Below are 72,089 nucleotides of genomic sequence, written 5' to 3'. Positions count from 1 at the left end.
AAGGGCATGTGTTTGGGCTGGGGGGTGGGGGTTCATAACAGGGACAGCAGTGTCAAGCAGGAGCAACACAATACTTGGCAGAAGCAACTGTCCTCGTGGAGTAAAATGCAAACAGTCAAGAAAAATAGGAGGAACCTCTGCAGCTGACCAGGCTTACTCTTGACCATTTGTGAGTTACCACAAAGAGATTTCCACAAACATTTTTCAATGGACCATACATGTTACACAACTATCAGTTACATCAAGTTTCTGTCTTTTTTGAGTATGCGCTCTTAGAACAATTCTGTCTAGGAAGTGGGTGGAAGGGTGTCACATATGTGTTTGTAATAGAGTTTTTAAATAACAGATTTATTGAGGTATAATTGGCAAATACTTAAAGTGAATACTCTGATAATTTTTGACATATGTATGCACTTGAAGCCATCACAATGATCAAAATAATGAGCACATCCATCATCCCTGAAAGTTTTCTTCTGACTCTCTGGAATATCTCACTCATAATACTACAGACTTCAGAGAAAGCTTGGCCTGCCTGTACCTTGATTTTGGACTTCTAGCCTCCTAAACTGTGAGGTAATATATTTGGGTTGTTTAGGGCAACCCATCTGTAGTAATTGTGTAGCAGCCCTGGCAAACTAAGCCATCTGTCTACCCCCACTCCACCAGCACAGGCAGCCACTGATCTTTTTCTTATCACTGTAGATTACTTTGCATTTTCTAGAATTTTATATAAATGCAATCATACAATACATTCTCTTTTTCCCTCCTGCTTCTTCCATTCAGCATAATTATTTTGTGATTCTTCCATATTGTTGCATATATGAATAGTTCACTCATTTTTGTTCTTGGAGAGTATTCCATTGTGTGGATACACAACCTTATTTGTTTATTTATTTCACTTATTCACAGAGGGGATTTGGATTATTTTCAGTTGGGGCTATTACAAATAAAGCTGTTAAGAATATTCTTGTACAAGTCTTTGTATGGACATGCACTTTCACATCTTTTGGGTAAATATCTAGGAGTAGAAAGCTGGTCATATACCTGGTATATAAATCTGCCAAAGTGGTTTTATCAATTTACATTCCAATTAAAAGTTTTACTTTTACATATATAGTAACTAGAATTCAACATACATATGTATATATCTGTGCTCATATATATATGTGTTCATACACACACCACATACACATATATATATACATACACACATACACATCCATACATGCTCATACACACACATGCTACATAGACATTTATGTCTTTGTAATAAATATTTACTTAAAATTTTGTAAATATTTAACCAATATTAGTATGCAGTTTATTATTTATTTTTGGCTGTCAATAAGGAAAAAATATTATAAACTCTTTTCAGACTTTGTTTCATTGTATGTTCTCGAGGAATATTGTAAGATAAAGAATTTATGTTGTGTTGTATAGTTGATTCATCCTTTATGATTCAGATATTTAATACACATTTTTGAGTGACTATAAACTGTGACTTTATATATCATGATACATGATACATAGAGATCATGATATCACTACGTTCACCTTATTAACACATCCGCTCAAGTACCCACAATGGGAAATGGATTTAGATATGGAAAACACCAGCTTTACTGGGAGCAGAATGAGACGATGGATGTAAATAGGAGGATGACTAGGTTAAGAAAGGTTTGTTGGTGCTATTTGCTTTAAAATACAAGGCCTGGTGGCATATTTCTACATCCTGAAACTAGAATCTTTTCCTTTAAAAAAATTATCATATTTATTGGTACCTCCTTCTTTTTGTAAACATTGTAAACGTTTTTACTAGTTTCATTAGAAAAAGATTAAAGCAATATATCACATTTACTTTTATCATTTTTCCAAATCTCTGAAGTTTTTCACATAATTTAATACTATTAGAATGTCATTATGTTTCAACTTTAGCTCTTTCAGCTGCTCATGAAATGTTTTATTTTTTAAAAAGTATAAAAAAGAAAAAAGTAGAGAAAGATGGAAGGAAGGAAAAAAAGGTAAGAAAATAAAAGTAAACTCATAAATGTTTTTCCATTTATCTAAAACAGCCACAGTGTCCAATAGTGTTAGTAAAAAATTGTTTAATAAAATCCATCACATAAGTGTCAGTGCTTCAAAAATACAGCTACATCTGTTAGTAGAATTGACCCAAATAATACAGAAAGTGTTCTGGCTTTCTCCATGGTCTCATCCAGGATTTGCTCACTAAATCCAAATTGATAGCGTAACAGTACATTTACTTTATTAATTAGTTGCAGAGTTGTGCTAAAATAACACACAATTCACTTTCTTGGAGTCACAGTATTGTGGCCTCCTTATTAGACCCCAGGATAATGTGACTGAAAGCACAGCACACTAGAGCTGTTTTTTACCTTGGAATATATAGCACACAGTGACTCCTCTTTCTTCAACTTAGTTATAGCAATACCTTTTACAAGTTCAGGTCTCTCACTTTTAAAATGATAATAATGTCTGTGTTTGTCTACTTCACAAAGAAAATCTGAGTATCAAATCAAATGAGATCATTGAAATAAAAGTGCTTGGTTAACTTCAAATAGCTATAAAATATGTCATGATTTAGGGACATTATCAGGATTTATGTATGGTTTTCTGCTTCATCAAGGCTAGGTCAGACTCCTATTCAATTTTTAGAATTGAATTATGTGCACAGATAGAGATATAGAATGGCATTCTCAGTACATCTCTTATATTAGCTCTTTAATATAGTTGGCCAGTTTTATCTTGAAGTCCAGTATAAACGTAATTTTTTAAAGTAGTACAATATCAAGAAATGTACTTACCAACAATTAAGCTCACCTACTTCATCTAACATTGTACTTCCTATAACTCTGATTTGGTGCTTTGGGTAGTCCCATCTAATCAAAAAAACTCCATATATAAGGAGCATTATCTTCCTTGTTAAGGTAGTTTTACAGGAATAATATTGCATTTTATGACAAATGCACAAGCAAAAGAAAAGTAAAAGTTGAGTTCCCAGGATAGTGTTCTTTTGATTTCCTGCTTAGAATGTCTCAGACATTAACAAAAATCAATGCTACCTTTTGCTTTCCCCTCAAGTTATAAAATTGAATAGGCTTTTGTGTACATCTGAATAATCATGAATGTTTCAAGTACATAATTCTAGCAGGTTTGACAAAGCACTTGTAAACTTTGATGAATTCTTTTCGTTCTTCTGGAAGACCAAGTATCCAAAATTCCTCTTTAATTCCTATTTCTAGCAAGATGGTGAACTAGATATAATGAAAATCATTTAACATTAAAAGTATCTATGTGTTGATTATATATATGCATATATATTAAGAAAAAATATCTAAAATGCATAGCTGATCTCAGAATAAAGTAACAAGTACCCACAGGTTAAAAGAGGGAAGAGAGAGAGAGAGAAAAAAAATTATGAAAAGGTTGGGGGAAAGAGAGAGAAAGAGGAGGAAGGAAAGAAAGAATAATAACCTGGCACTGGTCCTTGCACATCTGTGAAATAAGTACACTTGCGTTAAGAGCCAAATAGCAATAGGAGAAAAGGCGTTGGGTTCATGTGATCTAGAGAGAATAATCTAGGAAGCCTCTTAAACGCAATGCTAAAAAAGAGGTATAGCTTTATTGAAATAGTAGACTGTGAGGAATGAGGGCAGTTATCCCACAAAGAAAATAGGAACAAATCTTTACAGAGTTGGCCAGTGAGTCAGGAGAAAAATAAATAGCTGTTGTGAAAATGAATAGCAAGAAGCCTATCCTTAAGTGGGCCTGGAGTTAGTATTAATATTACCTTAATAGTCTAGAAGGTAATATTAAAATAAAAAATTTCTTTCTCAAATCAAGAAACCAATAAGCAACAAATGCAATGCCTTTCAGGAAAGTTACATCTTAAACTGAGCCGACAAACAATTCCTATAGAAAAAGTCCCATGCTTGCAATAAAAAAATTATAATAAATATTGGGAAGTATTCCACCAACTATAATAATTAATAACAACAAAAAAAATCTCAGCTTGAATAGCCAACCAAGAACTGCAAATGAGAGAATTATCAGACTCATTATTATGAACTAAATATTTATAAATAATTAAAATTATAAAACAAAGATTTGAACATAAAAGGGAAAGAAAAAAAATCACTGTGTATTTAATTGAGGGTGAAAACCTTCAGGGAAGATTTGAAAATGTCACCATAATTGAAAAGGCAAAGTTAGAAATCAAAGTTTTAACTTTAGAAAACTATTTAAACAAAAAAATGCAAACATAAGAAATAATGAGAACACCATAAAAATACAAGAACAAGGTTATTGAAGACACATCCAGAAATATTCAAAAGCATATATTATCTGTCTTTCTTTTTCTCTTTCTCCCTCTCTTTCCCATTCTCTCTCTCTGATCTCCCCTACATAAAACCAAAAATTCAATAGATTTTAGGCATCAAATTAGACAAAGTTGGAAAATGTTTAGGAGGTTAGAATATAAGTTTTAAAAATTAACTTAGATTCAGCAGAGAGAAAAAAGCTGAAAATACAAAAGTGATTTTGAAACACAAAAAATAGAAACAGGAGGATAATACCGATTATTAGTCTAACAGAAGGTCTGATAAAGAAATTTAAAAAACAGGAAACAGGAAATATTAAAAGAGATAATGCTTAAGAATTCTCTAGACTCTATGAAACATGAATCATCAGATTCAGTGAGCCTAATAAATGTACACTTATATAAATGAAAACAAATGGACACCTGGGTATATCACACTAATAGTGCAGAACCTCAAAGACAAATAGAAGGTCTTAAAAGCAGGCAGAAAAAATAGATATTGCTCATAAAAATCCAATTATACTGACAGCAGTTTTCTCCAAGTCACAAATAGGACTAAGATATTGGGACTGTATCTTCTATGTTGTGATGAAAAATTATTATTATAAACCTGTTAACTGAGACTATTATCACTAGATAAATGTTCATTATCATGATACTTCATACCAAAATAACAAACTGAAAGATTGTTTTTTACCATCAATAGATTTACATCCAAGGTAATTTTAAAGAATGTATTTCACAATAAGGTAATTGAACCCAGATTTCCATCTATGTTGCAGAAAGGAATGGGAAACAAATGAATATAATTTAATGGGGAGACAAATAAATTTGTATCAACTATATAAACAATAATAATATTAATGTTTAATTTACCAGAAAAATGTGGGGCTAAAATATTGGACATCAGTAACATGTAATATTCAAATGGGCAATTGAAGTTTAAGGTTGCAAAGGTCCTTGAAATATTTACAGTGTAGAGATAATGATAAGTTTATTATCTTAACTAAAAACTTCCTTTTATATTTTAAGGTAATCAATAAAATGATAAAAATTGAGTACATAACTTCCAAGAGAAATGCTGATAAAGCAACGTAAAAAGTCATTGAAAGAAAATTTGCAAAGAGAAAGTCGAATAAAGAGAAAACACATAATAAACTGGAAAATAAAAGCGTTAAATATTTCAATAATCTCTCTAATTGGAAAAAAACTTTAAGACCAAGCTTGAAGGACTAAGTTAAAAAGAAAATTTGGCTGTATGTTGTTTACATGAGATTGCCCAGATCATAAAAAATATTTTTATGCAAATCCTAATCAGAGGGAATCTTATGGAGCCATGAGTATTATGAAAAATAAAATTGTGCTACATAGATCTGTATTATGTTTAAAAGTGAATACCATGAAAATGCATTTTTAATATACCAGGAAACCATAATAATAACTTAGAAGTGTTTATTCATTACTATTATAACTTGTGTTAAGCAAAATTAGAATAACAAGTAAAATTTGACAACTTAATCATTATGATAACTTTTTCCAAACCTATTTTGGTAGAACTCTAATATTAGAATGATATAGAAAAAATTTCCTATATCAGGGTATTGGAAGGATTTCTTAAACACTTAGAAAACATGAACAATTAACAAAACACCAAAATTTTGATAAAATTAAGAATTTTTTTACAAAAAAGTTATATACAAGTTGAAGGACAAATCACATTTAACAAAGGATTAATACTAAGAATAATTTAATTCAAGCATGTAAATAAAACTCAACGTTGTATACAACCTGGACAAAGGATATGAACATACAATTTACAGATGAGGAAATCCAAAAGGTCAAAATCATGAAATAGTTCTCAATTTCACAATCAAATCAGGAAATAGATAAGGGTGCCCAGTATTACCAAATCTATCTCATTCCATAATCAACGTCCTATCTAGCACTGTAAGAAAAGCCATAGGAATAAAAGAAATTTAAGAAAAAATAAACTATTATTCTCAGATTGTAAAATTGTTTATTTAGAACCAAAGATAAGCTAGAGAAAATTCTAGAATAAAATAGTATATCAATGTTGGTAAATATTAGATCAGAACAAATTCAATTCCTATAAATCAGTAACAAAACAGCATTGATAATTGCAACAAAGCAGAGGGCATCTAAGAATAAATCTAATAAAAGATGTGCATTAATTTCATGGAAAATAAATTTTTACTGAATTATTATATCAGAACCAAATAAAGGGTGAGATACAGATTATGGATAAAAAACATACAATAGGATAAAGTAATCTGTAAGTACAAAGTTTTTGTTTTTTTTTGCATTTAAAATCTCAACTAAGTCATCTGTGTTTGTGTGTTCATATACCTGTAGGTATATTTATATGAGTAAGAAACTAGACAAGCTGACTATAAATACATGAAAGAACAAAGGGCTAACAACTGTGTTCAGTCAGGTTCTACAGAAACAGGCTGTGAAATAAGAATTTGTTTGCAAGTGGATTTTTTTAAGAAAGTGTGCCCAGGAAAAACTGGTTAGAGAGTGAGGCAAGTGTAACGGCAGCAAGAAGGGAGATAAGCAAGTTTTTTCTCAGGCAAAGTTACCATCAGTTGGTTGCACAGGGAGACTAACTGTCTCAGAGTTGTCCCTTTCCAATAAAATGGATCACCTTTTTTACTTTTGCACCTCTAAGTCATTGATTAGAAGCTGGTTCTGGCTCTCTGGGATGACCAACGGTGGGCCCCAGTAGCCCAAAGACACTTGAAAGCAAAAGCACACCCAATGACAGTGTGATTGTGAAAGCCTTGTGGGTCACACTCCCTTTATCCAGTGCATGGATGGATGAGTAGAAAAATGGGGACAAAAACTAAATAAAAAATAGGGTGGGAGGGGGAATGATTTGAGTGTTCTTTTTTACTTTTATTTTTTATTCTTATTTTTACTTTTTCCACTATAAAGAAAATGTTCAAAAAATAGATTGGGGTGATGAATGCACAACTATAGGATGGTACTGTGAACAGTTGATTGTGCATAATGGATGACTGTATGATTTGTGAATTTATCTCAACAAAATTGAATGTTTTTTTTAAAAAAAGCACACCCAAGCTGAAGGGATGCACAAAATAGTTAAAAAAGAAAGCTCAATATTGTCAATACTACTTGCCAAAGCAATTTTTAAAAAGCAAGGTGGAAGGCATTCATTGTCAGTTATCAAGAATTATAGAAGTAGAATAGTTAATACCATGCAATATTTGTTAAAGAAAGAAAAAAATAGACCAAAGTAGCTGTAGAAAACCAATGAATATTTGAAAACTTGATATTTGGTTTTGCAAAATCAAGAGGAATGTAATGGACTTTTGATAAATTGTGTCGAGGCAAATGTTTTCCTTGTAGGTAGAAATAAAATTAGATCTCATAATTTATGTAAAAGTCAATTCCAGGTGAATTAAACCTTGAAATGGGAATATAATACATATGATATTTAAAAGAAAAATATAGGATAATATGTTTTGATGGCCTTGGGTTAGGAAAATATTTCTTAAACAAGACCCCAAAAGCAAAATCATACAAAAATTTTGATTAAGTAAACAACATTTTTTTTTTAAATCTTCTTATCCTTAAATATATTATTAAATAATGAAAAGACAAGACAAAGAAGTGGAGAAGAGGTTTGGAATATGACCAAGAGAGGACTAATTTCCAGAATATATAAAGAAATTTCAAAAATAAGAAAAATCAAGTCAATATAAAAATGGGAAAAATATGCTTAGATAATTCATAGAAGAGAAAACCACAAAGTTAATAATCATGAAAAATAATACTTAACCTCATTAATCAGAGGAAGAGAACACCACTTTCCAGTTCCCCCCAAAAAGACAAACAATGTTTAACCCAATATTTGACTGAAAACACCAAGATTTGTAAAGAAAATAAAGCAGATTTTCTTACATATGCTTAAGAAAGTTTTAATTGCTAGAACACTTTCAAGCAACTAGAAACAGTAAAGTTGAAGATGAATATACCTATGATCCACTGGTACCACTTCTGGGACTATATCCTAGAAGTACACTGTCCAATAACACAGCTATTAGCCAGTTATTCATGGCTATTTAAATTTAACATTATATTTATTGAAATACAATGAAAGTAAAGATTCTTTTTCTCAGTCAGGCTATTTTTGAAGTGTTCAGTGGCCACTTGTCGCTAGTAGCTACTGTTTTGGACAACACAGATATAGAACATGTCATCATCACAGAAAGTTCTGTTGGTAGGCCTTACCCTAGAGAAGCCCTCATACATATGCACAGGGAGATTAAAAAAAAAAAAAAAGAAAAAAAAAGAATATTCATTGTAGCATGATGGCAGCAAAAAATTTGGAAGGAAAATCCATCAACAAGAGAATAAACACTGATTATAGTTTTTCTCTAAAAAGGAATATATAACAGTGTAAGTATATTATCTAGATCTACATGTATCAACATGGATAAATCACATGAAGTTAATAACTGAAAACAGTAAGTGGCATAATGTAAAGGAAACTAAAATATTTGTGTAAAACTTAAAGTATGTGTCAATGCAATATCATGCTTAACAATATAAACATATGAAGTAAATAAAGACAAGCATGGATATGAAACACATAAAATTTAGTATATTGGTAGAATCTGGTAGAGGTGGGGCATTAGGGTGGAGAGTGAGATTGGTTAAGAGGCTTGCAAAGATGTGTAAGGCTTTATATATTTCTATATTTAAGCAAAGTGGGGGACATATGAGTAGTTGTTACACTGTTCCTTTCCTTATTATATATTTGAAATATCTTATAAGAAGTTAAAACTTAAAAACCTCCCACGATTTTTAACTTAAATGTTATACTTAAGGCCAAATATCAAAATTAAGGTCATATGCTCCAGTACCTGTTTTCTAATTTATGTTTTAAACATCCTGGAATAAACTTTCTTTGTTTCTGCTTTTGGTTGTTAATGCTTTGCAAATATATCTAATTTCTTTGTTTTGTTCTGACCTAAATGCAGGGGTTATAGTTAAAGATATTACAAACATCTTTCATTATTTAACAGAATTTGGGATGGTTTTAAACCTATAAAGATAGCTTTGCATTCAAATACTATTATCACCTTCTCAAGGAGAAATTCCTTGTACAGTTGATAAGACTATTTCAATGATTAACAAAATTCTTGGAAAACATAGGGCCAAATATGAAACCTTCTTTCACATTACCATTAATCCATAATTCAGTGTTACACAGTTATAGTCATTATGAAACCAGGTGGAAAAATATGACCCCAAATTACTCCCCTATTAGGTAGGTCATATTACCTTCATTTTACCACTGAGAACATGGATAAATAATGAACTAACATTTATTTAGTGCACTGATCTAACTTCTTAAACATAATCTTTACAACAATTGTAAGGAATGGACATAAACTCCATTTTATAGATGAAGGCACGAGGCAGAGATATGTTAAGAAACTTGCCCAAGTTCATGCAGCTAGTGGATGTTAGAGCTAGGATTCAATCCCAAGCATCTTGTCTTGAAAGCTTGTTTTCCTAAACACAGTGCTAAAACTGCTTCTAGATAAGAGAACCAGGAAGTAATCTCTGGACTGTCAACTGCTAAACCCCATTCTCTAAATGCTACACTATACTGACAATGATCTGCTTACTGTAATGACAATTAGGTTGTTTTTAACCAATACTTCAAGTAGAAAATCTGAGCAAGATGTTTTTTAAAAACTAGTCAAGTGTTTGGAAAGTCACTGAGGCAATGAGAAATTACAGGGCATCATCCAGGAAAAAAGGGAAGCCAAGAGAAAAGAGCCAGGAATTTGGACCTGTTAGCTCTGGAAGTGTGTGCTGATTTAAAAAGATCATGGCTGAGAGAGGCTTGGCAAAACTTTGGGCAGACTCACAGGATTGAAAGAAAAATTGGAAGCCAGTACTTTCAATTTGTACACAAAAGGCAAAGCCCTAAGAATAAAAGTGAACCACAAATAGACTAGCTTTTAGTTATCTAAATACCCTGTTGGAACCAGGTGGTCTGCTACCTGCCTGATAGAAGCAGAATTAAATCATGTCTAAAGTGAAATAATCATGAAAGAATATGGGATGTGGTAAAAGGTTCTAACATAGATGTAATTCAAATTCTAGCTGTATAGGAAATAAATAATGAGATAGAATAAATAGTTAAAATGTTAGTGGCTCAGAACTTTCCAAAACTAATTAAAGACCTCAAGATAATGATAAATTCAAATAAAACCATACTAGGATCATTGTGGGAAAACTGGTCAAAGCCAAAAGCATGCAGAAAATCTTAAAATCAGCTGAGGATTGTAAAATATCCACATTACCTTTAATGGGACAAAAATGAGAATGGGAGTTGACTTCTCCACAGCAACAATGACGCCAGAGTATAGTGTCTATCTCCAAATGCTAAATTTTAATAATCACTAACCTAGGAGTCTATATCCAATTGAAAAATCCTTTAGCAAAGAAGCCTATATATTTAATTTTCAGAGAAAAGCAAGAGAATTTATTTCAAGAAGACCTGTGTAAAAGAATGTTTTTCAGGCAAAAAGAGTAGTCTTCTATGCAAATGTTCCTTATTTGGAAAGTGAGGGACCTTAAGGAATGAGAACATCTGGGTGCATGCATTGGAAAATCATGTATTCCCAATGTCCAGAGAACACTTAGCCTGCAGAAGTCACCCTCTCCTCCTTGCAGACAACCCTTCACCTCCTGCCCTTCCTGTCCACTAGGCCACAAATTAAGGTTAAGTCACTAAGTAACACATTTAGTGAATTTCTGGTTTCCACACAAGAAAGGAAAGATACTCTAGTCTGAAAGGACAGAACATAATGAAAGTGCACCATCACAAACAGGAAGAGCTGGCATACCATCAGTGCCTGGTTGGCATGGACATATATGGTTGTAGACTGAACCCTCACACTGATTTCTTGTCCTGTGGGTAAGAACTATCATAGCAGGGAAGGCCAAGGGAAGTACTCAGGAACTTCCTCACCATGACTACTGCCAATAGTACATTAAAAATAATGCAACGTGCTAAAGGAATGGCAGATTCATGTCAACATATAATGCCCAAAATTGCTAGGGTGGTGGGTTGCATCACATGCACATTTAATTCACCACTTTGTTTCTACAAAATATACTTGGAGCTTGGTTGAAGACAATGGTCTTCTTTAATCTGAACAAAGCAGTAGCCCCAAATATTGTTGCTGTGTCAGATATGGTATGTTTGTTAGAACAATTAACTAGAACCCAGAAATCTGGTATGCAGTCTTTGATATGTCAAATATGTTCTTTTCCCTGAGTAAGGAAGAGCAGAAACATTTACGTGGGACTGACAACAAATCCATTCATAGTCTTGTCTGGGACTATGATAAATCTCTTGCCCTCATTGATTATCTAGACATTCTAGAGAAAAATGATCCATTTTATCAATGATATCATGTTAATTGGGTGGGTTGAGGAAGAATGCCTTCTGCATACACCTGGGGAGGCTTTTGTATGACACTTGCATTCTCAAATGTGAGGTAAACTTACAAGTGATTTAGGAGACTGCCATATTTGGGAAGTTTTTAGTGGGCCAGTGGCTGACAGCATGCAGGGATATATCCTCCAAAATAAAAAGCACATCATTGCATCAGTACTTCCAACCACAAAAAGGAAACTCGATGTCTGGTATATCTTTTCAGGCTCTGACTGCAGTATACCCACACTTGGGAGCAATGATATAACACATTTCCTAAAGTGATTCTGAAGGTTCACAGATTTTACTGAGGCCCATAGCAGGAAAGGAATCTGCTACAAGTCTGGATTGGAGTGCAAGCTTCTATGCTGCTCAGGCCATAAGATCCTATAATATTTAGAATAACTGTGGTGGTAAAAGACTTCGTGTCAAGGTTATGGCAAGCCCCAATTAAAGAATCATAACATAGAGCCAGGGTTCTGAAACAAGGCCATGCCATGTTCAGCAAAGAACTATGCACAATTTCCAAAATAGCTGCTTGTGCGCATCTGGTTCGTGGTAGATTTAGAATGTATGACAATGAGACACCATGTGATCATGTGTTAAGAACTGCCTATACTATTGGGTTCTGTCCAACTCACCAAATCACATGTTTGGGCTTGCCCAACAGCAACTCATTTTAAAATGGAAGTGGTACATCCAGGATTGAGCATTAGCAGGGTTATAAAGCATGAGTAATCTGCAGAAGTGAGTGGCCCAGCCACCTACATAATCCATCACTGTTGTACCCATGCCTCCTTCTCCGCTTACATCTGTGGCTTCAAGTAGAATCTTTATGACCAGTTGATGGAGAAGGAAAAAAGCCAGAGCATGCATGTGTATGCTCAGCATGAAGGTAGTAACTAAAAACAGACCCTTCCTGACCTTCAGTCTCACCCAGGTGTGGCTCTAAAACACAGAAGAGAGGGAAAAGGAGGAAAACTCCCAGTGGATAGATATTTGGGTAGTAAAGCAGGCATTTACTTTTTATTGGTAAGAAAAGTAGTTCTGAGTAACAATATATACAAGGTAAAGGACTTGGATAGTTGGTTAGGTGGCTGAAAGATAAATATTGGAAAAGGTGGTCCAGAGAAAAGGAATGAGGAGGAAACTTGAGAAGTGTGCATAAGTGTGAATGTCATTTAATATCATATTAACAAACAATATTGAGCATTCACCATTCACAACCACATAGATAGAATGACTCAAGCAGGTGATGTTAGCAAAGCTCTGTTAGAGTGGCACAAGAAGTGTGTGAGACAACCACACCAAGTCTCACCCAGCTTGCAAATAAAACAGTGAGCTCTGAATACTGCACCAAATTTTGAGAAGCTCAATCAGCCAATTTGTAGCAAGTCGGTTAATGTCTTCACATAACCCAAGCATGGGCTTGCCTTTCTTTCAGAACTTCACCTAGAAATACTATATGAGTTTACAAGGCTTGATTCACAAAAACAGGATACCAGTATTAGCATGGCAGACTCACTTTGCAGTAAAGGAGGTGATGCAGTAAGCACATAATCATGGGATTCATTGATTCATCTCTAACACTATCTAGAATATACTGCCCTGAAAGTGATAGAACAACATGTGAAGGTGCAGCTAAAGTAATAACTAAGAGAGAATATCTTGCATGGCATCCTAAGTCAATGGGGCACCATCCTCCAAGATGCAAGAGGACCCCTACAGAAATGATCATTTGATTTTATTTCCCAAAATGTAGCATACGTGGGTCCAGAAGCTAACATGTAGAGTGCTCCTATTTACATCATTTGCAGTGATCCACTTTGGAAAATTGGGTTTCTTTTCCCCAGGAATGTATGTTCTGTGGGTCTAGAGGCTCTGTACACATAGGGGCATTATTTCTACTAAGGGTGAGGAATAAGAGATCAACAAGCAAGAAACAGAGTAATCATTAAATGGAGGAGATAGGGAAGCTGTTACCCTATGAGAACAGGAAAGGAAATTTTGGCATCAAATGTCACACCAAGAAGTTTCTTTGTACTCTCATGCCTGATTTTGACTATAAATTCCCATGTGCAGCAGCATTGGCCTGAGAAGCTCATGATGACCAGACTGTGATCCCTTAGATCATCCTTCCAGGTAAGACACCAAGAGAAGTAGAGATAATAGATGATGGTGATGGGATCCTATTTAGTATGGATATCAGAGGAGGAATATTACGATTATTAATTTCTGCCTAGCTGTTGTGGCAAAAGCTATAAGATACCCCAAACACTTTTCTTGTGTAGATATCTCTAGGAAAATATATCAAGTAATCCTGAAGGAGCCATTTATAGATGAAGAACTTATATAAAGCAAGTCTATCTGAATGGACTGCAGATGGATGTTGTGCTGTGAGGTGCTTTCCCTTCAACACTGAAGTATTCATTCCCTAAATTGCCAGAATCATTGGTTAGTTGGTTTATAGATGAGTCCTCTACTGAGAATTTCCTTCAACTCAAAGGAGCTATCTCACCTAGCATCATATTCCTCCCCAAGTTGCTGTGGGAAGAGGGCATTTAAGGTTTGTTGCCTTAGCCTCAATTTGAACATCTCTGAAATGCCATCACAGGTTGCTATTGCAAAGGCCTCTTCATTCAAATTTCTCCTTTTGCCCAATTCTGTTTCTCTCACAGGTGGCAACTCCCCAAAAACCTCCTGCTTGCAATCTCAGAGTCTCAGAGTCTGTTTCCCAGAAAACTTGACCTACGACATATTCCAAACAATGTAGACATGTAGTTAATCTGTAGTGGAAGGTTGGAACCCAGGAAGCAATTAGCACCAAATAAACAAATAAGTACTCCAGAAAAACATGAGTATACTTGAGGCAGAACAAATCCAGAAATTGCTTCAGAGGACTGTTACTATAAAAAGAGAAGAGAGGAGGTCAGGCCCAGAAGAAAGTAGACATTTTGAGATGAGCAAAGGAATGGGGATTTGCTAGAGGGACACAGTAAGAATAACCAGGAGTGTGCAATAAATACTGGGAGAGTTGTGCATAAGGACAAAGAGATACAACTTTTAAGACAGAGAAAACGTTCCTAGAAAAATGCTAAATGCTAAAATAAAATATGAGTTGAGGATATTGCACAGAGTTTAGCAGTATTTTATTTTTTTAGTGTTTTTTTTTTTTTCCTAGGGAAGCTTTGCTAATGAATTGGAGATGGTAGCCCAGTTACAGAGGGTTGATAGTGAACTGGTAGTCAGGAGATGCAGTGAGTGAATTTAGAAAACTACTGTTTTATGATACAACAATGGAACTGGGAGGGAAGATTGAAATGGTGTACATAATACTTTGTAAAAATTTAAATTCAGGAGTTTGGTGCAAGTTTTAGTGTTGGTGGGTGAAAAAAAAGAGAGGGGGACGTTTGGGAGACTTAGGAAAGAAGGGCTAATCCAGAAAATGAGTCAGGAAATATGGATTTAAGAACAGATGATTAGTCTTGGAAATTAAAAGAGATATTGCCTCAACAGTGTCTCTTTTTCTATGTGAAAAGGAAACTGTGGATGAATTTGTAGGTGGGGTAGTTTTATTAAATATTATTTTATTGTGTATCTTAGTTTACACAGATAAATAATTTAAGTTGTGTATATTATAAAGAATTCCTAATACTCTGTAGTGTTCCATTATGGAAAGGAATTTGAGTTTCCAAAATATCTTCGAAGAGTTTATAAAATATCACTGAATTCCAGTATTGAGACTCCATTTGAAAACATATTGATTTTCACTATAGAATTTCACTGGGTTTTGTTACCACTAGAAGAATTAACAAGACACAAAAGTCCTCTAAAAGAGAAAACATTCTATAAGAATTTTGTAAGAAACTACATATTATATGCCTTGTATAGTGTTAGAGGTATAAAAGAGGAATAAAATACAGGCTTTATAATTAGAGACTATACTAGAGGTTCTACTCAACATGAATCATGTAAAATTTAAGGAAAATCAAAGAGATTTTGTGATTGCTACACTATTATGAAAAGAAATTCAAAATACCTTCTAAAAGAGATTTTATAAATGAATATGAGTACTAAGATATCAATACTTTGGAATAGGAAAGCCTAGTATTTAAGTCCCTGAGTGGCTAGTTTCCTTTCAGCCTGATTTCAATTGACTAAAAATATTTTAAGAATTCTTTTTTGCTTTACTAAATAACTTACTAAATCAATTTTTTAAAAGTAAATTCAGAGAGTGATAGAAATGGCGATTTTTAAATCTCATTGCTAGCAATTTATACTAAAAACAGAATTAAAAATATTTGTTTAATTAATTTATTTTGTTACAAGGAAATTTCTATGCTATAAGATTGAGAGCTTTTTGAGCAATCAATTTTGATTTACTTTCAGTGTTTTTCTTTCAAAATAAGTAATATTATTTTTAAGGATTCCTCCATTTAATTTATTCTATTAATTTGTGCATAATAAAGCAAAATCTGTACCCTAATGGAACTGGCATGCTTGTAGAAGAAATAGAGCAGACACAGTTTGGAAAGTATAAAACATACAAGCAAATAAATATGACAAAAAAATGCAATTTCAGGTAAAGGAATGTAAGGAAGAGAGAGTGATAGAATTGAAGGACGGTCAGGAAAATTTGTCTGAGGCAGTGGTATCTGAGCAGAGGCCTGAGTGGTGAGAAAGCGTGCACCTTGTGAAGCTGTAGGGGAAGGGCTTTCAGGAAGGGCTTTCAGGAATGGAACAGTGAGCAGGGATCAGCTTCGCACAGTCTAGGACCAGCAAAACAGTCAGTAAGGCTTAAGCCAAGGAGACAGAGGGAAGAAGTGAATGAGGCCTGGGAAATACACAAGGGCCAGAGGATAATATGTGGAACTGAACAGAGAAGAAGAGGAAAATAATGTGTTCTTATTTTTCCTGTTTGATGAAAAGTCATCTTTCTTTCGTTTTCTCCTTTTTCAATTAAAAAAAGATTTTCGTCAAATTTTCTGTTTTGCCTAATAGCTAGGGTACTAAATGAAAATGATTTATCAAAATAATTTCACTGTGAATACTTATCCCGTATTTTCTCATACACTTTTAAAATATGTTTTAATGAACTCAGTATATCCTAATAAAAAGTTAACTAAGTAATATTAAAAATAATTAAAATAAAAGGAAAATCATTGTGGAAAACATTTTTCTTCCCAAAGATTCTTGCATCTTGTTCCTGATAACCAAGGATCCAGCTATTTTATTTTCTTGGGAATACTGAAGAAATTTTGGTAATCTTAGACTTTCAATGTAATTCTTGATTGTTTGAAAGTCTTTACATGTATCTTTATACAAATGAGAATTTGAAAACACCCAGGTTTTGTTTTTTCTAGTCCAGATTTGAAACTTCTTTCCCTAAGTTGATTTTGGGATTAAAATGAGAAATAAAATTAGTCAGAGGGATGTTTTTTAACACAGCCCTGAAAACTAGAGTTAGTCTTTTTCTTCAAAATTGCTGTAACTATTACTGATACAATTGTCCTATTGATACCTATGTTCTTTGATATCCCAGGTATAGCACAAACTTTCCCTTGCTTCTTAATTATCCCTGTTATTTTCTCTTCCACTTCATTGTGTAACTTTGATAGAATTTTTATATGGCTATATATCTTACCTTGCCAAACATATAAGAACTTAGAATGAATCATTTAAGTAAAAGAACAATTAATAAAATTAAGATATCGATTCTCTTCCTTTTGTCTCTCTCTCTCCCCCCACCCCCTCCTCTTTCTCTCTTGGGCCTGAGGAAAGCAGATAAAGGACTTCAAGTTCATTACATTTGCAGCTTTCTAATAATTCATGCACTTACAAGAAAGTAGTACATTGTCATAGCCAAAATACAAAAAATGTGTAATTTTTTTAAACACTGATTTCACTGACATCTTTATTGCTATTTCCTTTGAGGCTATAAAATACTTAATTTGTCAAATAAAGTTGCCTCCACTTTTTTATAGTTTAAAATAAATAAAATTTCTGTTATCACCAGTATTTCAGAACTATTTCCTTCCCCCAAATATTTTTGCTCACATTTCTTCTTCCAAAGATGGTGTGTGGCTACAGAACAAAGCATACATATATGTGTGTGTGTGTGTGTGTGTGTGCCTATTATACACATACACACTTTCTTAATGTGAGAAAACCACCAACTGACCATCTGATCTACAATCTATACTTCATCATTCACTTATGAATCTCACCTATGAAATGGTGATATTATTTCTCCCTTTTCTCACTTCCCTATATATCTGGGTATTTTCATTTTGGTCATAAATTTTTAATCACATACAATATCAGATTATAAAGTTTATAACATTTTGGATTAGAGTCAGGAGAACACACTTTTTTAGAGAAACCATGCATCCTCTATTTTCTGTCCTCAAGGTTCCCTAACACATGGTGACATATTGAATGCCCCAAGAAATCCCTAATGCAACACAATATTATTTTTTTTAAATCCTAAATCTATAGCAATCTTGTTGTCTTTAACATCAACTTAACTTCAATAGCATGCATAAACAATATTCCTACATCCATTTGTCCCCCAACTTTATGTAGTTCTTGTCACAAATTCCATGTTTATATATTATGAGCCCCCACTGATTTTCATTACATTTTATGCATTTGCCTCTTAGATGTTGTAGGAAGTAAAATGTGGAGTTACACACCAAAAATACAACATGGCTGGCATTTATATTTATCCATGTCTTCACCCTCACTGGAAATCTTTATTTCATCATGCAGCTTTGACCTATTGTCTACAGTCTTTTCCTTTCAACCTGCAGAATGCTTTAGCATCACTTGTAGCAATCTAGTGGTGAAAAAGTCTGTTCCAAGTTTATTTGGTTACAAATTTATAGTCTGAAAGACATGAAAATGTCCAAATTAAGGCACCAATACGAGTTATACCTTCACTGAAGGAAGGCCAATAGCATCCAGAAAACCTCTGTTAGCTGGAAAGGCATGTGGCTGGCATCTGCTGATCCCAGGTTGTGTTCCAGCTCCTCTCTCAGATCCTATGACTTCTTCAAAATGTTGCTTTTAGGGCATTCTGTCCTCTCTTAGCTTCTCTGGAGCAAACACTGGGTTAGCATTTCCAAAGTTTCACCAAAAGTCTGCTTTCAGTGGCCATCTCCAAAATGTCTCTCTCAGCTGCTCTCCAAAATATCCCTCTCAGCTGCTCTGAGATCCTTCTGTTTATGAGCTCTCTTTTATGGACTCCAGTAATTAAATCAAGACTCTGAATGGATGGGATCCATATCTCCATGAAAATAATCCAATCAAATATCTCATTCAAAGTGGATTAAGTTACATCTCCATGGAAACATTCAATCAAAGGATTCCAACCTAATCAACACTAATACATCTGCCCCCACAAAATTGCATTAAAGAACATGGCTTTTAGTGGGACATAATATATCCAAACTAGCACAAAGTCCTTCAGCTTTGATTTATCTGGGAATGCCTTAATCCTGACCTCATTTTTTAAAAATTTGAGACATTTGAACATTGTTCTAGTTTGCCAACGCTGCCAGAAAGCAAAACACCAGAAATGGATTGGCTTATACTGAAAAGGGGTTTATTTGGTTATACAGTTACTGTCTTAAGGCCATAAAGTGTCCAAGGTTACATATCAGCAATTGGGTGCCTTCACTGGAGGATGGCCAATGGTGTCCAGAAAACCTCTGTTAGCTGGGAAGGCATCTGCTCCAAAGTTCTGGTTTCAGAATGGCTTTCTCCCAGGACGTTCCTCTCTAGGTTGCAGTTCCTCAAAAATGTCACTCTTAGCTGCACTTGGGATATTTGTCCTCTCTTAGCTTCTCCAGAGCAAGAGTCTGCTTTCAATGGCCATCTTCAAACTGTCTCTCATCTGGAGCTCCTGTGCTTTCTTCCAAGTGTCCCTCTTGGCTGTAGCAAGCTTGCTCCTTCTGTCTGATCTTATATAGTGCTCCAGTAATTTAATTCACACCCACCCTGAATGGGGCCAACACCTCCATGGAAATTATCCAATCAGAGTCATCACCCACAGTTGGGTGGGGTGCATCTCCATGGAAACACTCAAAGAATTACAATTTAATTAACATTGATAGGTCTGCTCACACAAGAGTACATCAAAGATAATGGCATTTGGGGGGACATAATACATTCAAACTGGCACAAATATATATTGAGATATATTCACAATCATTCACAGTGTACAATCAATTATTCACAGTACCATTACATAGTTGTACATTCATCACCACAACCAATTTTTGAACATTTTCATTACCACACAGAAAAGAATAAGAATAAAAATTAAAGTAAAAAAAGAACACCCAAAACATTTCATACCCCATTCCTCCGTATTATTCATTCACTTTTGTCCTCACTTGTCTAGTCATCTGTCCATACACTGAATAAAGGGAGTAGGAGCCACAAGGTTTTCACAATCACATGGTCACACAGTATAAGCTATATAGAATCAAGGCTACTGGATTGCATTTCAACAGTTTCAGGTATTTCCTTCTAGCTATTCCAATACACTAAAAACTAAAAAGGATATCTATATAATACATAAGAATAACATCCATAATGACCTCTCAACATAATTTGAAATCTTTCAATCACTGAAACTTCATTTTGTTTCATTTCTCTTCTCCCTTTTGTTCAAGAAGCCTTTCTCAATACCATGATGCCAGGGCCAAGTTCATCACCATGAGTCATGTCTCACATTGCCAGAGAGATTTACACCCCTGGGAGTCATGTCCCACATAGTTGGGGAGCATGGTGAGTTTACTAGCTGAGTGGGGTTAGAGAGAGACAGGCCACATCTAAGCAACAAAAGAAGTTCTCTGGGTGTGATTCTTGGGTACATTTATAAGTAGGCTTAGCCTCTCCTTTGCAGTAACAAGCTTCATAAGGGCAAACCCCAAGATCAAAAGCTTGGCCTTCTAAATTAGTAGTCCCCAATGCTTGTGAGAATATCAGTAATTCCCCAGGTGAAGAAGTTTAGTATTTCCACATTTTCCCCCAGTCCCTCAAGGGAGCTTTGGAAATACATTTTTATTCTCTGCCCAAATTACTCTGGGATGTATTGAGACTTCACATTAACCTGTACAAACCAACCAGGTTTCACTCTCTATTCAAAGTTCCATGTAATGGTGGTTTTTGAATAAACTGACCACACAAGTTAAATTATACAGTGTGCTACCAAATATATAGATTTTGCACCTAATAAACATCTCTTCCTTTGGTCTAACACAAGTTGAAGTTCTAAAATACCATCAGTATCATCCTTTACCCTTTAGTCTGATTTACCTTGGTCCTAACCAAGTTCATTTTGTTCATATCACTAATTGAAGGTTGATCCCTTTTTCACACTCTAACATTTGCCATATGGGGTAATGCTGGCATTCATAGCTGCTAGACTGTGGCTCTGAGTCACAGGTGTCACGCAGATACCCAGAATTCCAGGGACTGACCAGGTTATACACAAAGTGCTCAGCATGTTAGAATTTAGAAATAGCCATTACAACTCAGGAATACATGTAACTGCTATAAGAGCTTACAATCTAGGAACCTTTAAATAACCCTTCCCCTGATAACCTATGCTCTCAGATTCAATATTCGGAGTTTGCACATTACAGTTAATCCATATTAGTGAGGAATTATAATGTTTGTCTTTTCATTTCTGGTTTATTTCACTCAACATACTGTCGTCAATGTCCATTCATATATTTGCATATCTCACAACTTCATTCCTCCTTGTAGCTTCTCAATATTCTATTGTATGTATATACCACACTTTGCCATTCCAGTCATCAGTTGATGTACCCTTAGGCCATCTCCATCCACTGTGAATTGTGAATACTGCCACCATAAACCCCACTGTGCAAATGTTCATTTGTGTTCTGGTTTGCTAATGCTGTTGTTTTGCAAAACACCAGAAATGGATTGGCTTTTATAAAAGGGATTTATTTGGTTACACAGTTACAGTCCTAAGGCCATAAATTGTCCAGGGTAAGACATCAACAGGGTGCCTTCACTGAGGGATGGCCAATGGCATCTTTAAAACCTGTTAGCTGGGAAGACACGTGACTGGCATCTGCTTGCTCCCAGGTTGTATTTCAAAATGGCGTTCTCCAATGGCTGTCTTCAAAATATTGTCTCAATTTTAGCTCCTCTTCAGAATGTCACTCTCAGTTGCTCTGCATCTGGGCCTGTGTGGCTCTTTTTAAAGTACTCCAGTGATCCAATAAAGACCCACCCTGAATGAGTGGGGCAACACCTCCATAAAAATAATACAATGAAATGTCTTGCCCACAGTTGATTGAGTCACATCTCTGTGGAAACACTGAACTAATAGGTTCCAACCTAATCAACACTAATACATCTATCCCCACAAGATTGCGTCAAAGAATATGACTTTTTCTGGGGGACATAATATATACAAACTGGCAAAATTCATGTCCTTTTCTTCAGTTCTTCCAAGTATATACCCAATAACAGGGTTGCAGGACCACATGGCAAACCCAAGCTTAGCTTCCTGTGGAAGCACCACACTGCCCTCCAGATGGGCTGCACCATTCTACTTCCCCACCAATGGTGATTAGTTACCTTCCTCTTCTCCACCACTCATATCCCACTGTTTATTTTTAGACAGTTTATTCATATACCATGCATTGCCTCCTAAGTAAACAATCAATGTTTCCCTGTATAATCACATACTTATGAATCATCACCACTATCTATATGAAGACATTTATCTCCTTCCACAAAGAAAAAGAGGTGAAAAAGAAAAAAAGAAAAAAATATGACAACTAAATAAAACAAAAGAAAAAATAAAAAATTTAAAAAATACAATATAAAGGTCAGACAACAATACCAATGCCAGGAACCACACACCCCTCCCTTATAGCCCCCTCTTATAGACATTTAGCTTTGGTATATTGCCTTTGTTACAATGAATGGAAGCATATTTCAATGTTACTGTTAACTACAGACTATAGCTTGCATTGATTGTATTTTTTCTCCAGTACCATATCATTTTCAACACCTTGCAAAGCTGACATTCATTTGTTCTCCCTCATGTAAAAACATTCCTATATTTGTACATTTAATCACAATCATTGACCACTCTAGGTTTCCCAAAGTTATACCATCCAAATCTTTATTTCCTATCTTTCCTTCTAGTGACCTACATGTCCCTAACCTTCTCCTTTCAACTGTACTCACAGTCATCTTTGTTCAGTGTACTTAAAATATTGTGCTATCATCAACTAGTATTGTGTTATCCATTTCTGGATTTATAAAATCAATCATGTTGAAGATTCTGTACTCCTTCAGCATCAAATGCCTGATCTTTACCCTCTTTCTATCTCCTGGTATCCTCATTTCTACACTCTTCTCCAAATCTCTCTCTTCTACCTATTCCAATCTCTCTGTAGCACTCCCCTTAGTGTTTCTTGTAGAGGAGGTATCCTGTTCATGAACACTCTGTGTCTGTTTATCTGTAAATATTTTAAATGCTCCCTCATTTTTGAAGAATAGTTTTGCCAGATATAGGATTCTTGGTTGGCAGCTTTTCTCTTTCAGTATCTTGAATATATCATACCACTGCCTTCTCACCTCCATGGTTTCTACTGAGAAATTTGCACTTAGTCTTATTGAGCTTCCCTTACAAGTGATGAATTGCTTTTATCTTACTGCTTTCAGAATTTTCTCTTTGTATTTGACATTTGACAATCTGATTAGTAAGGGTCTTGTAGTAAGGGTCTTGATCCATTTGGATCAATTCTGTTTGGGGTACACTGTGCTTCTTCTACACTGATCTGCAATTTTATGTCTTTCATAAGAGTTTGGAAATTTTCATTGATTATTTTCTGTCTTATTCTTTCTCCCCATTTTCCCTTCTCTTCTCCTTTTGGGACACCTACAACATGTATATTCATGCCTTCATGTTGTCATTTAGTTCCCTAAGCCCTGGTCATATTTTGCCATTCCTTCCCCTATCTGTTCTTTTGTGTGTAGGATTTCAGATGTCCTGTTCTCTAGCTTGCTGATCCTTTCTTCTGCCTCTCAAAGTCTGCTGTTGTATGTCTCCACTGTGTTTTTCATCTCTTCTATTGTGCCATTCATTCCCATAAGTTCTGCCATTTGTTTTTTCAAGCTTACGAATTCTTCCTTATGGTCACCCAGTGTCTTCTTTATATACTTCATCTTTTTTTGTCACATTTTCTTTCAACTTGTTGATTTGATTTAGAGAATTTGTTTGAACATTTTTAATTAGTCGTTTCATCTCTTGAATCTCAGTTGAGGTGTTAGCTTGTTCCTTTGACTGGGCCATATCTTCATGTTTCCTGGTGTGGCTCATGATTTTTTGCTGCCTAGGAATCTAATTTTCTTGATTAGTTTATTCTGGGGGCTGTTTTTTTTATCTTGGGTTTTCTTGAGGATTTTCTTTGATCTCTAGATTTCTTTGTTTCTCTTGCTAGCCAGTTGTTAGATTGGCTCTGCCTCACAGATTTACCCCCAAATCTGGCACCCACCATGCTCTGCCACAAGGATGGAATGTGGCACCCCAGCAAATTCACTGTGTGTGGTAATATAGATCTGCTGGCTTTCAGAGGTGCTCTGTTTTCTGCCAGCTAGCAATACTTGGGTTTGTTTTAGAGCCCTTCTTTAACGTGTGGGTTGTCTGCATTTCTCAGTCAAAACAGGGCTGGGTTTCTGTGTAGGGCATGTAGACCAGCTCCTGTTGTCCTAATAAAGGGTGTGGGATATATTTTTAAATGTGTTTGTATTCTCTTGCACTTTCCAGACTGTTCAGCAGATGGCACTGTTTGATAATTATCCTCAGAGGCTGCTTTGCCTCCAAGTATGGACTGCTTCTACCCAGGTGAGCTGAAACTGCAGGATTCCTATTCCCTAACTTTGCTGACCAAAACCTGGCTCAATGTGGGGCTACACCTGTGACAGAGTACTCCCTCAGCTGATCCAGTACTACAGCTGTCCCTGAGGCAAGGAAATGGCTGCTAGCTGCTGCTTTCCTCAAGGGTAGGGGAAGGGCTTTCAGACCCAGGGCTGGAAACAGAGTCTCTGTCCACGTTTTCTCAGTCTCTTTGTCCTTCACTGACCTGGACCTTGAAATGTCCTCCCCTGTCCTCTGGGTCTTCAAATACTGAGGTATGTCTCATTGCTGTGAGAGATTTTAAAATCTGTGTCCCAGGCATGAGGTGCCCCATCTGAAGATTCTGTGCATTTCCCACACTGAGATGGAGTTAGGGGTAAGGGAGATGACTCTCCAGTCTATATCCTCCTCCAGAGTTTCAGACAATTCACAATTGTCCCTCTTTTTGTTGAATCTCTGGACAGAAATTTTCAATAGCTGTTTACAGCATCATGTTGATGACATCAGCCCCCCAAATCTTTGTTTTGATATTTACATATTTCATACTGAAGCACAATTGCCTATATACTAATAATATCTGCTAGCACTTTGATAGTTGAAATTTACTGGAGGTTTTTAGTTTTTATCATTTTATTGAAAAAACTGATTTCATGTTGTGTTTTTTGTGCTTTTAAAATAATTGAATACCTTCATGATAAGTTTTTTTCTTTCATAATGAGAATGCATTCCATCATTCTTCTTCAAGCCTGAAAATAATTCAAATTATTGTCATAGTCATAACCTTCAATGTCATTTCTATATATTAAGAAGAATAAAATGGGTATTTAACATTGCGCTCAGTTTTGTAAGTCAATTAATAGAGGAAAAAGGAAATTGATAACATAAGAAAATTTTAACAATACACTTGTTATGACATTATTCCAAATATATGTATATATTTTATTATATATACTATATATAGATATTCAAATTAGGACATTAAAGTTTGATTAATACTCAATTTATATTTTAATAATTCTTTGTTACATTAAAAATATGATGTGACAGATGTGATTATTATTTTTAGTTTTATTTTTGTTCTTTGTCATAGGATAATTGTAAATGTGTGGCTTGAAACTTAGAGGAGATACACGTTCACCATTGTAAGCTAGGTGCCTTCTAATAGCGTCAAGTTAAGATGATTTTACCAGGCAGTAGAAAATCAATTAAAAGTGCATGCCCGGTATTACCCTGAAGGGAAAACTGGTAATCCTTTTATCCTACTCCAGGTTCTGATAATTATCCTGACAGTCTAATCCTGTGTGATCATAAATAATCTCCAAAGATTATTCATGAACACCAAAAAAGCTGTTCTCATTAAGTTTGGTCTATTTATTTTCATAGGTACAGCAAGAGTGTTAATTGCCATACTGACCTTTTTGAACATATATTATAGAGCAAACTAAGATCAGGGAATTAACTTCTGTTTGGAAATTTTCATACGGAATCTTGGATTAGACTTTTAAAAGCTTCTACTATTACCGCTTCTATCCTGACACTAGGCAATCAAGCCAAAGACACGCTTTCCATCAGATTTCACCTGCAGTTCCTATAAATGTGGATGAATTCCTTATTTACTGAGGATTCAAAAATCTATTAAGGTCTCTGCTGTTCATATGGCTTTACCAGTGAGGCTGAGTCACTGCAACACAGATTCCAAGTCAGTTTTCTTGAGAGGGCTTTGTAGGCATTGTTTCCACATTTCAGGCCAAATCGTGTTCCTTAAGAGTGTCCTTGTCAGAATTAATTAAGTGAGACTCATTCTCAAATATGACATTCCAGGTAGAAATAGGGCAAAAAAATCAATTAGGATTTCCTTTGGTAGCCAAGGAAAGATGTGACTGGAATAAAGCAGTCCATGTTGTACACTTCTCCAGAAACATAGTTTATTGACTCCTTCTGGCAAGTTCACATTGGTGATTTGGGGAAGACTTCCAAAAGCATTTAAATATGATTTTCAAAAATGTAAACTTTTGATTCTAATGCAAATATAAAATCAATACATGTCAAAGATTGTATTAATTTCCTTAAAATCCTTTTTCCTTCCTGCAATCTCTTCTTTGAAGATTCTCAATTTGATTTTTCTTCTCCTCCATCAGGGATTTCAACCACTCTCCAAAGAAGGGAGGAAAAAATATGCCTTGACCTTCTTTGTCTTGCAAAGGTGACTATTTCAGACACTGGCCAGGTGCTAATGAAGACCCTCCAATCTCTGGTTTTACACACTCTGAAAAGTAAGATATGGGCTCTGGTCCATTGTTTTTATTGTAATAGTGTTTTGGTTTCCTAGGCCACTAAAAGCAAATATCATGAAATGGGTTGGCTTTAAGCAATGCAATTTGTTAGCTTACTGTTTTGAGACTGTGAATATGTCCAAATCAAAGCACCGTAAAGATAATATGCTTTCTTCCAGCAGACTGGCTCCTGACAATCCTTGGCTCCTCTGCCACAGGACAAGGCACATGGCAGTGTCTGCTGGTCTCTCCTTTCTCTTACCAGTTCTGTTTCTTTCAGCTTCTTGCTTTCATCGCTTTCTCTCTCTCTCTCTGTATTCATTCCATTTATGAAGGACCCCAGGATAGGATTAAGGCTCATCCTGAATGAGGTGGATCACACCTTAACTGACATAGTCTCATCAAAAGGTACTGTTTACAATTAGATTTAAGAACATGTTTTTCTGGAGTATGCGTAGCTTGAAACCACCACAAACACCAATTTAATCTCCCTCCCAATAAAAGCTTTATCTATTTCCACATTAGTTATTTAAGAAGCAAGTACACATTGCAAATGGGAAGATTTATTTTATTTTATTGTTTTTCTAAAGATAAATCATTCTAGTTTCATGGAAAAATAAAAAAGCATATTCCTCCAGTAATTAAGACACTTGATGCTTAATACCCTCTAATTACTAACCTCTGCTTGGTAGCATTCTTATGCTAAGACACATTTGATTCCTTCCACAACCTGGCTTCCATTAAAGTTATCATTTTACAGTGGAAAATTCTGGCTAAGCTATACCATGGGTGATACCAGCTCTAGTTAATTTTTTTCTTATACCTCAAACTGGTCCCTGGGTAATCACTGTTAAGCTAATTTGGAGGAAAATAATGTGTCTACAGTAATAGTGGAGTTACAAAATGTCTCAATTTTTCTTAAGTTTATATAGTTAGTTAGCACATTGAACATTCTGCATGAAAAGGAGAGAAATCTCACAGGGCTTTATAGATAGAAATAACAAGAAATGTGAAAATTCTTTGCCAAATAGTCCATGTCCTCTATCATTTTTCAATGAATTATCCTTTGAGGTTTCATTTCAGCTTGCATCCTTCCCATTAGTTTCATTCTTTATCCTCAGAGAAAAAAAAATGGAGAGACAGAGTGAGTGTTCTTTGAGAATTGATATACCCTGAGCATATCTCCTGAACATAGGAGCAGGAAAAAAAAAGTCAAGGATTTCATTTCAATGAGAATGATTTATCTACTGAGTGCTGAAGGACATGAATACATTATGGATATCTTTTGCATTTAACTTTTCTTTCTTTCTTAGCAAGTAGATGGTTTCAGAGAATGCTTACAAACAATTCTAAAATGGTACAATGAAGTAGTTATTTCTTTCAGCGGCATACACTTTCATATGAATTATACTGAGTTATACATAGCACTTCAGACTACTCCAGACTAAGTAGTTAAAAATGTATCCTGCTAATATAATTACTTTTACATTCCAAAGTTTATCGTATTGACTCTGTAAACTTTCACGTTAATATATTTCAATATATATCATTGATGATTTTTCATGTTAAATGGATATCAACTATAGTTGTAAAGTAAACATGAGCAGAAATTCAGGAATTTATTTTTGAAGATGAACTTTCCTTAGTTAACAAAACCACATATAATTAAGTAGAGAAGTTAAATCTGAGGTTTTATTTTATATATAGATGTTATACTCATAAAATTTTATACTGCTTTCTTTTTTAACATGTAGAAATTGCTTTGTGTGTATTTCATACAATTTTCTATATTTTAAATGACAAAATGAGAAGATAACAAAAAAATTACTTGTCTTAGTTTTATTGTTGTTGTTGTTGTTGTTGTTGTTGGGAAATGCAACATTTAACACTTTAAAACCATGTGTCTTAAGTTTGTTAGATATTCCTGAGACTGGGACTTCTGCAGCTTAATATCTTCCCGTTCATGTTGACAAAACCCATTCTAAATTCTTCAGGATAAATTAATGTAATAATTAGAAAACAGTAAAGTGAAAGGACTCCTCTTTCCTTTAATCTGAAATTCCTGGTTGAAGGAAGTAAGACCAGCAACATTTCCACCCATTTTTATTTCCCTTATAATTAACACAGTATTTGCAATTATAGAAACCAGAAACATGCTCATTGTATGTTTTAAAGAAGTTTTAAAGTCTTAAAGAAGAAGGATTATAAATTTATGTATCAGTGATGTCACTTATAATTCAGTAAAATGTATAAAATGTAGTTGGGGTTTTTAGACAGATGAGCATATAGGCAATCAGTTCAGTGACTGAACCAGTTAACTGAATAGGTGCCTAAAACAATGATTAAAATTTTCACGCTTATTGTTTTTAAAGAAGTAGTCCATGTGATTCCCCAAGGAGCACTGCAAGTTTTCCCACACATTTATCCTATGTTCGGCATGCTTCATGAAAGCAAAGGCTCCATATAATTTGGTTTATCACTATGAATTTTTCATAATGCTCTTCCTCTTCATTTTTCCTCTGACATTTCTTTCCTTTTGTAATAGAGCACCTATCACACTGTAGTTTATAAAATAAATGTCTTACTTGTTTCTCACTTCAGATTGATGGAATACAATTATTTAAAGCACACATAATTTTTATTATTACCTGTGTTTTTTATAATGCTTAGTCTGGTCTTAGGTCATTTAGTATATATTCAAATATATTTCTGATTAATGGTTAATTTGCTGTGTTTACAACTACAACACTCACTCTGCTTGACCAGCAGCAGTGGTCTTGGGTTTGGATTAAAAATCAAACATATGAGATGCAATAGGCTTCAAGCAAGGCCAAATTCACTTATCTTGAAGAATGGATAACATTAGGCAAAATCATGGCATAAATAGAATTAGCATAATAGAAATCTCATGACTCCAGGCACAGATTCCAATATCATAGTTACTCTGCTCTGAGAATGTGGGTGGTCACAAGGGATGATATTGAGTGGGTGCAGGCCACCTCAGACCAGGGAAGCCCTCAGTGTTCCTTCTAGTTTGATACCTTGATTATTTTCATAAGACTCTCCCGAGGGTCCATGCCCAGTGCCCATTATACACTGTTCTAGTTTGCTAATGCTGCCTGTTTTGCAAAATACCAGAAATGGATTGGCTTTTATAAATGGGGTTTATTGGTTACAAAATTACAGTCTGAAGGCCATAAAATGTCCAATGTAAGGCAACAATAAAGGGTACCTTCACTGGAAGATATCCAATGGCGTCTGAAAACCTGTTAGCTGGGAAGGCACATGGTTGGCATCTGCTCTGGAGTTCTGGTTTCAAAATGGCTTTCTCCCAGGATGTTCCTCTCTAGGCTGCAGCTCCTCAAAAATGCTCTCGGAGTGTTTGTCCTCTCAGCTTCTCCAGAGAAAAGGTCTGCTTTCAAAGGCCATGTCCAAAATGTCTCTGTAAGCTGCAGCTCCTCTCTCAGTTCCTGCACATTCTTCAAAGTGTCCCTCTTGGCTGTAGCAAGCTTGCTCCTTCTGTCTGAGCTTATATAGTGCTCTAATAGACTAATCAAGGCCCAAGCTGAATGGACGGGGCCACACGTCCATGGAAATTATCTAATGAACACTAATTCATCTGCCCACACAAGTTACATCAAAGATAATGGCATTTTGGGGGACATAATACATTCAAACTGGCACATACATGTGGCTACATCTGATTGATACTGATTATTAATCATTCAAGAAATGATCGCAACAAAAAGTAGAGTTATTTGTTCTGACATAGAAAATATGTCCAAATTATCATTTATCTTGAATCTAGGAATACAAACCTATACATTCCTTCTTTTAGTGTTACAAGGAGGATTCTGCCTAAGTCCACATCTTCAAATTAGCCTAAGCCTAGAGAAAAGGCAACAGAATTCAATGATAACCTTTATCTTCCAAACACTAAATTTGTTGGAAAACTATTGACCATTAGTTTTTGAACGCAATCATTTAAATGAACACCTCTGAATGGAAGTCTGTTTTTAAATTTACTTTTTCAATATAGTCTTCTTATGTTAGTTCTTACAAAGTATTTTTTAAAACTCTGATATTGTAATACTCCCACAAGAAGTATATATTTTAAATAGATATGTATATTTGTTTTTTGTTGTTTTTTTTTTTTAAGTTCACATTCTTCTCTATATTTTCAAGGAAAAACATTATCAGTTGAGATCATTTTTAAGGATCTTCTTCAAGAAGTCCACGGTTTTCCAAAAATTTCAAAGTTTATAAACAGATAAAAACTATTAAGTTCCACTGAAGTTCATGTATAAAAATTGTTACGTACACCATAATTATAGATATCTTAACTGTGATTATAATTACTGTTGAATAAGTTCTTGTTTGTACAAGCTGGAATCAGTGTTCCTGTTTCAATAATGCTAAAAATTATTGTAGATGAATGTTTTAAGTGTAAGCATAGCACACAGCTAAATTATCTTTGTCTCATTTATTTCTGATTAAGCAATAATTCAATCCAATTTCAATAGCAGAGATGATCACTTAAGCCTTTTGTAAAAAAACAAATACAATTATAGTAAAAAGTACTAGGGACTGATTGAAGGAAAAGAAAAACTGTTTGTGTACATACCTATGTTTCCATATATTTTATATATGATAAAGGGTTTTTAAAGTTATACATGTCTACAATAGTTTTCATGATTCTGATTACCACCTACATAGTACAAATATTTCAAAAGTACAAACATTGATTATTGAAAGCCTATGATCAAAAGGCACTAACTGGGATACAAATTACCTAGTTCTTTAAGTATTTAGTAGTATATAACAAATAATTAAGGATAAGATAAATGGATCTGACTCAACTCAGTCATCATAGTCAAATTTAGGTAATTAACAATTTCTTCCATTGAATAGCTTCTGCATTTTTTTTAATATACAAGGACAGTCTTATACAAACACAGTTAAAATATCTTATTATTAAGCATTATTATTATGATAATAAAAAACAGCTTTCACAGTCATATAGAAAACTTCTAGCATTAGTATTTGTGCCAGTAATTTAGCTGGTATCCCACACTTTACTATTTAAAATTTAACAGTGAAGTTGGGGGTCTACAACCTACTTTTCCAGAAAAGTAGTTTTTAAGGTTGGTTTTCTGTTAGATTTCCCTAGTGGGAGAATCATAGGTCAGACCTGAGGATCCTGGAGCAAAGCCAGGTTTTTCAGCAGAAAACTATTCTCCTTTAGAACAAAAGAAATACTGTGGCCTGTTACAGAGCCCTGGGACTACACTGGTGATGAAACCCTGTCACTGTGTGACCTGAGCTGCCAATCATAAAGTAGAAGATACGCAAGTCGTAAAGTTCAACTTGTGCAGCACTGCATCATCATCTGGAAATGATACATGCAAAAGTTGGCTCCCAGATCCCAAATTCTTAAGTTAAATTAGTATGCTGCTTGGACTCCAAAGGCACCTATTTCAACTATTCTGCTCTGTCTGCCTCCATCCACATGTATTGTCTCATTATAAATTCTCAAGAATTAGTTCGTTAAATATGAAAAAAAGATGGGTGGGGTAAATGATCTTTAACCGTATGTTCTCACTAGCCAGAAGGACACTGCTGAAGAATTACAGTCCCATGTAGGATTTTCCCCAAAGACAGTTGGAAGGAAAATCCTTCCATTAGACAAAAAGTCAAGGAGTATATCTGGTTGCCCACTGTGCCTCAGTGGAGATGTAAACAGATGAATAGGCTGATACCAATTCATGATCAGTGCCAAATGGTTTGGTAGGAAAATTAGAAAGAGCACGATTGTTTAAAAGGAAATCAGAAAGAGAAATATAGATGGACTTTAAGTAATGGTATAGAATGTAGGGACATTTGTATCTAATATGAAGGCTCACCACAAGCATTCATTACAGAGGATAATCTAGATAATTTATTAGGTCTCCAATACTAGCTGCTATTTAAGCTGTGATCTCTTTATTGGAAAAGTAACAGAGGAAGATGTCAAATATTCAACTACTGATGTGGCGATCTGGAAACTGTTTTTTTTTTCTTTTTTTTTTCTATTTATTAATTTGCAAGGACCACCAGATGTAAGTTGCTTTTAAATTGCCAGAATAGCAGGCCAAATTCGCTGTCTGAAATCAAAGTTCAGTCAACGTTCTGACTTTCATAAGATATTATTCTGGACCTTTTTTTTCCAGCATCCCATAAAACAAATCCTGGTTCACTACACTGCATGGTTGGATGTAGCAAGTAGCCTAGATGCCTTCATAAGACACTTGCTTAGCCAGAGAAACACATTTATCCTAACACAAAGAAAAACAGAGTCTATTCTCCCCATTTCAGACTGAAGTCAGTATGGGAAATTGGCTACAGAGATTCTGTAAGAACTAGTTCAGCAAAAGTGAAAGAGGCTGGAGGAGTAAAAAGGAAGGAAGAAAAGATAATCTTCCTGGCCCTGGCTCCTACAGCCATTGTTGCTTTCTGTAGTGGAGGAATGGGGCAGTTTATTGTGGTGCCCAGGGGCCCAGCATAAGGAGTATAATTTCAGTGGCTCCAGTCTTGTGGCACTATTTAGTCACATTAAGAATTAAATGTGACATCGTCTTAGATTGCAGAACAGAGGTTAACTCATGTGCTCCAGGCTTGGGAGAGTAGCTTCTTTTCATCTTTAGGTAGTCCCTTTTTCCTGTCCATCTACCAGCCCTGCCTCCCCCTCCAAACGGATTTTTCTAAAGATTTTACCACACATTGCTATTTCCATTCCCTCTAATTAAACCACCTAGACTGCATTCTGCTTTTCTATGCTCAGAATCTGTCTGAAACACTAATAATTGAATTACTGAACCACTAGATACCTGTAACTTCAGTGGGAACTTGTTAACTACTGACCACACACTCTGTTCTTTTACTGCTTGGCGAATACTCTAATATGACATGAGAAGCAACTTTAAGCTGAACTACGTTTCCCTGACCTTGCTGAGCTCAGTAGGCTATCCATGACTCAACATCAATTTTTATGATTTCCTGCAGTAACTATATGAAAAATCTATGTCATACCTAGTTGGAAATATAAATATGTTGTATCTGATTAGAAATTAGTAACACCCCCAAGAAAAGGCTTTGTTTTAAAAGGTAACATGAGTTTGCAATGTGAATTCTGCTATTAATTTCCTAGCTTCACAAACATTGCTTTTAACTGAGATTCTTGACCAGATTTATAGTCCAATTTAATTCTGATTCAGAAATAGTCACCTTTTTCACTTTTATCTTTTCTAGAAACATAATTTTAAATTTAAGCCTAAAGAGGATGAAAAGTCTATTTAAACTAGCCATGAACTAGATTGCAGTAAGCAATAAATCAAACATAAAGTTTCCTTCTATGAAAGCAAGGGTAATATAGGCAGGATTTACCCTGACAAGCGAGAAAATGAAGAGACACTGATGCTATAAGCAGAGCAATAACCTTTAATTTATGTAAAAAAAAACAAAAAAAAGACCAAGGGGTAAATGGTCTATTACCCTTCATCATTTGCTTATTATATATATACACACATATATATACCTATATATACACATATACATACATATATATACACATATATACATATATATGCTTTTTTTCCCTACTAATTTTATTATACTTTCCTGTCTTTGACATTCTAGCATGCGACAGCAAACAGAAATAAGAAATGGAAATATATTCCAGAATAGCAGATGTTATTGATTTAGAATCATTCATTTGAAAATGTTGAAATGTCAAAAGTTTCTCAGCTTTTTTCTAAATCTTTATTTTTTTATTCTTAAATATGGTTTAATACTCTTCTCCATTTCTGTACATCACAACACCAAGATTTTACTGCTTAGGATCTCTCTGCAAAGGGTATAGAGAATGCAAAGGCTACATTTTTCACCCCCTCTTATTTATGTGTTTGTATGAATAAGTGTAATACATATCAGTATATATTGATACACACATCAATATATGACACAATATATATCACTGAAGAGAACACAATGATTAAAGAAATACAAAAATTTGGCATCATTCCAAACTTAAATAGTAAAAATGAGAACTACAAAAGGAGCTGTGTATCCTAAATACATCATGTGAAATAACCAGCATATTCAAAAATGTAAATTTACATCCAATTTCTCTGGTCTTGTCATATCACATTAGACCCATTTACAGTGGCAAAACCCTAAGGTATTGCTGTGAAGAAAGCATGTTTCCTTGCTCTTGGGTTTTCTGCAAACAAACAGCAGAGCCCAAAGCAAAAGCCTGTTCAGGTGAAGCCTCCCATGCCAGTAAACACCAAAGAACTGACTGTTCTCACTGGGGGTTGAGACATCAGGTTACATATCAAAAGGCAGTAATTTGGACCTCAGAATACAGTGTGAGAACAAGCTTACATTTTAAGACTCCCTTCATTGAAGTGAAACAAGATTATTGGGATAGGCAGGTCTATAACCTGGAAACAAAGAGCTGGTTCAGACCAATAAAGCTACAAGTGACTGAGCAAAAGTCAAAGAAGAACAGCAATCAGGGACTAAAGTGTTAAAAGTACACAGTTTGAAAACCAAATATACCCCCACTACCCTAGTCGGTTTGGGGGTGATACCAAATGACTTTTGAACCCTTGGTCCTTCAAAGTCCATCTGGTATACTTTTCCATTGCTACCCCTGGGCACATCTTATACACTTTGTTCACTGTCACCACCTCAGGCATGCCACATTGCATATCATCTGAGTTCAAGTCCAACATAAAAGCCAGCCCTGAAGCATAAGTTTCAGGTTTTCAGGTCCACTTTTGGATCCAACATGATTAAGTCTTTGACGCCAGAAGCTGTGTCCCATCCTTTCCCGCCCCTGTCCTTCCCATCACCCTCCCATAATCTCTCATGAGCAGTGCTTGTAAGTCCCATATTTGAAACAGGAGGTTAGAGGTTTATAATTATATGCAGAGTCATACATGTCTTGTCCATCATTCCTGTGAAAAACCTTGAAGTTCATTTTTTAAGATCAAAACATTTGCATAATCTCATGCCATCCAACACAAGGAAAACACAACTACCTCTCTTTTACCAAGGATAGATCCAAGCAAAATAAAATAAAATTTTCTTTAATTTTTTTTGCTTCCACTTAAATTGCATATTTTATTTCTCACAATCCCAGCCAAAGCACAGAAGCTCCATCATACTATCCAAAAATTGTTTCTAGTAGGCTAAGATTATGGGAACCCTTGTCAAAGCAACTGATGCTAACGGCTCCCAACCTGTGGGCACAAATGCATCTGCAAGACAGATGGAAGAAACAGTGCACTGGCCCAAATCTTCAAGAAGTCAGCTGACTTACAAATGTAATTTGTATCCTTGAAACTGACAGTCTGGGAGGAGATGTGGTGTGAGGGAATGAAGCTGAAATTGCCTCTATCAGCTCACCCCTTCAACACTAAACAGAGACCAAGAGAGAATTGGTTCCAACATTTCACCACATATATTTCTACCTATGCAGTCGAAATGGAGAATGCCATGTAAATGGGTCACTGCGAAAAGCAGCAATTTAATTTTTCTCCAATCAGAATAAGAAACAAACCAGTATGATCTCACTTTTATTAACTTTTGAAGGTTTACAGCAGTTAAAGTATTTTTGCTTCTATGTATGAAGGTTAAAAAAAATCATTTATTTTCCATAATATATGAGAACAACTAATTTCACCATTGAGTAAAAGTAAAAACTAGGATTCTTTTTAAAATTAGTGCCAAGTGGCATTTAGGAATTTAGTTGTAGGCTGCTGTGCTGACATGACAAACCAAAGTGTAGGCTTGGGTCTAGTTTTATTTCAGTTTTCTTTTCACTATCTAATGCTCATGGAATAAGTTCTGGAGATGTTCCAATTGTAAGGCAGGGATCTTTTTGGATTCACCACGGTATGTTTCTTGAGTTGGAGGCTGGAGGGTCAGGCACAGTTTGCTGGACCCATGTCAACCACCCTGTAGTCATCAAGGTCAAAAAATTCATCATCTCCTCCTCAGTATTCCATTCCCTGGAAATCTACTCAGTACCACAAGATACCTCCAATTCCACCAAATCCTTTCATGAACTGGGATCCTTCTTGTGACTTATCTGGGACAATTTCAGTGTAGCTCTGAAATTTTTATAGCTGTTAGGAAACCATTCTAGCAGGCGCATGCTCTTAATCAGCTCATGTTCCTGTCCTGTCTCTTTGCCTGTGAAATGAGATTTATCCTTCTGTTGTTCTAGAGAATTTTCCCCCCTTCAACGCCTTGGCAAGAATGTATCTCATAATATCCAGATTTTCATTGACTATTAGAACCTCTACAGCTCCCATTTCCAAACCCTTTAGTGTATCTTCAACTTCAAAACAGTACTTGCCTGTGTCCTGGCTGATTTCATCAAAATATTGTCCTATTAATCTCTTCTCTTGAATAAATTTCATGTTGGAGAGAACTTCAGTAGATAACTCAATAGCTTGGTTGAATCCATTTTCACTGCCATAGGAGATATCGACTAATTTTAAATTTTTGATTGCAACCTCTGATCAAACATATCAGATTGACTTATTTCAGTTTTACTGACCCAGCTAAAAGGAGACCAGCCACATTCACTTTGTCCCCAGAAATAAACAGCTGTACAGCAGTCTAGCTACTTTCAGAACATAGGTCATTTTTCCATTGTTAAACAGGCAAAACCCAAAGCAGACTGACCTCCTTTACCTTGTTTCTTTGGGAGATCCACAGAGAATTTGTGCATGACTTCTCTTGTGTTTCCTTGGAGTGTGCCAAAAAGTGTACGACTACCATCCGCTACAATAAAGCCAAACTTGTCATCTGAAAGTAGCATGAAAAGAGCCTCCATGTGGAATTTGTTGTCACACAAACACAGTGATGTATTAATTGGTTTGAAAGGCTCAAAGTCAATGTTCACTTTCTTTTCCTTTCCTTCTTCCCTTATAATTGTTCCACAGTAAACAACCAGACCATTTGGAAGTACTTTGTGATAAAGTCTGAGCCTTTGTTGTACAGATGTAATGGCCCCAGGACTGAAAGGTGGTTTACTCCTGACATTGTTAGATGCAGTTCCAAACTTATCTGCCAATATTTTTTGCCAATCATGAAATCTGGTCTTTGGGAGGAATGATCAATGAAATTATGCTTGTGCCATTGCCAGGGATCCAGAAGGCGGGAGTTGGCTACTGCTTGGTTCTCAACATCTGGCCATGTGGCATGGGACGGCCATCCTGAGGGGTCTGGGAACCAGGAGGACACCCGGGCCAACACGGCTCTCATCGGCGGGTGGCTTCCAGACTCTTAATGAGCTTCTTGTACTTCCAGATCTCCATGTTCCTGGGGATGACTGGGGTCGTCCACCACCTTCTTGCCTCCTCATTGCTAAGGGCCCAGTCCTGGGCTGCAGCTGCTGCTTCTCCCCAGTGGCGGCTTCGTGGTGTCAGCAGCTCTCGTATTTAAGCTTTTAATTATATTTTATTCTTGTTTTCAGAAGCACACAAACCATGTCAGCACAAAATTCATGTGGCCATTAGACCTCATCTCTACATGGGGGAAATTATATTTGAATTTAGAATACTCTTTAATAGAATTGTTCTTCCAAACCTGCATGTGTCCTATCAAATCAAATCATGGGAAAAGCATATGCGGGATGGTAGAGAAGACTGGATTATGATTAAATCATATTGCTCTTCTTCCTAATTCACAGCTGGTTAAATCCCCCATCCTTCCCTGAGGATAGATGTGGACACAAAATTAGCTAATAGGGTGTGGGCAGAAGTGATATGAATCACTTTAGTCCTAGCCCCAAAATATTTCCTACACACAACTCTCCGTATTTTCCCTTTTGCAGAGACTTTCTTCAGAACCATGAGATAGATATACCTTGGGTTCCTGAATCACCGCCTCTTAAACAGGGAAAACCTTTTTTTTTTTTTTTATTTAGCTGGATGTGCATGTGGAATAAGTTTCTACTATGTTAAGCCACTGAAGATTTTTACTTTAAGTTACTAATGTCACTCTAAACAAGCAAGCAAACAAAAAAGGGATTAGACTACTAATGTTCAACCCATTTTGAGCAAAAATTACAATTAAAACTTACAGTGAATACTTAGGCATTTTAAAATTTACTATTCTTAGTTACAACTTTTACAAAGAATTTGAAGGCCCATGATACAAAGTAAACTGCGATTACTCTGGGTCATAAATTTTCCTCCTGGATCTTCAAAGATGGTAAGTCAGCCATAGCAGATCTCTTGGCTGATTATCTGGTCATGTCAAGCTAACATCTTTCTTCTCAAAATTGGTTTTCTTGTTCTCTTTCCCTTATCTAGTAATACCCAAGAAATAAAGAAAATTCATTTTTATTCAACTTATGACCCAGCAAAGATAGTTGCTGATATTGTTTAAAAAATTCAACTTACATGAAAGTAATTGTTTATTAATAAAATAACTCAAAATGTACTTTATGAAATCATTACTCATGCAAAGGACTCAAAATTTATCTGTTAATGTATTTCATGTTTTATGTTTTTGTTCAAGAATTTTTAAGTTTATTAATAGACTAACATACTTCATAATATTGACAAGTCTTTAAATGACACTACAAAAAGTTTTGTTTTAAAAGGTTTCTCAAAAAATATAATGCTTCAAAATTGATGACGTTTCAGTGCTTTGCTGAAACACAATATACAAAAGTATTGAAAACATACTTTATGATACACGGTCTTGTGATTATGCTCGGTAGGAGTTGAAGGATACAAACCACATGTTTGATGTAACCATGTAGCTTCTCAAGTCAAAACAGCGCATTTGACCTTATTTTGCAAAGTATGATACTTACTCATTGTAAGAGCTTAGAGTTAACTGAATTTGATTCTATTGAATATGATTTTTTATTTAATTTAATATTTTGCTTTTTATAGAAAAATCAATTAAGCATAAGCATATAAGATAACTCCTCTGAGAAATAAAAACTGAAGTGACTTAGAATACAAGAAAACTATTGGGAAATTTTTCATAGAGGACATGCACCATCTATCTATTCACTTTGACTCAGTCAGAAATTTCAAGGTTTATTTTGAAAAGATGCTGTAGGACTTTGTATTAAGTAAAGTACTCAGAAATCAGTTTCCCATGATGTGTTAAAAGAGCTTTGATTTTCAATAATGCTTAGCATTTCAGTTTATCTCAGAATGTTAAAAAGGCAATGTTGAATTCAGACTACAAAAGAACCAGATTAAACTTGAGGTGAGAATCCCAACAGATAAAATAATATTTCACTAAGGGAAAAGTCACTGAATGGGATGAAGAACAGGTACTCTATGTGGGCAACATGGACAGGAAGCTGCCAGAGCAATCATTTTGATTATATGGTTTGAATTAATTAGACAAAAATATTATATTAATATCCTGATTGGTTTAACTGAGTTCAATTGTGTTTTGATGTGTTTTGCTATCACATAAATATTTTCATAAACCTGCTGCTGAATTGTCAAAGATATAACTAGATACAAAGGAGAACTGGGAAAAGAATAAAAAAATCATATTTGGAATTCAAGAAAAAGGTGTTTTTTTTAATAGTGGACATACAATAAAGTAATTCTACAAAAAGAAATTAAAATAGGAGTACCCTTCTCACAGCTGTGATCACATCAAAAATTTTGTCATAGTATTGTATCCAAATGTGAATTCATGGGTGGATCTCTTTAGCATGTTTTACCGAGTCAAATCAGTATAGGCACAAGAAATATGATCATTATTATTCGAGCAAAGGCATAAACAGGGTCAGTAAAAAAATTTTTAAAGAAGAATGAGATGTACAGCTTATGTAAGCAGTTGCTGCTGAAAGTATACCATTGTCAATTTTAAATGCAGTCCAAATTTTAAAAACTATTTTAAAAGAGAAAAGATATATACACTCTGTCTTTTCAATAAGAAAAATGTTCAAGGAAAGAGGAAGCACAAGGTGAATATGCTCTATCTTATTTTTTATAAAGACAGACAATCTTTCAAACATTTTTACTGTAAGTCAATTATTAAAGTCATTTTTAAGAATATTGGGGGAGTATTTATGAAGGAAAATTATGATTTGAGTAATGAAGTATCCCATTTCTCCATCTGAAGGAAATTAATATGGAATATGTTTGTTATTTATAAACAAGCATTTCAATAACCCTGTTCTGATTCATAAAATTTTGTATGTACTGCATACAGAAAATTGAAAACACATAGACACATGTGTTTTTTGTCATGATCTAACCATAATGTTTAATATATTCCGAGAAGCTTTGTCAACGATAAAAATGTTCAGGAGAATGAACCAAAGAATCAATCATGCTGTATTTAAAGTGCCATTCTGGAAAATCCACTCATAACCCTTTACAGTAATTCTGATACAATCTATAAACAATGTAATATAATTTGGTTAAACAAGAAAGGAGTGGACCAATTCTATGGAATGACTATTACTTAGAGAATCTGATAGCAAAACCTTCAGGAGTTACCAGGAAATGTTCTGTTTTTTTTGTTCTGTTTCTATCCAGACAGAATTACTGTTGGTATTTTCTAATACTTTGTTTCTTTATTTTGCCATATTTTGTTAGAGTTGGTTTTAAGCATATCTGAACTTAAGTAGTGAGACCAAATCTTAAAGAAATGATTCCCTCTGATAATACCCAAACTAATAACAACTGGTATCTTGGGTTGTAAAAGGATTTTAGAAAATATTTTCCTCTAGACAGCCTGAAACTCAGAATGCTAAATTTTTAGCTTAAGAAGGTTGAGAAACAAAGGAACTTAATTCTTTAATCTTTTAAAACACTACAGAAAATTTCAAAGGTATTAAAAAGTAGTGAGAAAATTATATATAATTACTCTGATCCACCCAGATCCCAGCTTTAATATATACAAATTTTATTTCACTTAACGTTTACCTGAATATTTTGTATCAAATACCAATTTAAATAATTATCTTGCTATTAACAATAACTCCTTTTTATTATCATCTGGCTAGTTAATGTTCACATTTTACATTTTACTTCTTGTTTTAGATTTGAAATTCAAATAAGTTCTGTTAAATTGCATTAAATTAAGTCTCTTAATCTCTTTTGATTTATAGCTTAAAATTGCATCTCTTTTTATTCCTAGCTATATTTGGTTGAAGAAAAGTTTTATTGATCATGCCTTTTTAGATATCACCCAAGAAGATATGTCTCCCTCCCCAAATACATACTGCATAAGCAGATATCACCAGATTAATCTAAAATCACCTTAGTAAAGAGACACTGTCACTGATAGGAAGGAGTGTCTTCTGGATGCAGTTCAGTGGGTAGAAAAGATAATGAACATCACTTACCCTGTGCACTGTTTTACTGAATCTGAAAATTAAAAGTGGAAAATAGCTGTCATCTACAACTTGATGAAATTTTGTTATCCAAAGAAATTTCAGAGAAGTATCTTTGATTTTGGGATACTCATTTATGAGTTGGGAGTCATAAAAATCACATGATTTTACATAGTTTAAGGGGATTTCTTCACTACCTGGAAATATTTCCTAATCTATACAAAATGCAAGACCAGGGAACATTCAAAACAATAATGGAACATTCTTCAACTGCTGTGGCCTATATTTGTGGTCTGTATTGTTAATGATAATTGACCTGCAAGACCAAAAAGCATTCCAATTGGCCATTCAGACCACCAATAGATTTAGAAATACATACAAAGTTTTCTTTCTTTCTTAATCTTTCATAATTTAACAGTAAACTTATAAAATTGGTTTTGTGCCTGACTTAGTAGCAGCCTATGTTAGTAAAGAAATTCTGGTGTCCTCTTATTTTATGTCTTTTTAAAAAAATTTTGTTAAATTTAAAGCAATATGAAAAGTAGCAAGATTATTACATCAAATATTGATATATGCCTATGGTAATAGACAGTTGTTATTTTATGAAAATAAAAGTTAAAATTTTGTTAATAATCCACATTATTATTTCCCCCTTATTATCTTCATTTTAGAGATCATTTAAATTGCTCAAAATTGCAAAGCTAATAAATGACTGGGCTGGCATATGAACCCAGTCTGGCTTCAGAGTCCACGTACTTAGTAACCATTATACTATGCCTCTTTTTTGCATTGTTTGTTTTATGTTTTAATATATAAAAAGAAATAAAGCATGATAAAAACCTTAGCCAGTGTTAAGCCACTGTTCTGGTTTGCTAATGCTGCCAGAATGCAAAACACCAGAAATGGATTGGCTTTTTGTTACAAAGTTACAGTCTTAAGGCCATAAAGTGTCCAAGGTAATGGATCAAAAATCAGGTACCTTCACTGGAGGATGGCCAGTGGTGTCTGGAAAACCTTTCTTAGCTGGGAAGGCACGTGGCTGGCGTCTGCTCTGGAGTTCTGGTTTCAAAATGGCTTTCTCCCAGGACATTCCTCTCTAGGCCTCAGCTCCTCCTCAAAATGTCACTCTCAGTTGGCTCTTGGGGCATTTGTCCTCTCTTAGCTTCTCTGGAGCAAGAGTCTGCTTTCAACAGCCGTTTTTGAACTGTCTCTCATCTGCAGGTCCTCTGTCAGCTCCTGTGCATTTTTCACAGTGTCCCTCTTAGCTTTAGCAAGCTTGCTCCTTCTGTCTGAGCTTATATAGTGCTCTAGTAAACTAATCAAGGCCCATGCTGTATGGGCGTGGCCACACCTCCATGGAAATTATCCAATCAGAGTTATCACCTACAGTTAGGTGGGACACATCTCCATGGAAACAACCTAACCCAAAAGTTCCAGTTTAATCAATACTAATATGTCTGCCCACACAAGATTGCATCAAAGATAATGGTGTTTTGGGGGACATAATACATTCAAACTGGCACAGCCACTGTCTCAACTTCATTCAACATCAAACTTCCTCAACAGGAACCTCTAATATGAATTTGATATTTAGACTTCATCAATTTAATTCACTTACATCTATATCTGCATGAATATGACAATACATACTATTGTCTTTTTAATTAAATTGACATAAAATATAACCTCTATTCATTGCTTTGTAACTTTCTTTTAATCAAGAACAGTTTTGTTTCTTTTATCTGTGTATCTGCAAATTGATTTTGTTTATTTGGCTTAGTGTTCCAGCCATTGAATATAACAAAAGTTATTTCTTTATCTCCTAATTTTCACTATTTGAAGGAATGCTGTACCAGTCTTCCTTCTACATATCTCCTTTGTATATATGGGAAAATTACTCTTGGCTACATGTTTATGGAGTGGTGTTTCAGAAGAATAGAATATGCACATTTCTAATTTAATTAGGCACTGAAAAATTTTTCTCCTTAATGGCTGTACTAATTGTGGTCAGCAGAATTCTGAGATGGCCTCGAGTCACACTCCCTGGGATCCAGGCCTTTAAGTAAATCCCTTCTGCGTGAATGTGGTCAGTATCTGAAACTTGCTTCTAACCAGTAGAATATAGCAAAAGTGATGTTATCTTGTAGATGTAATTACAATCAGTTAATTTTAAGTTACTCAAAGGGGAGATAAGCCCAGCTGGGCATGAGTTTATCATTTTGGTTCTTTAGAAGGTGCGAGACACTAAAGGTGAGAGACACTAAAGGTGAGAGACATGAAGCAGCAGAGATTTCCTGTTGCTGACTTTGACAAAGCAAGAAGCCACAGATTCTATTGCCACAAGGAAGTAAATGCTGCCAGTAGCCATCCCCTGGTTGAGCCTCCAGGTGAGAATGCAGACTAGTCTACACCTTGATTTCAGTCTTGTGAGAGCCTACAATGAAATATATTCCTTGAGAAACAAGGTTTTGTTTGGTACCTTGACTCTGAATAAGGCATGATGTAAGTCCACAGATGTTGGTGCAGTGCTAACAGAACCACCTAAGCTAGGAAGGCAACTCCATATCCAGAATAAAGGTCTATCTCAATGAAGGCAGATGATTGTGTCTTCAAGGAAATGGTCCAAATATCATGAATCTACTAGCAGGTGGCTGGCTACTTTCCTTGGGGAAGAGACACTATATCAGGGGCTTAAGAAATGGTCTCACTTTGGAAGATTTGCCCATCAACAATATTTGCTAGATCGGCTTTAGTGACGAAAAGTCCACATGTTGAGCCCATGCATAGCCTCCGTTCATGGCATCACAGTCATTTTGTACATGGGCACATTGTGCAAGAAACAAAGTGAAGAAAATTACTGGTATCCACTGAAGATTATTAAGAGCTGACTATACAGTGGATATTCTTTTGGTTAACATTCAGATATGATCCAAATATCTTCACAATCTGCACTCATTCTGAGATGCCCATCCACATATCTCTTTTCCAGATCTTCCATCACCAATCTTCTGATTATGTTCTTGACAGGGTCCTAGACATTTGACCAAATTTTGACCACTGCTGTTGCATCATTGTGAATATGTAATATTTCAGTTAAAGCAGAAGAATCACATGGAGCACTCAAAGTCCTGCCCAAGTGAGTTTTTCCTTCACCATTGTATTTCAGGAACACTTTCAATAGAAGGCTAATGCTGCAGCAAACCTTTCCATTGATGCCAGTGTGCTAATCAGAACCATCTTTAAAGAAACTTGATTTTTTTCTTCTTCAATCAACTGGTGGTGAGGAACCTTCCATGGGTCCATTTCTGTAGAATGCATTAAAAGTGATATTGCAACAGGTTTTGATGACATGGGAGTCTGAGCCACATGCATCTGCAATTTATTTTTTAAGTAATTTTATTGAAATATATTCACATCCCATACAATCATCTAAAGTGTACAATCAGTTGTTCACAATATCATCATACAGTTATGCATCATCACCACAATCAATTTTTGAACACTTTCATTACTCAAAAAAATTAAAATAAGAATAAAAATTAAAATAAAAGTAAAAAGAACACCCAAACATCCCATACCCCTCCTCCCCCCCATTATTCATTTACATATTGTTGCTATTTTTTGACTCTTCTGTCCATACACTGGATAAAGGGAGTAGGAGTCACAAGGTTTTTGTAATCACACAGTCACACCATATAAGCTATAGTTACATACTCATCTTTGAGAATCAAGGCTACTGGATTGCAGTACAATAGTTTCAGGTATTTCCCTCTATCTATTCCAGTACACTAAAAACTAAAAGGGATACCTATATAATGCATAAGAATAGCCTCCAGAATGACCTCTAGACTCCAAATTTGAAATCTTTCAGCCTCTGAAATTTTGTTTCATTTCTCTTCCCCCTTTTGCCAAGAAGCCTTTCTCAATCCTACAATGCTGGGACCAGGCTCATCCCCAGGAGACATGTCCCTCATTACTAGGGATATTTACACCCCTGGGAGTCATGTCCCATGTAGGGAAGGATGGCAGCAAATCTATCTCTGAGTTGGCTTAGAGAAAGAGGCCACATCTGAGCAACAAAAGAGGCTCTCTGGGGGGTGACTCTTAGGCACAATTATAAGTAGGTTTAGCCTATCCTTTGCAGTAACAAGCTTCCTAAGGGCAAGCCCCAAGATCAAGGGCTTGGTCTACTAAACTGGTATCCCCAGTACTTGTGAGAAACCCAGAGTGATTAATGATGGTGTTTAAATGTACAAATATAAGAGTGTTTTTACATGAGGAAGGACAAATGAATGTCAACATTTCAAGGCGTTGAAAACTGGATACAATTTATTTTTATATTGAAGTCCTATTCAAGCCTAACCATTTATATCCCATTTCCACATGATGTTAGTTTATACTTGTGCATGAACAATTTTATAACATGTTGGATTAGATAGAATTCAATTTATAATCAGAAGCTTACTTGATTCTATGATCAAATATTAATTTTCTACTGTATTTCAGTAAGAATACAAGAGATCTTTCTCGAATATGGAGGAAGAAAATGTTGCTTTCTATAACACCCTGGAAGTCTGCTCAGTGATTCTCCTATTGAAGCTTACAAGCAATTCTATACAACACTGTAGTTGTCAAAGATACCTAGATTATATTTGGATTTTCTGGGTCTAGAGGCAAGAACAGCAGAACAAATTTAATAACAGCCTGAAACTGCTGCAGAAACTTCTCTTGCTCTGAGCCCTATTCAAAATGGCAATTTTACATTGAGTTTTTCCTCTTTTTTAGTATCATTTAGTGCAAGATGTAGCAAATTGTATTTCACCTGAGATGGTCTATCCTCTCCTGGGCAAGATCATTGGATCCCTCAGAAAGTTCACCACAGTTGCAGTTCCATGAGTTTCAACAGTTCATCTCCCATTATCTGACATGCATGTGTCATACCAGTGTCCCCCATGGACTTGCTACCCATTAGGTCAAATCAGCATGATCACTGTGATTGTCTGTGATTGCAATTAAGATCTTCTTGTACTTGATCAGGGGTACTTAAAGAACAGTTCTTGTGTAGCACAAATTTCTAAACTGTGTGTTGCAGGCAGCTTATAAGTACATAAAATGAAAGTAAGCTTTTACTTTTTAGCATAAATTCCACAGTCTCATGTTGAATAACATTAGCTGATTATGGATGACAATAGGAGCTCTGTCAAGGCCTGAGACAAGACATGAAATTGTACTGTGTTCCCAGACATGTAAGAGCAAACCTCTTATGGTGATTCATGTAAACTGGTATATATGAAAAAGGGCACATGACTGATCCAATAACTGCAAACCAAAGGCCCAGTAAGATTTGTCCCAGGAAGGTTAACATATATGGAAAAGTAGTTGCAATTGGATTTGCCATCTGGTTAAGATTATTTAAATCTGCAATTTATTCTTAGGATTGTCAGCCTTTTGCACAAGAAAAACAGCCGCTTAAATTAGGATGTGATAGGAATTCTCAACTTTGCATCTTCCAAGTTTTCATTTACAGCATTAGTTTCTGCAGTTTCCCCAAGCTGTATGTTATGCATTTGGTTCATTGTCTTGATAAAAGAATAAGCTATAGCACTAGTCACACCATAATAGCCATGATGAATATTTGATTTATTATGCACACCTGTACAAGTTTCAGAGTGAAAAGGGTGCTGTTAATAATATTATCTGGCATGGCCTGAGGCAATAGGTATGAGCTGGGTTTGGCCGGAATGGATGGTAACTCTAAAAATGGCTCTGGAGCCATAGATCCAGGAACCAATATTAGGATTCTGCCAGTCATATATTACACCTATTCCAATTATGCATTTAAGAATCAATCAAATAATTACAGGGTGGGTCTGTAATCCCAATATATCCACTATGAGATAGCCTCATGTCAAACTCCGTTTATCTTTTGACTATCATAGACATAATTGTGTCTTTGGTCCTCAGGAAATACCATTATATTGTGGTTAGTATTTATTAAGTCTCAAAAGTTCTGAATATATCCCTTCTGCAAGTAGTATATCACCTTTGTAAATGAACACAGTTCCTTTTAGGATATCCTTGGCATCATAATTACAGTATGTGTTTTGATAATGTTGCAAGGGCTTTCCATAAGGAAACCTGGCCTTTCATTGAATCAAGGGATTACAGAGCTAAAGTCCAGATATTTGTTGAGAGGTTGTTACTCACCATTGCGAAAATACAAATAAGACTTCTTTCAATTTGAAGATATTATCTAACATATATGTCAAGTAATATTTTAGTATGTTGACATCATAATTTACTGTTAGTAACCCACAATTTATTAACCACTATACAGATGTGGATCAAAGTATTTTAATTACTACTTCATCCTTTATATTGTATATATGTGTTTATTCTTACCATATCTTTGACTATTAAGTATTGTTTTAGTCAAGTTTCTCTAGGGAAACAGAATCAACAGAATATATCTGTAAATATTATGAGATTTTTATAAGAATTGTCTCACATATCTGTGGGGATGAGCAAGTCCAAATTCTGTGGGTCATGTTACAAGCTGGGTACTGCAGTGAAAAAAAAAAAAAAAAAGGTTTTCAATGAATTCCCCTGGAGAAGCTGCTGACTGAAGTAGAGATGAAAATTTTTCTATTTATATCTAAGTCCACAAAATGTCTTCACAGTGAGGGGAGGGGGAAGATGGTGGCATAGAGAGGAGTGGAATTGAGTCACCAGGAACAACTAATGAACAACCAGGAACAACTAATAAATAATTTGGAATAACTGCTGGAGGACAACCATAGCTGTCCACATATCATACACCAAACTGGATTGGGAGGAATGCTTGAGATTGGAGCATAAAATCTGTAATCAAAAACTGCAGAACCACACAGGGACCCTCTGCCCCCATGGCAGGCTCAGCTGAAAAACCTTGCTATGGTAGAAAGCAGAACTCTCTGAGTGAGAGAATATAGCTCAGCTGAGCTCCAACTGAGGTTTTAATTAACAAATGTGGAGTGCTGAATACAAGCTACAACCCCCCAATAAATTCACACAGGCATTTAGTGATGACTGACCTTAAAGGACCAGAAGACTCCTCTGTCCTGGGAGGGGGAGCCGAGAAGACCAGGGGTTACCTCTGGCTGCCAAATGAAACTGGAGGGCTATGTACTGGCTCTAAAAGGGGGCTTTCTGTACCTTTTTTCTCTTTCTAAACCTGAGGGGATCAGAGGAGAGAGCCTCAGCTATTTTCAATTTGCAGTACTTGGACCCAGACAGGGGTGGAGATAACAGAGTCAGAGAGACAATTCAAATGCAGATGACAACTTTCTAGGGGGTGTATCTTCCCTAAGAGTAAGGATGTGGGTCCCAGCTTTCCCTTAAGAACAAGAAAATAGAGCCTAGGGAAAACAGCCAAAACAGAAACTGAAGGGGGTATTCCTCCCTACACCAGTTGGAAATGACAAGCTGACAGGCACAACCTGCTGGAGCAGGTTAGAAAAAGCACAGTGAATAGAGAAGTCAAAGGAAAGTATGTCATTCTGCTAAGTACACCTTGAAAATAACCCCATTCTGAGACCTGAGCACATTCTGGTCTGGAAAATCTGATTGGGGTAACCAAGGAAACTAGATGCCTAGACAACAGAAAACTACAATCTACAGTAGGGAAAATGAAGATATGGCCCAGACAAAGGAAAAACTTACACTTCAATCAAGGTACAGTTGAGATATTGCTTCACTTTAATGAAACAATCAATTAAAGATATTCAAAGAAATATGCTAAATCAAATAAAAAACCAAATCAGTGAGTTCATGGAAGATATAACAAAAGCAATGGAGGCTATAAAGAAAACACTGGGTGAACATGAGGTAGAAATCAAAAGTTTGAAAAAAAACAACTGGGAGAATCTATGGGAAATGAAAGGCACAACACAAAAGATGAAAAACACAATGAGGACATAAAACAGCAGATCTCAAGAGGCAGAAGAAAACTCAGGAACTGGAGAACAAGACACTCAAAATCCAACACACAAAAAACAGATGGGGAAAAAATGGAAAAATATGAGCAATGTCTCAGGGAATTGAATGACAACATGAAGTGCATGAATGTAAGTGTCAGGGGTCTCCCAGAGGGAAAAGAGAAGGCAAAAGGGGCAGAAGCAATAATAGAGGAAATAATCAATGAAAATTTCCCATCTCTTATGAAAGACATAAAATTGCAGGTCCAAGAAGCACAGTGTACCCCAAACAGAATAGATCTGAGTAGACCTACAACAAGACACTTAATAATGAGATTATCAAACATCAAAAATAAAGAGAGAATCCTGAAAGCAGTAAGAGAAAAGGGATCCATCACATACAAAGGAAGCTTGATAAGACTACCTGCAGATTTCTCAGTAGAAACCATGGAGGCAAGAAGAAAGTGGGGTGATATATTTAAGATACTGAAAGAGAAAAAACACCAACCAAGAACCCTATATCTGGCAAAACTGTCCTTCAAATATGAGGGAGAGTTTAAAATATTTCTGAAAAACAGACAATGTGAGAGTTTGTGAACAAGATACCTGTGCTACAGGAAATACTAAATAGAGCACTATAGACAGATAGGAAAAGACAGGATTGAGAGGTTTGGAACACAATCTTGGGTGATGATAGCACAGCAATGTAAGTACACTGAACAAAGATGACTGTGAGTATGGTTGAAGGGAGAAGGTTAGGAGCATGTGGAACACTAGAATGAAAGAGGAAAGATAAACACTGGACTGTATAACTCAGTGAAACCTACAGTGCTCAACAATTGTGATAAAATGTACAAATATGTTTTTACAAGAGGGAGAACAAATGAATGTTAACCTTGCAAGGTATTAAAAATAGGATGGTAATTGGGAAAAAAATACAGTCAATGCAAACTAGAGACTATAGTTAGCATAAACATCATATTATGCTCCCTTTAACATAATGAAGGCAATATACCAAAGGTAAATGCCTATAAGTGAGGAACATAAGGGAGGGGTATGGGACTCTTGGCATTGGTGATATTGCCTGACTCTTTTATTCTACTTTAGTTTAACTCTATTTTTCCTTTTGTTGCATTTTAGCTATCATTTTTTTCTCTCCTTTTCTTTTTCTTTTGTCTCCTACTTTCTTTGAATCTTCCTCCTTTTTTGTGGAAGAAATGATATCTTATATAGATAGTGGTGATGGTAATGAATACACAAATATGTGACTATACAGGGAACCATCTATTGTTTATATAGGACAGAAAGTTTGGTGGGTGAAAATAAATCTTTAAAAAATGGGTTGATGAGGAAACCTTGTGGGCACTACATTGAGTGAAATGTCAGTCACATAAGGACAAATACTGCATGGTCTCACTGATATGAGCTAATTATAATATATAAACAAGTGGACATGAAATACAAGTTAACAGGATATAGAATGAGGCTAAAGAATGGGGAGAAGTTGCTTATTATGAGCAGAATGTTCAACTAGATTGAACTTAAGTGTTTGGAAATGGACAGAAGTGTCAGTAGCACATTATTGTGAGAATAATCAATAGTGCTGAGTGCTGTGTGAATGTGGTGGAAAGGGGGAGCTTAGAGTAATGTATGTCACCAGAAGGAAAATTGGAGTTTGAAAGATGGGAATTTATGTATAAAACAGTGAAGCTTGTGATAGACAAAGTTCATGATTAGCTGTACAAATATTATAAATCTCTTTCATGAACTAGAAGAAATGTATCACACTTTAACTAGAAGTTAATAATAGAGGGGTATATAGGGAAAATATACCTATTGCAAACTATATGCTACAATTAATAGTATCTTAATATTTCATCAACAGTAACAAATGTACTATACAAATACTATGAGTCAATAATGGAGGGGAGTTAGAGGTATGGGAGGAATTGAGTTTTCTTTTTTTGTCTTTATTTCTTTTCTAGAGTAATGAAAATATTCTAAAAATTGAAAAAAGTTAATTGTGATAATGGGCAATTGATTGTACACTTTGAATCTCTGGATAATTGTATGGTGTGCCAGTTTGAATGTACTATGTCCCCCAAAACACTATTATCTTTGATGGAATCTTGTGATAGCAGATGTATTAGTGTTGATTAGATTGTAATTCTTTGATTGTTTCCATGGAGATGTGACCCACCCAACTGTAGGTGATAACTCTGATTAGATAATTTCCATGGAAGTGTGGCCCCACCCAATCAGCGTAGGCCTTGATTAGTTCACTGGAGCACTACATAAGCTCAGACAGAAGGAGCAAGCTTGCTACAGCTAAGAGGGACACTTTGAACAATGCATAGGAGGTGAGAGAGGAACTGCAGTTTACAGAGATATTTTGGCAATGGCCTTTGAAAGCAGACTTTTGTTCCAGAGAAGCTAAGAGAGGACAGATGCCCCAAGAGCAACTAAGAGTGACATTTTGGAGAGAAGCTGAAGTCTAGAGAGGAACATCCCAGGAGAAAACCATTTTGAAACCAGAACTCTGAAGCAGATGCCAGCCATGTGCCTTCCCAGCTAACAGAGGTTTTCTGGACACCATTGGCCATCCTTTGGTGAAGTTATCCAATTGTTGATACCTTGGACACTTTATGACCTTAAGACTGTAACTGTGTAACCAAATAACCCCCCCCTTTTATAAAAGCCAATCCATTTCTGGTGTTTTGCATTCCAGCAGCATCAGCAAACTAGAACATATGGTTTGTGAGCAATCTCAATAAAATTAAATTTGTAAAAATATCTTCACAGTAACAATCAGTCCAGTGCTTGCTTGACCAAACAATGGGCCACATAACCTGGTAAAGTTGACACATGAACTTAATCATTAGAAGTACTAATTGTTGGTCTTTATTGCTCTGGATGTCATTCCCCATGAAAATAATTTTACCTGTCTCAGTGATGTCATCATCAACATCATTTATGATCTACACATCAGCTACAAGAGTTTATGAGTATGCTGTTGCTCCCCTGATTAATACATCTTAAGTTTTAATGAAGTGGCTCACTGTTGACCCATTCAGAGAATATGTCAGGCAAGTGGGTGTGCAAAATGCACATTCCAGCATTCCTATCTCCCTAAACTTTTGGTGATTTTTTCTTCTTCATTATTCCAGAAATTTGTCAGTATCTCAACCTAATTGAATATAAGCCAGCTGAATATAAGATGAATTTTCTGTCAATGTACAAAACTCTGTGAGTCACATCGAATGAAGCAAGTTAGATTCTTAAATCTACAACCATTAATAAACATAGCCAGATAGATAAATTCAATCAATTCCAATGTCGTATATTACATTTTAACTTCTAGTACATTCATATTAACATTCTTAGTAACCATTCATGTGATATTCCCCAGGTTTCTACTGATATTAATTAACCAAATGCTCTTTTGTAGTTAAGTCAGGGCTGCTATAACAAAATACCACAGATAGGTTAGATTAAACAACAGGGATTTAATGGCTCACAGTTTGGAGGCTACAAGTCCAAATCAAGATCAGCAGGTTATGTTTTCTTTGAGGTCTGTAGCATTCTGGTGGTGGGTTACTGGCAATCATTCTCTGCCTTTGTCACATGGCTATCTGTCTCTTTATGTCCTCTCTCATGGCTTTCTACTGCCGTGTTCAAATTTCCCTTGCTTTTACAGACTCCTGTCATACTTGATTAAGGCCTACCCTGATTCTGTTTGGCCACATCTTAACAGAATTTCCTCATATCCTTTACAAATGAGTTCATACCCACAGGAGAGAGGTTAGGACTTGAACATGTCTTTGTGGGGTCATGACTTAATCTAGTACAAGCTTCAATTATTTTGTAGTGTAAGTTCTCTCTGCTGGGTCAGAACTTTGAGCTCATCTCCCTGGAACATGCTGGAGTCTGACTGTTTCTGTTTGCTAAAGTTGATGCAATGCAATATACCAGAAAATGGACTGGTTTTTAATAATGAAGATTTATTAGCTTCAAGTTTACAGTTCTAAGGCCATGAAAATATCCAGATTGAGGCATTGACATGGCAAGGCTCAAGGCCAGCATCTGCTAGTCCTTCTCTCCTGGGATTTGTTGCTTTCAGCTTCTGGCTGAATGTTTCTGTCTCAACTTCTGTCTCCCTAAGCTTCTTTGGGTGTGTCCTTGATCTCAGATCCTGTGGTGCTTTTTTCTGTGAGCCTCTCTTAATTTCATCTTTATGTGTTTTATCCTCTTATAAACAACTCCAGTAAAAGGATTAAGACCCACCTTGAATGAGGTGGTCACATCTCTATCGAAATAACAAAATCAAAGGGTCCCACCTACAATAGGTCTGTACCCACAGGAATGGATTTTTTAAAAGAACATGATCCTTTCTGGGGTGCATACAGCCTGCAAATGACACAGACTAAAAATAGGCATCTGTTCCTCTTTAAAAATCAAAGTTGAGAAGTTTTCAGCCATTAGTTTTCAATTATTCTTTTTTTCCCTTTCTTGCTCTTCTTTCCTTCCAGCATTCCCATTACACATATATTACTATTATATATATATGCATATATACTATTATATTAATGGTGTCCTACAGGTCTCTGAGGATTTGTTCATTTTTCTTCACTCCTCTTCTTCTAGTTCTTCATATTAGTTAACATCTATTGATATATTTTCAAGTTTGCTGTCATTTTTTTTCTGCCAGTCAATATCTATGGAACTCTTCTAATGAATTTTATTAATTTCTTTTCTAGTTTTCAAATATGTAATTTCTATTTGCTTATTTTTTATACCTTATATCTCCTTAAAGATATCTATTTGCTGAGTCCTAGTTGTCATATTTTAATTTTTTTAATTTCAGTTTTGTTGAGATATATTCACATACCCAACAATCATCCATAGTGTGCAATCAGTTGTTCACAATACCATCATATAGTTGTGCATTCATTAACAAAATAAATTTTTGAGCATTTTCATTACTCCAAAAAATAAAAATAAAAATAAGAATAAAAGTACAAGTAAAGAAGATCACCCAAAACATCCCACCCCAATCTCCCCTATTATTCATTTAGTTCTTGTTCTCATTTCTACTTATCTGTACATACGCTGAACAGACAGGGTGTGAGCCACAAGGTTTTTGCAATCACAAAATCACATCATGTAAGCTACATAGTCATACACTCATTTTCAAAAATCAAGGCTACTAGGTTGCAGTTCAACAGTTTCAGGTATTTCCCTGTAGCTCTTCCAATACACTAAAAAACTAAAAAGGGATACCTTTGTAATGCATAAGAATAACCTACAGAATGATCTCTAGATTCTACTTGAAATCTCTCAGCCACCGAAACTTTATTTTGTTTCATATCTCTTTCCCCTTTTGCTCAAGAAGACTTTCTCAATCCCGTGATGCCAAGTCCAGGCTCATCCCTGGGAGTCATGCCCCATGTTGCCAGGGAGAATTACACCCCTGGGAGTCATGTCCCACATACTAGGGAGGGCACTAAGTTTATCTTCTGAATGGACTTAGAGAAAGAGAGGCCACATCTGAGCAACAGAAGAGTTTCTCTGAGGAAGACTCTTAGGCATAATTATAAGTAGGCTTAGCCTCTCCTTTGCAGTAACAAGCTTCATAAGGGCATACCCCAAGATCGAGGGCTTGAGCTTCAAATTTGTAGTTCTCATTACTTGTGAGAATATCAGTAATTCTCCAGGTGGTGAGGCTTAATATTTCCACATTTTTCCCTGGTCCCTCAGAGGGTCTTTGAAAAAATATTTTTATTCTCTGCCCAAATTACTTTGGGTTGTATCAGGGTTTCACACTAACTTGGACAAACCAACCATATCTCAGTCCCTATACGGACTTCCATATAATTATGGGAAGAATAAACTGACCATTCACATTAAATTATTTGGTGTGTTACAGAAAATACAGACTTTGTACCAAACAAATATCTCTTCTTTTGATCTCAAACAGAAGTTGAAGTTTTAAAACACAGTCAATATCATCCTTTACCCTTTAGTCTGAATTGCCTTAGTCCTAACCAGATCTGCTTTATCATATCTCTAGTTGAAGTCTGAACTATTTTTCAGTTTTTTGGACAGATTGCTGTATGGGGTAATCTGACATTCATAGTTGCCAAATTCTGAGTCTTAGGTGTCACACAGATTCTCAAAGTCACAGGGACCAATGAGGTTATACACAAAGTGCTCAGCATCTCAGAATTCAGAGATAACCATTACAACTCAGGAATAGATGTGACTTCTGAAAGAGCTTACAATCTAGGGACCTTTACAATAAGCCTTTCCTTGATAACCTGTGCTCTTAGAGTCAATTCGCAAAATTTGCACATTATAGTAAGTCCATATTAGTGAGGAATTATAATATTTGTCCTTTCATTTCTGGCTTATTTCACTCAAAATGCTTTCCTCAAGATCCAGTCACTTAGTTGCATGCCTCACAACATCATTCCTTCTTGCAGCTGTTCAATATTCTATTGTATGCCTACACCAACAGTTCAACATTCTGTTCATCAGTCAGTATACACTTAGGACAACTCCATCTATTGCAAATAGTGAATATTGCCACCATAAACACCCATGTGCTAATGTCCATTCACATCTCTGTTCTCAGTTCTTCCAAGTAAATACCAGTGGTGAGGCTGCATATCCTTATGGCAACCACATACTTATCTTCTTGTGGAACAAGCACTCTGCCGTCCAGATGGGCTGCACCATTCTACTTCCCCAGCAACAGTGAATAAGTGCTTCCCTCCCTCCATGTTTTCTCCAGCACTTGTATCCCTCTGTTTATTTTGTATTGTATTGTATTGTATCCCTCTGCAATTGTATAGAGATATACTTGATACCATACACTCATGCATGGTGTACAATCAATTGTCCCAAGTATCATCGTATCATCAAACTCAGCCCTTGAACTCATTCATTATTCCAAAAAAAAGATTAAAATAAGAATAATTAAAAAGATAAAAGAAAAAAATAGGAATAAAATGAAACAAAATGCAATCAGAAGGTCAGACAAGAACACTACTACCCAGAAGCCCATACCTGCCCCCCCCTTCTATTCCCCTCTTGTAGACATTTAGCTTTGGCATATTGTCTTTATTACAATTAATGGAAGCATATTACAATGTTATTGTTAACTGTAGTCTCTAGTTTAGATTGATTATATTTTCCCCCAATATCATCCCATTTCCAACACCTTGCAAAATTGACACTAATTTGCTCTCCTACATGTAAAAGCATTTTTATATTTGTACATTTAATCACCATCATTGAGAACTCTAGGTTTCACTAAGTTATACAGTTCCAGTCTTTATCTTTGATCTTTCCTTCTGGTGTCATACATGTCCCTAGCCTTACTCTTTCAACTTTACTTATAGTCATATTTGTTCTGTGTACTTAAAATATTGTGCTACCATCACACAGTATTGTGCTATCCATTTCTGGATCTATTCAATCAATCTTGTTGAATATTCTATGCTCCTTCAGCATCGAATGCCCAATCTCTATCCTCTATCCTGATTGTGTGTTCTCAGGTTCAACTCTCAAAGTTTGCTCATTAACGTTAGTTCATATTAGTGAAACCATACAGTATTTGTCCTTTTGTTTCTGGTTAATTTCACTCAGCTTAACATCCTCAAGTTTCATCTACATTGTTATATGCTCTGTGACTTTATTCTTACAGCTGTGTAATATTTTATCATATGTATATACCACAGTTTGTTTATCCACTCATCTGATGATGGACATTTGGGCTATTTCCATCTCTTTGCAGTCATAATAATGCCTCTATAAACATTGGTTTACAAACGTCTGTTCATGTCTTTGCTTTCAGTTCCTATGAGTATATACCTAGTAATGGAATTGCTGGAACATATGGCAATTCTATACTTAGCTTCCTGAGGAACAAATACACCGCCTTCCAGAGTGGCTGCACCATTTTATATTCTTGCCAACAGTGCAAAAGTGTGCCTCTTTCTCCACATCCTCTCCAGCACTTGTAATTTTTTATTTTTTTTTTCATAATGGCCATACTAGTACTGAGATGATATCTCATTGTGTTTTTGATTTGCATTTCCATAATACCCAGTTGAGCATCTTTTCATATGTTTTAAGGCATTTGTATTTCCTCTTCAGAAAAGTGCTGTCCATGTCCTTTGCCAATTTTTAAATTGGGTTGTTTCTTTTTGTGGTTGAGTTGTAGGATCCCTTTATATATTCTGGATGTTAAACCCTTATCTGATATGTGGTTTCCAAATATAGTGCCCCATTGTATAGGCTGCCTTTTTACTTTTCTGACAAAGATCTTTGATGTACAAAAGTATTTAATTTTGAGGAGATACCATTTATCTATGTCTTCTTTCATTGCTTGAACTTTGGGTGTAAGGTCTAGGAAATCACCTCCTATCACAAAATTTTAAAACTTTTCCCCTACATTTTCTTCTAATAGTTTTATGGTCTTAGCTGTACTATTTAGGCCTTTGATCCATTTCAAGTTAATTTTTGTATAAGGTGTGAGATAGGAGTCCTCTTTTATACTTTTGGATGTGGATATCCAGTTCTCCTAACATCATTTATTGAAGAGGCTGCTCTGTCCCAGTTGCTTTGCCTTGACCACCTTATCAAATATCAATTGACTATAGATGGCAGGGTCTAGTTTTGAATATTCAATTCAATTCCTTTGGTCCCTATATCTCTCTTTATGCCAGTACCATGCTGTTTTGAACACTGTAGCTTTGTAATATGCTTCAAAGTCAGGTAGTGTGAGCCCTCCCACTTTATTCCTCTTTCTCAAGATGTTTTTGGCTATTTGGGGCACCCTGCCCTTCCAAATAAATTTGTTGTGTTTTTTTTTTTTTTTTTTTTTTTTTCTGCAGAGTAAGTTGTTGGGATATTAATTGGTATTGCATTGAATCTATAAATCAGTTTAGGTGGAATTGACATCTTAACTATTTTAGTCTTCCATTGCATGCACATGGTATGTTCTTTCATTTTTTTAGGTCCTATTAGATTTCTTTCAGAAATTTCTTGTAGTTTTCCATGTATAGGTCTTTTGTGGCCTTGGTTAAGCTTATTCCTAAATAATTGATTCTTTTGGTTGCTATTGTAAATGGAATTTTTTTCTTGACTTTCTCCTCCTGTTGTTTGTTACTGGTGCATAGGAACACTACTGATTTCTGTATGTTCATTTGGCTTGTATCTTGCCACTTTGCTGTATCCATTTATTGGCTCTAGTAACTTTGTGTAGATTTTTCTGGATTTTCTACATATAGGATCATGTCATCTGCAAAGAGTGAAAGTTTTACTTCTTCCTCTCCAATTTGGATGCCTTTCATTTCTTTTTCTTGCCTAATTGCTCTAGCTAGAACTTCCAGCACGATGTTGAATAACAATGGTGACAGTGGGCATCCTTCTCTTGTTCCTGATCCTAGAGGGAAGGCTCTCAGTTTTTACCCATTGAGTATGATGTTAGCTGTGGGTTTTTCATATATTGCCTTTATCATATTGAGAAAGGTCCCTTCTAATCCTATCTTTTTGAGTGTTTATATAATGAAAAGGTATTGAATGTTGCCAAATACCTTTTCTGCATCAATCAAGATGATCCTGTTGCTCTTCTGCTTTGATTTATTGATGTTGTCTATTACATTAATTTATTTTCTTGTGTTGAACTAGCCTTGAACACCTGGAATAAATCCCACTTAGTCATGGTGTATAATTCTAATCTGCCACTGGATTCAATTTGTGAGCACTTTGTTGAGGATTTTTGCATTGATGTTCATTAAAAAGATTGGTATGTAATTTTCTTTTTTTGTAGTATCTTTGTCTAACTTTGGTATAAGGGTGATGTTGGCTTCAGAGAATGAGTTAGGTAGCTTTCCCTCCTATTCAATTTTTTGGAAGCATTTGAGCAGGATTGGTACTAATTCTTTCTTGTATACTTGGTAGATTTCACATGTGAAGCCATCTGGTCTTGGGCTTTTCTTCTTTGGGAGCTTTTTGCTAACTGACTCAATCTCTTAACTTGTGGTTGGTTTGTTGAAGTCATCTGTCTCTTCTCAAGTAAATGTTGGTCATTCATGTTTTTCTAGAAAGTTGTCCATTTCTTCTCAGTTGTGTAGTTTATTAGGATATAGTTGCTCATAGTATCCTCTCCTTATATCATTATATCATTTATTTCTGTGGAGTCAGTAATGTCTCCTTTTCTGTTTCTGATTTTACTTATTTGCATCCTCTCTCCTCTCTCTCTCTTTCTCTATCTCCCTCTGTCTCTATCTCTATCTCTCTCTCTATCTATCTCTCTCATTCCTAGCTAAGGGTCCATCAATTTTATTGATTTTCTCAAAGAACCAACTTCTGATTTTGTTGATTCTCTATAGTTTTCATGTTCTCAATTTCATTTATTTCTACTCTAATCTTTGTTATTTCTTTCATTCTGTTTGCTTTGGGGTTAGTTTGCTGTTCTTTCTCTTGTTCTTCAGGTGAACAATTAATTCCTCAATTTTTGCTCTTTCTTCTCTTTTAATATAGGCATTTAGGGCAATAAATTTCCCTTTCAGCACTGTGTTTGCTACACCCCATAAATGTTGATATGTTGTGTTTTCATTTTCATTTGCCACAAGATATTGGCTAATTTCTCTTCTAATTTCTTCCTTTACCCACTGGTTGTTTAAGAGTGTGTTGTTTAGCTTCCATATATTTGTGAATTTTCCAACCTTCTGCCTGTTATTGATTCCCAGTTTCATTCCATTATGATCTGAGAAAGTGTTTTGTATAATATCAATATTTTTAAATTTGTTGGGTCTTGCTTTGTGACCCAACATGTGGCATATCCTTGATAATGATCCATGAGCACTTGGCAAAAGTGTGTATCCTGCAGTTGTGCAGTGTAGTGTTCTGTAAATGTCTGTCAAGTAGTTCATTTATTGTACCATTCAAAATCTCTGTGTCCTTATTGATCCTCTGTCTAGATATTCTATCCATTGATCCAAACAGTGTATTGAAGTCTTCAACCATTATTGTACAGATATCTACTTCTCCCTTAAGTGTCGTCAGTATTTGCCTCATGTATTTTGAGGCCCTCTGGCATGGTGCCTAAATATTTATGATTATTATTTCTTTTTGATGAATTTTCCCTTTTATTAATATATATTGTCCTTCTTTGTCTCTTTTAACTTTTAAATTTGAAGTCTAATTTTTCTGATATTAATACAGCTAATATTGCCTTTTTTCTGGTTGCTGCTTGCATGAAATATCTTTTTCCAACCTTTCACTTTCAACCTATTTTTGTCCCTGTGTCTAAAGGGAGTCTCTTGTAGACAGCATACAGATGGGTCCTGTTTTTAATCCATTCTGCCAATCTATGTCTGTTTATTGGGGGGTTTTACCCATTACCATTTAGTTTTATTACTCTAAGGACAGTACTCTGTTCTACCATTTTGTCTTCTGGATTTTATATGTCATATCTTACTTTAGTCTCTCTCCTTTTACCCTTCTTGACAGTCCATTCCTCCACTCTTCTCCAAACCTCTCTCTCCTCTCTTTTCCTATCAGCCTGTAGCACTCCCTTTAGTATTTCTTGTAGCACCAGTCTCTTATTCACAAACAAACTCTCTCAGTGTCTGTTTGTCTGAAAATATTTTAATCTCTCTCTCATATTTGAAGGACAGTTTTGCTAGACATAGAATTCTTGGTTGGCAGTTTTTCTTTTTCAGTATCCTAAATATATCATAACACTGTCTTCTCACCTCCATGGTTTCTGTGGAGAAATCTGTACATAGTCTTATCAAGCTTCCCTTGTATGTGATGGATTACTTTTCTCTTGTTACTTTTAGAATTCTCTTTTTGTCTTTGACATTTGACAATCTGATTAGTAAGTGTCTTGGAATATGTCTGTTTGGATCAACTCTGTTTGGGGTACACTGTGCTTCATGGACCTGTAATTGTTTGTCTTTCATAAGATTTTGGAAATTTTCATTGATTATTTCTTCTATTACTCTTTCTGCCTCCTTTCTTTTATCTTCTCCTTCTGGGATACTCATAACATGTATATTTTTGTTCTTCATATTGTCATTCAGTTCCCTAAGACCCTGCTCATATTTTTTCCATTTTTTCCATACCTGTTTTTTTTTTTTTGCGTATGATTTCAAATGTCTTATCTTCTAGTTCACTAATCCCTTTTTCTGCCTTTTAAAATCTCTGTTGTATGACTCCATTGTGTTTTCATCTTTTCTCTTGTGCCTTTTATTTCTGTAAATTCTGCCATTTTTTTCAAGCTTGCAAATTCTTCTTTACGTTCATCCACTGTCTTCTTTATATCCTTCATCTCTTTTGCCACATTTTCCTTCAGTTTATTGATTTAATTTGGAAGATTTGTTTAAAGATCTTTAACTAATCATTTCAATTCCTGTATCTCAATTGAAGTTTAGTTTGTTCCTTTGATTGGTCCTTATTTTCATGTTTCCTAGTATGGCTCATTATTTTTCTCTCTAGGCATCTAATTTTCTTTATTAGTTTATTCTGGAGCTCATTTTCACTCTTTTACCTAGGGTTTTCTTATTGGTTGGCTTTGTTCTGTATTTGTTCTTTGATGGTCAGTTCAACTTCTTCTAGACCTCTAACATAGTTTCTGTTTAGTTGATCAGAATTTTTCAGCTCGTGTTTTTCTGGTTCTTGCACTGCCTCTATGTAATCTGTTTTTGAGGGGTTCTCCCCAGATATGATTGACCCCAGTCAGATTTTCCCAGTCCACTCAGGCCCTGGTCTCAGTTGTAATCCAGAATGAGATCCTACAGGTTGTCAGACCCTCCTGTGAATCCTCTAGACCTTATGTTTTTCCTATCCTATTTTGCAGATGGTTCTTCTCAGCCCACAGCTCCCCATGTGTGTAAGGAGATGCAATGCCTTTAATTCTCAACGGACCTTGTCCCTGACAGGAGCATGGATGAGTCAAGCTGTCTCTGTTTTCTGGCCCCGGCATCTGAGTTCTCTGAATAAGTGCCACTAATTGAGCTGGGTGCTGCCTCTCCTTTTCTTGGTGAAGTTATGCCATTTAGGGAATTATCCCCCCACTGGACTCATTGCTTTGTCTCTCAGACCTATGTTAGCTCCACCCTTACCTGGGATGATCTGCCAATTGAAAGTATCTGAAGCTTTCTCTACTCAGTTACTTAGAAGAGTTAAAAAAAAAAAGAAAGAAAGAAAGAAAAAAGAAATCCCTTTTCAGAGCATTTCCCCCACCCCCAAGTTTTGCCAGTTTAGAGCCAGAGCTGGTACCTGGCTCCATGAACCACCCCCCCCCCCTTTTAGGGGCAAAGCCCCTTTCTAGCACCCTGAGCTTGGCTGACTCAAAAAGCCTCCATCTTTATTCTTTTTTATTTTATTTAATTTTGTTTTTCTGTCTGTCTCACCTCCTCTCTGCCCAGATTAAAGGCACGGTTTTAGCTTTGCCTAGCTACTTTCCCTTGCTACCCTTATAGGTCATTTAGAGTCATACCCTTTAAGGAATTAGCTTCTTCAACTGATTAGTTACTTTCAGATGACTTTAACTCTGCCCTTGCTTGGGGTAGTGATGAAATCTGAGAGTTCTGGCAGCTCTAATCATCTGTTGAGAAGTTAAAAAAAATCAGATAGAAATAAAAGAAAAAGAAAGAACTTTTCACTTTTTCAGAGCCAGAGTCCAGCTCTCCAGATTTGCCAATCCTGAGTGGGAGTTTTTAACTATTTCTATGTACCCACTTTTTCTTAGGGCCTAGCACATTTCCAGTATTCTGAGCTCCTACAACTCAAAAGGTCTCTTTTTCATTGTTGTTTTTTTGTTAGCTCCACCTCCTCTCTGCCAGGGTGAAAACTCCTGGTTCTTTTTGTGCTTTCTCTTCATTTATCTGTGCTCAGAGCTTTTATTCAGCAGTCCAAATATGTTAATTAATGCTGCAGTTAGAGCCTGGTTGGGCTCACTTCCTTGCTTCCAATGATGATTGTTTCTTTTTACCTTAGGTAACCATTTCCAAGACAGTCTGCCATGCCTATGGGGGAGGGGTGCCAGCTTTCTGGCCAGGGAAACTTATAGTTCTTTTCTGTGATCTCAGCCATTCCACCTGTTCCAGAGTGGTGTACAATGTGTGTCCAGTCACAGAAGTCCACCAAACTGTTGTTCTAGACAGTTCCTGGCTATTTACCAGCTTCCCTAGTGAAGTAACTAAATTCCACACCTCACCACTCCACCATCTGCCCTGCCCTCCTAATTTGATTTTTAAACATGATTTCTTTTAGCTCTATGAAGATATTTATAACAGATGCTTTGAAGTCTTTGATTGCTAAGAGAAACATCTGCACTTACCCCTTTTCCCCTGAAGCAGGATTTTTTTGCACTCTGTTTATCAGTTGCTTTCCTTTTTCTTTGCTTGTCTTGTAATGTGTCATAATTGAAAACTGGACATTTTATTTTTATTTTTTTATTTTTTTATGTTTTATTTTTTTTTTTTCATTTGAAAAAGATTTATTAAGCACTTGCTCTGTACTGGACAAAGAGGCCTTGATTTTACCATGTAGTTGATAATTACGTATAGAAATAGTTACATACATAAATAAATGTAACATATTTTTTATTAATTTGCACCTATTAATTCAAAATTCGTAACATTTCCTATTGCAAATAACACAAAGTCAAATGCCTTCTAATCTCTTGAGCTCCCAAGCAGGGTGTACACTCATGCTTATTGAGTTCCAACACTGTACCCACCAAGCAGTCTGCTATGGACCATAGATAATATTATACTTTTGATTTAGGTCCTGGATGTCACTCGTTGTAGAAGAGGAAACCAGGGTCAGAGGAATGGTGCGACTTGTCTGAGGGTACCTGCTAGTAGAACCTGAAGACAGACTGGATCTGCTGATCCCAAAGGGCAGGTGCTCTCCCCAGCTCTCCTCATCTGCCTATCCCTGACTACTTTGGGTCAAGCAGAGAGGGGACATCAAGCACTTTTCAAATACTTCCAGGCAACATTTCATTTTTATGTTTCCTTCCCCTTCCTCTGAAGAAATCAAAGAGAAAGAAGAAAACACAGTTCCTTTAGTATTTTTTATATTTGCTTGATCAAAAATCCTGTTTGTCTTTTTCCAGTTCCCCCAAACACACAGCTCTCTTTACTTTGTCTCCTTTTCTATTTTTTTTTTTTTTTTTTTGGCAGGGAAATTACTATATGCTTTTCCTCCACTTTAATTACTAGCCTGATATTGGGTTCAATATCTTCTCTGAAAGTGGGCCTTTCACATTGTGCGAGGAAAGAGAACAGCAGGTCTGGTTGCTTGCTCCTTGTATGTCTCCAAGAGAACCATGGTTGACCTTTGTCAAATCCCTCATAGTGTTCTTTATGTTAGTGATGATGATTGTGTTATATACACCTGGAGCAGGTGTTGGCTTGTCAGGCTGTTTGTACAAACATCAAGATTGCTCATGTGTACCTGGTTTCAATGCTGTGGTCCTGAGTTTCATTTGCCATAGTTGGCTGTGTAGCAGGATATGCATATATCACCATCCCTACCTCCATAAAAGCCTCAGACCCTGACAATGAAACAGGTTTCCCTGGGCAGAGATATCCCTCACATGTCCCTGTTGTTTGCTGCCAGGGACTGAGAGCACATTCTGCATGGCCTCAGGCAAAGAAGGACACCAGAAACCTAGGCTGGATCCCTCTGGACTCTGCTAATATGTATTTTTTCCTGCTGCTTTTGCTCTGTATCCTTTGCTGTATGTGGTAGTTTGGAGGCTGCATGTACCCCAGAAAAGGTCATATTCTTTTAATCCCTTCCTTTGGGTATAGATCTGTTGTGGTTGAGACCTTTTGATTAGGTTATTTCAATTGAGATGTGACCCACCCCATTCAAGGTAGGTCTTAATCCTCTTACTGGAATTCTTTACAAGAGGATAAAACACATACAGAAGCTAAGAGATGAAACTGAGAAAAGCCCCAGAGAAGCTGAGAGAGGATGCCACTGAAGCCAGAAGCTGAAGCAATGAAACCCGGGAAAGGACAAGCAGATGTTGCCATGTGCCTTGCTATCTGACAGAGGAGTCCAAGCTTGCCAATAACCAGGAAAACTGGACTTTTTAGAAAACATGTTGAAGCAATTCTGAATTATGATGACACCAGGGGTGGCAGTTGGTATTTGTGTGTTTGAGCATTTGTTTAGTGACTTTCATGGGTTAGTTCATCAGAATCTGTCTCTTCCATAGTGTGGTGTCACTGAGGTTGCTGCTTATAGTTCACATATTGATTAATTTCTGAATTTTTATTTTTAAGCCTTTCTTCCTATGGGCCATCCCTGGGCAGCACACTTTATTGATTAACTAATGATTGGTCAGATGTTGTGCTTAATTACGTCAAGTCAGTAAGGCTTCCATTCTTTGCTGATGGCTGTGTGTTTTGGTTGGAGAGCATTTTAAAACCTAAGGCAGTTTACAAGTCTGCCACAGCTTTTACTTTCTACTCATGTAAGGCCTTATGTTCCTACAGTGTCTTGTAGGGATGTGATGTCCTTTTTGGTCTCTTCTGAGACTTCCAGGTTCCTAGGGATATCTGGGAGCTTATCAAATACCACTATATCTTTCTCATTCTCCAGCTTTCCTGATAATATATTTGGCTTGCCTGATGCTTGACCCAGCCAGTATCACAAATTTAAGATAGGTGAATTTTGGCCTTGCATTATTATTTACACCAGGATTGCTATTGATTTTGACAGTTCATGTTGTCATGGGATTTCTATGTTTTTCTCCCAATCACACCATACCCTCAAGTAGTAGAACTGCATGTCCTCATGTCTTTATGATCTTGGTGTAATTACTGTGCCATGGAGTTGAGAAGTGGCTGGGGCTGTTGGCAGCAGACTTTGCTAAAATAACATGGAATCCCACTGTTCTGACAAAGGTTCAATAATATTTATTGAATAAATACTACTCAATTTGTGATATGTCTTTAGTCATATAACTTGTTTTTAATAGTATTCTCCATTTTATTATTATTCTGGAAGTCCTACTCATTTAGTAACTATTTCATCTTGTATAGTATAGATTTCTATGCTAGAAATTTGATCCAGGCCTTTTGTATATCTACCATGTAGACTGTAATGGATATACATATTATATATGTGAAGAATAATAAAGCTACAACAACTGAATAATTTTGACCTTTTACCCTGCTAAAAAAATGAATTCATAGACACATTACTGTTCAGTTTTACTTACCAGGACTGACTTGTCCATTAGGTACAGTTTGTATGTCCTACAATCATTTTAGGAACCCACAGAAATATTTTAATTCATTTTAAATCAGAAGAAAACAATGAACACAGGTCAAAAATAGTGTAGACTTTTCTATTTGATTCACCATTTTCCTTTCTTCTCTGGGACAACTTATCTTCTTCATTGATACCAACAGTTAGGTGGATAAACAATTCAACACCCTGATCTATCATTTTCTTGATATTTTCAACACCCAGTGGTATTCAATTTCAATGTACCTCATTCACTCCCAAAGTCATAACCTATACCTTGTCATAACTGGGAATACCCCACTCTGAAACAGTTGCTTCAAATTCTTCATCTTTGGGCTACAATTACTGATTTTTCCCGCAGTCTCCTTGTGTCTCTTGTACTGTTCTTCAACTTCTAGCCTCTCGATATTAGTCATTACTCCCAATCTACTAGCTTTTCTCTGTCTTCATTTCTTTCCTTATTTAGACCATACTCTGTGATCTTCAGCTATTTTACTGCCAATATTCTCAACTGTTGTATCTCTTATATCCAAATAGCAAAGTCTTAACTCTGGATCAATGAAATAACTTGCCTGCTTTCTTCCTGTGCCAAGACCTCTGCGGGCTGCTAAATAAAATAGCTCATATAGATTGGTGCCACTATACATTCATGGTGCCCAATTTTAACTGATCCTTCAGAACTGTACTGAAATCATAAGGTTTTTCTATTCTTCTGTTCTAATATTTTTTTTTGCATCAGGTATTAGACAATTTCTCCTCCCTCAAGAAAACTATAACTCTGTCTCACATTTTCTCAGGCATAGCAGATGATAAAGATATTCAGAAAATCAAGCAGGAAACACCCCAATTCCTGGATCCACTTCTACACCTATAACACTATACACACTTATATTTCCTTTCCTCTTGTAAGGCTATAAGGGCCCCTTTCTTCTGCATAAGGCTGATGTCTTCACCAGTGAACTCCATCAGGGTGTGAAGAAATACTTCCTAGAGTAATACTTATACAAGATTAATACCCATACAAATTCCTGGGAATCTTGCTCAGATATAGATCTGGGGTGGTGCCTCAGATTCTGAATTTTAATGAGCTTCCAGATGATGGAATATTTCTGGTCCATAGCATATGCTTCATGTATCAGTATACTAAAGCCTCATATTAATTACCCTTAAGTCAATCTTTCCAGCTTTTTGTACATGTGATTATGCACATAAGTTGCCTCTTACACCTTAGAAAAAAATTGTCAACCTCATGACAACTCTACATCCTGTTTTATTTTCTCCCTTCTTGCAATCTTCATATAAGTGGAGTAAACATTTTCCTCCTTCAAATCCCTTGCATTCCAGTTATTTCCCAATATACTGCAGTCTAGTTTCCAACTTCCAACTTCTTGAAACTGATATTGCCATAGTAATCAAAGAACTTAAAGACAATTCTAGCCAAATGGATAGCTTTCATTGCTTTTCTTATTTAAATTACTGCTTATGTTGCCATTTGTTACCAAACTTTCTTTTCTGTATATTTTCCATGTTTCCTCTAGTTGTATTCTGACCACTCTACAGTTGTTCCTTTCTTCTTTGTGCAGTTCTCATCTGCTAATCTGGTTTTAGTCCTCAACCCTCTTCTTGTTCTGAAAATCACCCCAAAGCAATCAAATTGAGATGCATTTCTTTACCTACTATTTGCATGTCAATTTTCCTATATCTTTTCCTATAGTCAATATTTATCTTCCTTACTGTAAAGCCATAAATTAAACTGCCTGCTCACCAAATACATTAGGGCATTTCCTGAGAAACTCAAACTTAGAAGTCCCAAATTCATTCTCTGCCTACCTCATCTCCCAAATCATTTTCTTTTGTTGTGTTCTTATCTCAGAAATTGTCTACTTCCCCCACTAGTTGCACAAGCTGAAATCATAAGCTTCACTAATGACTACCATTACATAGAAAGTCCAGCAATTATCAAATTCTGTTCATACTATCTCCTAATTGTTTGTTAAATGCATCCACTTCTCTACATACAACTTGCCATTTGTTCATTTACATAATATTACCATTTCTCACTTGGATTCCTATAACCTTTCCAAATTCTTTTTACTGCTGTTTTTCTTTTGTCTCACGGTATACATACTTCTTAGTGAAAACAGAAACATGGTTCTAAAATGCAAATATCTCCATTCCACTTGTCTACCTAACAGTATTTAAGAGCTTCCATTAAGCTCAGGAAAAGGTCCAGACACTTTAATGTGATATATATAAACCTTCCTTTATAAACTTACCTGTGCTTATCTTTCCAGTCTTTTATCTACCACTATTACTGTATGTTAAATTTATAGTGACTTTCTTACTACTCTCCAAATGTGTCATTCTTTATCTTCCTTTCTGGTTGTCACATGTGCTACTCTACTCTTTCTGCCTATAACTCTCTTCCGAACTTTTATTTCTAACACAAATTCCTCTTAATCTCAAGAGCTTCTGGGATTCCAATCCACATATTTTGTTGACTATTTCTCCTGCTTCTCCAAAATCCCACAAATATACCTACTGTAGAATGCTTCACATGGAAATACATTGTTTTTACTTATTCATGGCACTTATCTTCTGTAAACATTAGGAGGGTAGGGAATGTTATATATCATTCAATCACAGCCACTAGCAGAGAATAAAAAATATTTTATTTTCATCTTCAGAAACAGTGAAATGAACACAATGGTCATTTACAGCATCAATTTAAATGGTGATATATCTGTGTGTGTGTGTGTGTGTGTGTGTGTGTGTGTGTAGGTGTGTGTGACTTCAGCTTATGCAAACTGCATTATAAACCTTTGACCATATTTACCAGAAACTAAAAATTTGCCTGGAAAACTTATGAGTAGTGTTTTGGATTAGGTATGTCATCACCAGCACAAAGAGTAATATATATTTAGATGAACCAAAGCACTATAAAACATAATTAAATCTGTATGAATGATATTGTTTAGAATTTATTTTCAAATAATCAAAGGATATAATGGTTGAAATTAAAATGTGGAATTTTTATACAAAAATTGTTTAGTAGATACAATGAAAAAGATGTCATCTTACACTGAGAGAATCAAATGTTAATGTAAACAAAAGTGTATTTGACCTAAGAGAAACAATGATACTACATCTGTCTCTTATTTCTGAAGCAAAATATTAGATGCCTATAACACAAATAATCTACATTACAGATGATTTCAGAGAAAGGCAAGCATAAGTCATTGTAAACCTTCTCTGGCTTTTCTCCAATTACTCTAATTAAACTAATTTGAATTTTTCCCTTCTTACTTCATTTTGCAAGCCCTTTTCTCCTCCTGTACTTATTACTTCAGTGAAATCATTCACCAGTTACACTAGCCAGAAACCAGAATTCACAAATGATCCCTACTTTCCCTTAAAGCTGATAGCTAAGTAATTTCCAAGACTGCTGGGGAAGTCAGTGACACACCCAGTGGCCATCTCCCAGCCCTCAGCAGGCACCCTGCCTTCCTCTCCTATTTTGTGCAGATGTTTCAATATGTTTCCATTCTGCAACCAGGGAAGATGTTAAGTCTAATGAAAAGGCCTGACCATACCATGAACACGGAAGCCAGGGAGCAAGCAACCCAAGTATTCAGTGGCAAGGCCTCTTCCCCCTGGGTTATACACATACCCCTCCCTCAAGAAGCACAGATTTGTCTCTCCTCTGTCATGTGAAGTGGGAATTACAGAGTTGCCATCCACTGACCAGATTGGCCTTGATGGCATCTCTTTTGGACCCTTTGTACTGTGTAAGTAATAAAGCGGTTGTTTGCTGAAAGTTTCTGTTGTGCCTGGGCCTGTGTCCCCATGATGTACCACATAGCAACTCACTCCACAAAGATATTTTGAGTCTCTCTCCTGAATATCTCATGAATGAATCCACAACATTGAATATCCTCTGCCATTTCTCCATATCATCATCGACATAAAATGTTTGACTTGCAAATACACTAAATTAATACAAGAGCCTTCCTTCAGTTTAATGGAAAAAAAAAAAAAAAAAAAACAGTGCAGAACCAGTGGCAGGCCAGTAGCAAGTAAACACTCTATGTGACCCCTCACAGTCTAATGGTAGAAAAGGCAGATTGCCAGTTATTTCAAATTCTTTTGGTAACTTCTCCCTCCATGCCTCTCAGCTGGCAACCAGATTTAGGGCCTTTCTTCCTGAGCAATTAAGGGGTATTTGAGAGCTTTGTCCTAATCTGTGTCTTATGTCCTAATCTGGTGTTTGTCCTGCTTCTTCACTGTTCAGTGATAAACTGAAAGGAAAGCAACCTCAAACCATAGTTCAAGATCATTGTCTTGGCAATCTTTCACATGGACCATACCTGCTTATTCTTTCCTATTCACCAAGATGGTATTAGAATATTTAAATTAAAATTA

General features: G+C 35.7%; 1 pseudogene; it reads right to left on the bottom strand.

Annotated features, from left to right (window-relative positions):
- Positions 1 to 37,006: 37,006 nt before the first annotated feature.
- LOC119506834 lies at positions 37,007 to 68,083 on the bottom strand (annotated as a pseudogene).
- Between the last annotated feature and the right edge of the window lie 4,006 nt (positions 68,084 to 72,089).

Source organism: Choloepus didactylus, chromosome 12 (genome assembly GCF_015220235.1).
Source record: "Choloepus didactylus isolate mChoDid1 chromosome 12, mChoDid1.pri, whole genome shotgun sequence".
In the NCBI taxonomy this organism is placed as follows: Eukaryota; Metazoa; Chordata; class Mammalia; order Pilosa; family Megalonychidae; genus Choloepus; species Choloepus didactylus.
This window is presented reverse-complemented; position numbering and strand designations above follow the sequence as displayed.